Source organism: Amphibalanus amphitrite, unplaced genomic scaffold (genome assembly GCF_019059575.1).
Source record: "Amphibalanus amphitrite isolate SeventyFive unplaced genomic scaffold, NRLGWU_Aamphi_draft 000621F_arrow, whole genome shotgun sequence".
In the NCBI taxonomy this organism is placed as follows: domain Eukaryota; kingdom Metazoa; phylum Arthropoda; class Thecostraca; order Balanomorpha; family Balanidae; genus Amphibalanus; species Amphibalanus amphitrite.
The window spans coordinates 339,746-411,210 of NW_024882115.1; the positions used below are offsets into that span (position 1 = coordinate 339,746).

A 71,465-nucleotide genomic window follows, 5' to 3' on the forward strand; every position below is an offset into this window, starting at 1 on the left:
CATTTGTTCCATCACATGCTAACCGTTTTTCGAAAATTAATTTTCTTAACCCTCGCCGGACCTATTGGTTTTCTACATACGCGCCGGCCGAGGGGGGGGCGGGTACGACCCCCCCCCCCATCGCTGTTTCGTCCCTGGTGGAGCTAGCGCGTTGCGGAAAAAACGAGCGTGTGCGCCGTTACAAGACGCAGAGATTGGTACCCGATTTTAAGGTCCTAGGTCAACCGGTGACCTCTGAGGTCAGGTCAAGTGCCCCAGGGTACGGTTCAGTTTTTGGTGAATAACTTCGCAAAAAACGGCCGCAGAGCCGCGATTTTGGCAGCATCGTGTTCGCCTCGCTCAGGCGCGTCGAATGATATACTGTTTGTTCGGGTCAGGTCAACTTGGGGTGTTGACCTCAGGTCAAGGTCAGGTCAGCACCCCCAGGTCACGAAGTTGGTCGAAAGAGGTCATGTCGCATATCATTCGATTCGGCAGGTCTTTCTGAGTCCATTGGTGGATTTCCCGACTCGCTAGCTCAATTTGATCGGGAGTTATTGACGAAAAACTAATATGACCTTGATGACGTCATAAATGACGTCACGGAAGGTCAACATTGCAAAAGTGACGCATCTAACCTTGCAAGGAGTGCATCAAATCACGATTCTGTGTGCTTAAGATAGTTGGAGATCGTTCCCGGCGCCAGAATAGCAGTTTTTATTTTTCCCCATTGACTTATAATGGTGAGGTCACGAAAATGACCTGACCTCATATGACCTTTAGCAAAAATCCGAGATATACAAGTTGTGAGACTCATAATGGATACTAGATCCTGAAAGTTTCATTTCCCTGTGACATCTCCTCTGGCAGTGAGGGCGTTGCGAAGTTGCGACATCTGAAGGCCGTGCAGAGGTTCACTTATGACGTCATAGGTCAGTGACCTGACCTGACCCAAAAATGCGGTTGGTGTCAAAAGATGCGGCTTGGATCAAAGGCCAGGTATGCCAAGTTTCAGCTCTCTATCGCCAGTATGTTCGGAGCTATCGCGAAAAAACCCTATGGGGGGCGGCACCCGTCCCCCCTCGGCCGGCGAGGGTTAAGATAAAAATGTACCTAAGTTTTAAATATTAATATTGATAATTTCCAAAATTTTCACAATTTTGAAAACTCGAGCTAACAGTATGATAGCGCAGTCTATTCTGAGTCCTCTCATGCAAAGAAATTGAATCTAGCTTAAAAACTGAGCTCTTGGGAGCGATTGCCATGGTTCAATGTTTTGCGTCGAAATCGCTGAACAAGACGTCACTCTGACGTCATTTCCGGCCGACCTGTGGTAGCTACGAAATTCATATTTTAGAAGGTACTGAAAGTTTGGCGTCGATACGTCAAGCAGTTTGGATGTTATTGCAGAAAAACGGGAGGGGGGCTATGTGTAGCCCCCCCCCCCCAGTGGGGCGCGGGTTAACCATCGCCAGCCCTATCGGTTTTCAACATACGCCACAGCCGAGGGGATGGGTGGGGCGTACGAGTGAATACGAGTATCAATATTACTAATATCGAGTACGATACCACTTCCCCCTTCGCCATTCCGCCCCTAATTGAGCTAGAGCCTTGCGCAAAAAAAAGCGAGTGCGCCGTTACAAGACGCTGCGACTGGCGACTGGCACCCGATATAAGGCCTCATATCAACTGTGACCTTTGAGGTCAGGTTAAGTGCTCTGAGGCACATGTACGGTTTTCGGTAAATAACGTCGCCAAAAACTCTCACAGAACCGCAATTTTGGCACTATCGTGTTTCTTCAAGTTCATGCGCTTCAGATGACATAATTTTTGTTTTAGTGAGGTCACTTTAAGATGTCAACCTCAGGTCAAGGTCAGGTCAGAACTGGTCATGTCATGAAGCTGGTCGAAGGACGTCATATTGCATATAATTCAATTTGGCATGTCTTCCCGAGTTCATTCGGTGCCTTCCCAGCCAGCAATTTGGTCTGGCTCAAGTCCGTTTTGCCACGCCAACTCCGACCTGCCAGATTAGGGTCGGTGTAAATGGAAGGCCGTCTGAACAGGGATTTGGGCGGGTATGGCTCTATTCCGACTACCCAGTCTCTGCCGTAGAGTTGGCATGGTTTTGGAACGCCAAGTCCGAATCAAGTCCGTCTGCCCGCCACGGCTTGTTACGGCCAAGTCCGCCGGCTGTCTCGTAGCTGCTCTGGCTTACTGCGGCTGGAGCACGGTTGAGGTACGGCACAGCTGATGCCGCTTACGTCTGGCTGTGGTGCGGGTTAGCTCCGGTATCGTGTGTCAGCTCCAGTACAGCCCCAGATTTTGCCCGTACCTCGGCCGGAGTAAGATGTCGGAGCTAGCCAGAGTCAAACCAGAAACGGCCCACACTTATTTTGCTGGCTGGGTTCCTGACTCGCTAATTGCTCAATGTGACCGAGTTATGGACGAAAGCTCTTACGACCTTAGTGACGTCATAAATTACGTCACGCAAGGTTAACGATGCATAAATGAAACATAAGACCTGGCAAGGAGTGCATAAAATACAGTTGGTGTCAAAAGATCTGGCTTGAGCTTCAAGTGTCAGGTGTGTCAAATTTCATCTCTTTCGAAAGCGTGCTTTGAGCTATCGCGAAAAACAAGGACATGGGCAGTGGGCACCTCTTCGGCCAGCGAGGTATAAGTGGATGACTACATATTAGCGGCCCTAGATGTCAGATAAGCATCGTGTCACCCATTGTAGTTGCCGTCAGGGGAGATGTTTATAACAAGCAAAATGTATGACAGATGTATATTTTCACGTTCGCGACCACACACATCATGACAATAGTGTTTAACCCGCGCCCCACTGGGGGGGGGGGGGCTATTTATAGCCCCCCCTCCCGTTTTTCTGCAATAACTTCCAAACCGCTTGACGGATCGACGCCAAACTTACAGTACCTTTGGCTGCATCAATTTGACACCTTGTGTCAAAATTTGAACTTCGTAGCTGCCATAGGTCGGCCGGAAATGACGTCAGAGTGACGTCATGTTCGGCCGATTTCGACGCAAAACATTGAACCACGGCAATCGCTCCCAAGAGCTCAGTTTTTAAGCTAGATCCAATTTCTTTGCATGAAAGGACTCAGAATTGACCGCGCTATCAAACTGCTATCTCGAATTTTCAAAATTTTGAAAATTTCGAAAATTTGATATAATAATATTAAAAATATGTATTTTTATATTTTTTTCAAAAAGTTTTTGACTTTTCGAAAAAACCAGAATATATGTGACAGAACGCTTGATTATGACTAACTCTAGCAAGTTTTAGCTAAATATCTTCAAAAATGGCCAAGTTATACGCATTATTGCAAAAAATTCACAATTATTAATTTTTCAAATCAATTTTTCAGTACGTATTTGACATCGTACACCAATATAAATGGCACCATCGTGTTCCTGAGCTCAAACTGCATCCAATAGACACCTTTTTTGTTGAAAAATTTTAACCTCAAAATTTGACCTTTTTTGACCTGAAAGTGACCTGACCTAAGCTAAATTCGACTCAAAATGACCTCGAATGACACAGACGACATCAAATTCGAAATCTATGGCCTAAATGGACCATAAAACATGTGTCACGTGACCGACGCATGATAAAATATTTTCGTGACCTATGATGACCTGACCTTGACCTGAAAATCAAAGTAAAAGCTTTGTACCCTCAGGGTATCTAGAGCATCTGTTTAAGAGTGTGTGTACCAAAAATGAGCCTGATCTGACTTGTAAGACGGCGGCCAGAGCCCAAAATGTGAACAAGCTAAAATACTAATAATTTTTACTTTGACCTGACCTGTGACGTCATCGGTGACCTCGAGGTCAATGAAATTAGGTTTCGCGCGACAGTTTTTCCGGGGCTATCAGACGCCGTTTGAATTTTGACGATCGGCCCAGTAGTTTCGGAGTTAGGAGGGGGGGCTATGAATAGCCCCCCCCCCCCCAGTAGGGCGTGTTATACACAGACCCCAGTGGGGCGCGGGTTAAATATGATCTAATTTAGACGAAAAATAAACAGGAATTTCGAAAGACATAGACCTAGTGTCAGTGATAGCGTCCAAGCGTCAGGGTCAAGTTTGGAGCGCATGTAGCGTGAATGAACGCAAGAAAGCTTTACCTCGAAAATACCATATGGACTATATTGGTCAAACAAATATGCGATAAACTTACTTCTCAGGGCTTACTAACATACAATCAACAGGACTATCTCTATACACAGGGATGCTCAACGACCAACAACACACAGACTAGTCTAGCACACACACAGAAAAGAACTGTTATAACATCGAACATTTTCGGCAGCTATACGCAACACCTGTGTAAGATGTCTGTTGCTCTCGCCTTTGCTCATCTGAGGGATGAGCTGCTGGCTGCAGCTTTCTACAGTGTTATACATGACAAATTACAATCTTCCTTGCACTCGTACGTAACATGCCATTCACAGCCGAATCAAAATAAATAAACGGCGATCCCGTTAACGACACATATCTACACAGAACTACCTGTCACACTTGGCAGCATTCGATGGATCTCGCAGTTATTTCTGAGTGGCCAATAGGGGGATATATACTGTATAGGCTAATAGTCAACAATATGTAGGCCATGGTGTGTGCCTATATTGATCTATTTAGGCCTTCTATTGAGGTGCTACTACGACGTGTTCCTTTGATTACAGAAAATAGTCGGCAGTGTCTGCCCCCTTACGGTATAACCTATGTAGATGCAATATAATCCGTTAACACAAACTATACTTGGATATCTTTCACGCCCTCTTACCATGCCATTGGCTTTATGTATCGCACATAGCACACACACACACGACATCAATCTAAAAAATAAATCTCAGTTCATTGGCTGCCCTCGAAAAAAGAACGATACACCATTATATCATTAACATGACACATCGATAAATGTAGGTATCAGTAGCTGTGGGGTGGCGGGGTGAGGTCCTTCCAAGCTCAGTTTACCGCCAGTCTCAGGCTGCATCGCCACCAGTGTTCGCCTGGCCCCCGGCTATGTGCTGCAGAGGCCTGCGGCTCTCGGCAGTCGGGCTCGGCGCCTCCCCGTTGATTGATTCCCCGATGCGTTGACCGTTCACTGCCAATGGTAAGGCGCACATGAATGGCTTTCGGTGTGCAATAGAACATGGTGCCATAGTATATAGCAATACGATGGGAGGAGGAAAAAAATACGAGAGGAGGGATTTATCTATGCCTAAGAGCAAGTTATTTATTTATTTGTATCGTATAGCGCCTTGAACTCATCGCATTATAACTTCCCCACGGCCTGTAGGCCTGTAGGCCAGTTCTGTAGGCCGTTCTAATCCTTACCCCGCCGCAGAGCTCTTGTGACCAGGTTGCCAGCTCCGCCGGCCTTCTTGGGCGTCTGGTTGGTGTCGTTACTGGTGCCGTTGGTGCCGTTGGTGCCGTTTGGTCGGGGAGACACGGCCGGGGCGGCTACTGACGTCTCCACTGTGTGTCCACCGTGCGCCCTCGAGGTATGTGCCGCCGAGGTAGTCGTCAGGTCGTGCTCCGTGAGACCCATACGGTTCTGGAGCAGAGTCGAACGGTCAGCGTGACACGACACAGAAACCGTAAATTTGACCAGTCAGCAAAGCTAGATTTTGCAGACAGTAGCTACTAGCTAGATAGTCGGCTAATTGCTTGCGACAATATATGACATAAGCACCAAGGAAGAATATCATTACATGTAGCACTTTACAAAAATATATGTAGTTTTGAATTGAACACAAAACACCACTAGTCAGCTGAGGAAATTTCACTTGAGCCCCCTTCCTTACCGTTGTCTTCCACACGAAACGTTGCGCTTCTGTTCGGTTCTTGTCATTCAGCCAGACGTGGAAAAGGAAGATAAAGAACCCTTGCAGGGAGTTCAAAATTGTGAATATGACAGAGAAAGCCAGCAGCCCTGGAAGAAAAATAATCCGTTAACAACCGTTCAAAAATACTGTTGTTCGAAAACAAAAATGAGCAGATCATCCCACCAAAATGTGTTAAAAAGAAAGAGATGTGCTAAAAGAGCAGCCTGCATAATGCATATACTGTTTCTTGCATTGAGGCGAGGTCTTTTAGGCGCTCCCAAAGAGGCAGGACTAAGCAGTGCACTGACCGTTGGTGAAGTACAGGAATCCGAACAGCCAGGTGGTGCCCAGGATGGCGACCAGAGAGGCCGAGCCACGGATCCAGGTGGAGGCCTGCGGCGGGGCCTTGGTGCTGCGACCCTTGGGGGCGCGTGCCGTCACTCGCAGAGCCATTACCAGAGCGCATATGTTCACCTGGGAACACACATAGTGTGAGGAGAGACTACCGAAGCGTGTGGCTCATGCACTAACATTATTGTTTACTTTGTTTTTCTATTCTTATGTATTGTCCGAGGAGTGGCTTGAAATGATAAATACGTACCTACATTCAAAATTGTGGCCATGTAGAACATAAGTGAAAAAAACACATGTGAACATGTAAAAATGGCATGTTTGCTAAACATTGAAATAGGCCATTGATGTGAACATGGCCGCACCTAAAATCTTGGGAGAGCAGTGAGACAGCCAGTTTCACACTTACCAAAACGACGAAGAGGAGAGGACCGGCAAATGCCCAGATGAGTCCATTATCTGTGCTCAGCCAGCATCTGCAAAATGAGAGGCGCGCTGCGATCAATGACTCTTTGCAAGTGAATACACGAAATGATTCTGTCGGAGTGACTCACGAGTCACGGTATATGGATAATTGAAGCAAATTTTCACAGCTATTCAATTATAGCAATTTAATTAGAACACACAAATAAGCCTTGATGTCGACTTACGCTGTTTCAGAGCCGTAGCCTTCTCCTTTGGTGACTGACACCGATATGGTTACAATGAGTGCCGGAATGCCATAGCCGCATGCATAAAAGTAGCGCATGTGCGACTTTCTCGAAGCAAATACCTGTGGGAGAAGAACACAGAGAAAAACGTTACATTTGTTTACCGGGATTTACATAACTAACACTTAAAAACCAATCCATTGTTAGGAATTTGCCTATCTCAATTACATATCACACCATGTTTACGCATTCGGTACGCACTGCTTTAAGAAACCTATACGATGGGTTGGCATTTCAATGACGGTGAGTTGGTTAGTTATAGGTAGTAGCCACTTACTTTGTAAACCATCAGATAAATCTGAACTCCTTCAATGCACATCCAGGCGAACGCAGCCAGGAAAAAGAAATGCAGCAGACCGGCAACGATAGCACAGCCCGTCGGGTTACCGTGGGGCTGCAAACCTACGAAACGGAGAAAAATTGTCAGAAATATCACGTCACATAAACTCGATCACGAAAAGTGCACGATTATTTGTCATCAACTTATCCGGCAACCGAGCAGAGACTTTGTATGAAAAGCGAATGCAAGAAAATGCATAAAGACGCAATGGCTGACAGAAAACTTTTGGTGTGAATCTGTAAACGTTACTTACAAGGTGAATAACGACCATCATCCAATGGACATGCCACTCGTTTTACGCCTGCCTGCCCTCCAAATCCCTTGATAACCTACCGGCGAGGAGTATAAACTCGGCGGTGAAGAGACAGAAGCAGAGGTTGCGGTGGACCGAGGTCCGCTCGCTCCTCAGTGTCGGGATGACGGTGAAGACCAGCAGACAGATGGCCAGGCTGATGAGGCTGATGACGCAGCCGATGGTGGTGAGCCAGCTGAGCGCCAGGTCCAGAGCCTGCCGGACAATCGTTCAGAGCGTCAACGACTGGCGGAATTGGATGAAAGGTTCAGGAGGCCGACTGCAGGACGAGCAACAGTGAGTAGACTGACGGACAGACCGACAAAAGGGCCGCCGAAAGCATCATGACCTTACCTTCAAAATCCCACATTCATTACATTTATACGACAGAAAGATCAACGTCGCCAGACTGGCCGAAGAACCGACAGGGGGTCGATGGACCGATCGACTAACATACCGACTTGAGGACTGGCGGACAAGCCAACTGGTAACCAAGAATCTGGAAATGTGCGTAGATGAGTGGTGGACAAGTCGAGTCACAGGGTCTGCGAGTAACGCACGGACTGGCTAGAAAATCAGAAACAACGTTTGAAAAGCCATTTGTTCAGGACTTTTGAAGGACGTTAACTCACCGAGCCCTCCTCAATGACGCCGTTGATGTCCATCAGTGTGGCGAAACTGGTGAGATGGTTACACAGACACTCCACCGATTCGTTTGTAATTCTTCCCAGAGAGCAGCCGTCGTCAGCCCACTGGTGAAATGAGACGAATGTTTTCGGTTATATTAGTCAAACACATTCTATCTATGAAGGTCAGACAAAGTAAAAAAAAAAAAATGATTAAGCTTCAGGTCGTTGCAATACCAGCGACAGTTCAGTATTGTATCCCAATAAGGAAGTTTTAAGCTTACAAATACGTAACCAATGATAGGTAAACCAGCGCCATTATTGATTCCGTCCAGCCCACAACATTTGCTTATTTTTAGCGAGCTGGAAGACCAACGTTTCCGACCCACCTGTTCTGTTTTCTCGTTCCAGTAGGCGCACAGGTAGTTTGAGACGTTGAAGCTGGCGGCCGAGAGGCGAGTTTTGAAGGTGAGCGTGATGTTGGAGTTTTCAAAGGTGACGGAGGTGTTGCCGACGCTGGCGCTGACCACTGGGGAGTTGACGAACCGTTCGTACTGCAGGTCGGTCCGTTGACGCAACTCATCAGGGGTGCTGCAAGAAAAAAAAAAACTCAGCTCACAAAAATGGCAACATTTAGATACTCGTGTGTGTTTTGTAGGACCTGCTGGATTGGACGCCTTCTGTACTAGTCTTGTCATGGTGATTGGCGTTTTGTTTCAACAGTATGCCATTCAGTTACTTTGCTACACCCGAGAGACTACACAGCATAGTAAACCGGTCGTAGATGTAAGTCGCCGATAATGATGGGCTGCCTATAAACATGCTCGTAAAATTTTCTGCTAGATGACACTGATATGAACATTAAGAACATAGTAAAAGGCCGAAACAGTTCCCTTGAGGCCTTTGATCATCGTAAAACAACACAGCAGCTTGTGCTACTAAACGGTTGCTATGTAAAAACTAGTATTTAGTGCTAAAAGCACATATTTTAAAATGTCTCCTAGAATATTTCAGAGCGGGTTCGGGTTTCGTGTAAAACACCGAAAGTTTTGTGAGTTTAGATATACATTTGACGTGTTATTGTTATCATGTATGTATCCTTTCTAGAGTGTGTTATGACATTTTCAAATACGTTCCGCGTACATATCACGAGACGGAATCATTCTAAACCGATATCAAAATACATAGATATTTACAATAATTAGGTAAATGGAGAGCCGGAGCAAAAGGTGACCACAAACATCGATGATCGATCGCTATCAGCTTAGAGCTATAATAGATATATTTTCTAACCTGCACTTCTCTGCGCCAAGCAGGCAGTCCAGGTTGCCGTACTCGACGAAGACGATGGTGGTGCTGCCGCTATCGTTGAACCTACCGACCTCGTCCGGCAGCGTCACAGTGGACCCCTGCTGTGTGCGGTACTCGAGGTTACCCTTCAGCGAGCTGTACCGACCCGTGCGAAGACCTGTCAGACAGAGCAGTTGGTCACGTCGACTCCCGTTACATACCTACCTACAAGGACTGATAAACATATTTTTGCTTACATAGGGGATTGTGATTGATTGACTGATTTGAATACTATTCCATTGATCTCTGTTACTATCACGTATCGTGCATTTGATAAATATGACAGGTGTTTTTACATTACGTAGCATCCCACCACGACATTTTATAACGCGCAATGCCAAAAGGAGTGCAATATTTCATGGTAAAGCGGAACAGCAGGACTTAACGGCTAACGCATCTACTTCAGCTTCATCGGACATTCTACCACATCACCCACCCATCAACCAGATCTGCGGCAGGCACTCACGGATGGTGCTCTCGCTGAAGTCCTCGTGCTGATTGTCCAGGTAGGATGCCAGCAGGTAGGCCGACTGTTCCACGTTTCGCTGCAGGACCGTGGACGTATCGAAGCGCTCAGTCTCGGACATGCCGTGCCAAGACGTCTCGCCGCTCGTCAGGCCGCCGACAAGACTGGTTATGCTACCCAGATACCTGCCAAGTTCGATGTGAATTGTGATGAACGGTCACGCTTCCTGGCGTGTCGGGATAAACGGGCTGTTTAGAGCTGTGCGGTACAGTATAACTATCAGGCGCTAGACGTGGCTGCCATCTAGTGAGAGGAATATGAAACAGCAACAGAGCACACAACGTCTCGCTCACATTTCGCACTTGTGTAGCTTTTAGCAATCTCAGAACATCTTTTTAACTGTGAATAGTCGAGTCGCCACATCAAAGAAATTCAGAATTAGAATTATTAGCGCCATATCTATATCGATATTAGCTATAAATATGATGATAAATATAACCAAGAACTCACTGTTTAGCGACAGTCTGCTGGTCGGCCTGTCCGCTGAGCTGGGCCTGCTGAGCGGACACCATCTGTGGCAGCAGCTGCACAGAGTTGATGACGTCACCCGACGTCAGCGGCTTGTTCTGTGACGTCTGCCTGGTGACATTGGTTGCCAGGTCGGAGACGATGTCCGAGACAGGCTCTGTGCCCTTGTCCAGACGCTTTTTGGCATCGTCGGTGTTGATGTTGTCCGAGCGGCAGCCACTGTGGAATCAGTAAGACAAGGGCATGTCATGGACCAGCAAGTGAACATTATACATAAGTTGCTTTTTAAGATAGATGAGTGACAATTGTTTAAGCGTTTCTAGCGTCAAGTAAGCTACTTTAGTCTTGAATTGTTTATGTATACGTGCAGCTGCAGGATCACATAAAAACAAAATTTTAGGTTATTGCTCTTGCCTCGGCTTCCGTGTTTCCAATACGGAATACCTTCCCTTATCTACCTACCACAGGCGCAATGTCAGAAGCGTATACTCACGAGAGGTCGGGGTACTGCGAGCTCCACTGTCCGTCCACGCCGCACATGTAGCTGGCAGAGCCCGTGTAGCCCGCGCCGCACGGCTGGGTCACATTCTTCCCACCCGGAGTCTCGGGAAACGTCAGGCCGTAGTCGTCAAACCGTACCGGGGGACACTGGGGAGCCGGCTGGCCCGGCCACGGCGGCAGGGCACACACCGTGTACAGCTGCTGTTCCTTGCCGACGCCGCACGTCTTTTCCGAGCCGGTTTTCAGGGAGAGACACGGATACGGCTCGCTGGGCATGTGATTCATGTCCACCACCGGTCTCGGTTCCTCGGCACTGCCCATCCGCCAGATATCCTCATCACTGGAGAGGCCTGCGTCGGCAGCCAGCTTTTTGAGTAGGCTCAAATACCCCGGGTAGTCGGCGCTGTCGAGACTGTAGATTATGTCACCACCCATATCTCGGCACGTCGTTACCTGGTGTTCAAAGTCGCCTTCTGAGCCGGTGACGCCGTAGCAGGTGCGCGTGTCCCTGTCGTAGGTGCCCCCGTAGCGACAGAAGCTGACGTCGCTAGTCTGGCTGTCGTCACGATAGCGAAGGTAGAGCCGCATCGATACGTCTAATCCGCCGTCCACGTCAAAGTGACAGGCATCCGTGAAGTAGGCAGACAGCAAGTCGATGCTGGGAGTGCATTCTTTCTTTCCCTGACACCTGTGTCAGAAGACACAAACAGACAATTAACGGTCTGCAATTCGTGGTTCATAAAATCTGGACGTTGCATAACGATTGTTGATTATGAGTAGGGTATGACATAGGTACATATGATTGATATACATCGCCTGGAAAAATAAGGAACATGAGCAAAGCATGCATTGAACATTTTAATTCACTTCCATTTTTTTATCTGTCGGTCGGCGAGGAAGTGACTGAACGTGAGGAGCTGAAGGCTAAGAGCCCGAGCGGCGAGTACCTAGCATTTCAAGTCATCATTTCTTAAAGCGCCTGTTCATTTATAATGGACCTGAAAGCTTGCAACTGACACGCTCTACGAACTTCAACCAGCTCAGGTTCGGGACAAAGTTCTCACCAGTAGCGTAGGATAGCTTCGCTAGAAGGCACGACACAGCCGTCGGAGTCAGCCGGAAGGGGCACGTCCGGGCTGGGACAGTTCACCGGCGGGCGACTCGTCTCCCATGGGAAGCGACCCATGGCACCAAAGTCCACTATGATTGCTTTTCCAGATGCGCCACCGATTCTCGTGTCCTGGCAGTACTCGAACTCATGTCCGTCGTTCTCTGCAATTAAAAACGAACATGTGTAATGTGAAATTGTTTATCACCCATGTTCAACCATTTTCCACCTAGATAAGCATAACCCGCACTATGGTGGGGTGGGGCTATTTTTTGCCCCCCCCCCCCCTCAAGACTTTTTGATATATCTCCAGAACCATTGCGCCGATCGTCACCAAATGTTCAATACCTTCCCGGGCATCAATTTTACACATTGTGACCCAAAAAATTCTAACGGCTATGATGGGTTGGCCGCAAATGACGTCAGAGTGACGTCATGTTCTGACGTTTTCGACAAAAAAAGGTTTCGCGGGAAGAGCTGCCAGGCCTATAGCTTTGAAGATGTAGAAAAACGTCTAAGACATAAGAGGTGTAGAATTACCAGGGCTGCTATCTCCAAATTTAGCAATTTTTTAATTTTGACCCCTAAAAAATGAATATAATAGCCAAAAAATCCAAAAAGTTTTTCGGTTAAAAAACCGGAATATATGTGATAGCCTCCACCGCCTTTTATTCACATACCAAATTTTAGATCGATACCTCTTTTTTGGTCAAATTATAGCGAAAAAACTGTTCAAAATTGATGACGACATATTTTCAAACTCGACCACGTAGCGCAAAACAACCACGTAGCGCAAAAAAAGACCATCATTAGACTCGCCGTGACGAGCTGCATCGAATCAATGATTCAATAGGTACCCATTTTATGCAAAAAATATCAACTTTGAAATTTGGCCTTTTTTGACCTGACAATGACCTCACCCCCACCAGGAAGTGACCCAAACCGTTCCTGATAGTCTTATAACCAACACCATTGAGTTGGGAGTGAAAAATTGGCCATAAAACATGCATCGTACAGCCCTAGTAAAATTTGGTTCATATGCTAATTGCTGACCCTTGGTGACCTGACCTGTGACCTGACCTGGTATTATCAGTGAACTCTAATAGCAACATATGTGCTAGGCAACTGATGCCCTATCGCTTATTTTCGATAAAATGCGTTTTACACGATGTTATAGCGCATTCCATATAAGACCCGTGAACGGCAAAACATTATATCTTTGACCTAACCTGTGACATCATCGGTGACCCCGGGGTCAATGAAATTGAATTTCAATCGACAAATTTGACGGGGCCTTTGAACGACGTTTGAATTTTGCGGATCCGTCCAGTAGTTTCGGAGATACGAGGGGCGCAAAAAATAGCGCCCCCCCCCCCCCACCAGGTCACGTTATAAACAGACCCCACCAGGGCGCAGGATAACGACTGTATGCAAGAAACGCAGAACACTCCCCGTCATGCCGCAATTAAAAAATTGGACCTCTTCTAAGTAATGGGAAATTTTGAGTACAAACTAGTGGAAATCTGATATCAGTATCACCAATAATAGTTCGACGAAATATGTATAGCTCGTCGAATTTCCTACAGTGGATCGCTGTTCCTTGTCAGCAGGAAACAGAAGCTTGGTCTTAAGTACCAGTAAGTAATAATTTGGGCAGTAATCGCCACGCCATGTGTGGATCGCCCATGATCGTAAATACAATACAATACAATACAATACCAGAGTTTCACAAGGTCAACCGACCACTGACGACTCACCAAGGGCCTTCACGCAGTCGTCGCCTCCGTATCCCTCCTCACAGTGGCAGGTCTCCTCCTCTGGCAAGCTCATAGGACTCGGTGCGCTGGACGGAGGGCTCCGTGGACTCCTCCTCGGCCGGTGGGGTGCCGTGCTCAGCGGCTGCCGCTCGCACAGACCACGGTGCGGCTCCTCGCAGTGTCTCAGCGCCAGCTGACCGGTGGCGGCCGTGGCGGCCGTGCACAGACGGCGCCCGATCAGCGTGCGGCGCTGGCGGCGCCGCCCCACCTGGCCCACGGTACCGTCCACCCAGGCGTACAGACCGCGCGGCGGCGGCGGTGGCCACACCAGTCGCGTCAGCAGCAGCGACTCCTCGTCACCAACATCGGCGAGTCGCCCACCGAGGCTGCGACACAGCCGGCGGCTGTCCTCGGCGCCCTGCCGGCTGTCGCTCAGGTACAGACAGAGGCCGCGAATCAGCAGGAACGGCGGCGGACACAGCGTCAGAGGCGCCTCCTGCTCGGGCTGGTACACGCCCACCGTGTACTGTAGCTCGGACGGAGTGGACGGGGGAGGGGATGGTTTGGGACCTGCCCGAGACGGATGGGAGGCAGGGGCAGTCCTGGAGCTGGCGCCGGGAGTGGGCGGGCTGGCGGTGATGGCGGCGGCGGAGATGGCGGCGGCGGCAGCGGCTGAGGTGACACGAGTGGTAGAAGCGATGGTGGTCGTGGTAGTGGCTGCTCCTGTTGGACTGTTTGCTGTGATTGAGCTGGTTGATAAATACTTTGTCTTTGTCGAGCTGGTATGGGCTGGCCGAGATGATGTGGATGATGCCTCCTCCGCCGCCTTGGGACGGTACCCTTCTCCGATCGACCTCACGGTGGTAGTGGCGCCACCAGTCGTTGAGAGTTTGGGAGAGGCGGCGCTGCCTTCGCCGACGGAGTTTGGCCGGCTGACGGAGCCCCGTAGTCCGTCGCTCAAATACACAGCATTAGTGATGGATGATAGCATTTCGTAGCAGATTCCCCCATTCTGACAAGGGTTGGTACCGCAGATTTCTGGACTGAAGTCGCCAACCACACCTGCAAAGAACGATGTCATACGATGTCAAAATCGGAAAATAAAAAATCCCTAACGGCTAAAGCTACTTATTTATGCGGGCAGTACGAGTGTCGAGTATGAAGGGCATTTTCCAGGGCACATTGTAAACTGACTGCAAACAAATGGCATTGTAGTTTGTTGCGTTGCGAGGGTACTTCCAGAATGAAAAAGTTAGAAATGGGTGTCACAAAATGAGCTTCTAATAGCTGCCAACTGCAGGCGGCATGGGACGAGGACCGTAGGCATCCCCAGATACTTTGGGTTCAAGCCAAAGTTACCTTCATATAAACAAGGGTGGAATATAAATGAACTCGGCTACTTTACTGGAGTTTAAAACCAATCTGCCAGTAAGCCTGGTCGACCTTTACTCGGCGGGGAGGACAAGAGAAGAGCTTGTCGAGATGTGCCGATACCGACGAGATCCGTTTTAACATTAAAGGATGACAGACGTATACGAAAATTATATTATACCTATTGCTATTGGTGCCGGTGCCTCTTAACCCGCGCACCGACGGGGGGGGCGGATATCCGCCCCCCCCCCTGAGGTTTTTCGCGGATATCGGGAAATCCGCGGCGCCGTAGCGCCGCTAAATTTGGTACGACTATTCTCTCATCAATTTTACACATGGTGTGCAAGTTTGAACCTCCTAACTTTTAAGGTCAGGTCACCAGGTCACTTTGAATGACCCAACCTCAAGTCACTTTTTTCAACTTTGTCACCGTGCCAGAGCTACAGTAGATGTCGGAGGCCTTTGAAAGTCGCAGGATGTTATTAGGTCATTAGTAGCTACACTTTGTATATCTCGGAATTTTGATGTCGGTGACCTAAGGTCAGGTCAATTTCGCAACCTCCCCATTATAAGTCAATGGGGGAAAAATCAACTCCCTGTTTTTACCACTAAAACGGGTCGGAATGGTCCCATATACCATACATGACTTCATATACGATCAACCTTCACTACCTTGAGGTCTGTTTTGCTGTTGGGCAGCTGTAAGGTCATGTGACGTCATCAAAGGTCACGCAAGGTTTTTTGTCAATAACTCCGTACAGGAACAAGATACAGCCGCGCGGATGGTCTCATTGTGTTCAGCTCGTCAAGACGCATCGAATGATATACATGATGACCTCGAGGTCACGTGACCTGAGGTCAACCTTTGACCTTGACCTTTCGAGGTCAACATATATATCATTCGATGCGGATTGACGAGAGGATCACGATGGTGCCCTTAGTTTGTTCCTATCTTGACTAATTCGAAAGGTATTCGAGAAAAACTCTCTCCATATCTAGCGCCGCCATTTTGACTTTTTCGACCCATGTGACGTCATCTTTGACCTGACCTGAAAATGACCTTTGTAAAAATTGTAGACCTTGTCCGTGCGTATCCGATGCCGTTTACCGCTTGTCGCTATCTTGCTTCGTTCTTGAGATCTCAGGGGGGGGCGGTCATCCGCCCCTCCCCCGTCGGTGCGAAGTTGGCGCAGACCCCCGTCGGTGGGCGGGTTAACACTTTCGATTGATAGAAGAGCTGATGGGCCTTACTGCAACCCCACCGTTTTCCCGTTGCACTAAATATTGATGTCTTTACGCCCAATCGATGCCGATCTAGCATATGGGCAAGTTGGTTTGAGTTCAGTTCCCCAATCCTATGAAATGAACATGATTTGACATCACTGTATCAGTATGGTCCCGATCGTCCGTCACGACTACGAGCATTGAACACTGCACTCCACCGCCGCAGCACTATCAGTGCGCGCTCATCTCTCCTGAGCTATACACACGTATATCGGACGGTGGTCCAATATTGACCGTCTGCCCGTATCGAGGCCTATGGGAAACTGATGACGTCATGAGGCGTCACCAGTTCAAGGTCTCGCCAAAGTGCCATCCACCAGTCGGGCCTAACCTGCGATTGAAGTTACATTCCAATGCTAAACAATCCCTGTATGGTCCATTTCTTTCGATGCCTTGTCATATTCGTAATGCTCGAGAGCTGTTCGTGAAAGGGGACGATGATTCGCGTGCCCCCACCGTCTTCCTGCGGCCGCTATTGAGTGTCTGCAGCCAATTGCTCCCCGGTTTGAGGGTGTCGGAAGTAGACATCTGCCCACGTTGGCCCTTGCCAGGTGACGGCCAACGGACGCAGTTGGCAGGGGTAGGACCGGCGGAAGAAGCGGGGTAGCACCACCGAACGTCGGAATTGGCCAGGGAACGGTGATCGTCTTAATGATGATGACTGTAAAATGAATGGGCAAATATACATACCAATAAAGAAACGCTGAAAGTACTATTCATGCTTCAGCGAAGCTGTTCATCGGCATTTGGTAAAAATACCATTAGAGCATTGTTTTAGATACTTCAGTCTACCGGACAGGGTAGACTGTCCGGGGTAGACAGGGTAGACTGACTAGGGTAGACAGGGTAGACTGACTAGGGTAGACTGACTGTGTGTGGCTGGCTCTGGCTCTGCCCCATGTGGCAGACGGGCGCCTTCACCTTGCGCCGATTTACTCTCTAAACAGCGACCGATGTGTGTACCGCGGCGGTCCCGTGTGGACCGCGGCGCCATCCTATCGCCCGCGTGGGACGCTGTTTACACAGAGGAAACACAGGCGTCAGACACATCATTTGGCGTGATTTACTAGCTCGTTTGTAGCACGATATGTGTACGAGCTAATGCACAAGTTAGAGAAAAACGGGACAATGTGTTAACGAGCTAATACAATAACACATATGCTGATGATAGTCGACAAACCTTTAATCAATCACACGATTGTCGACTATTTTGGGTTTAGCTTTCATTTTGTAACAACTATTTCTTTAGTTGTTGATATCGGTTTGCCATTTACTGCTTAGAGCACAAATAATGCTAGACGACTTCTGAATATACTTCCCTGAAATTTTATTATCTCTTTATCATACATTTGTTTTATGAATCGCGATCCGTCTATCCCAAAGTGTTTCCTAAGAGTAGGTCTCTGTTCCTGATTCCCACCGCCGAGATCCCCCCCCCCCCCATTTGTTGCGCATCCCCACATAGCAGTGATTTTATCGTCCGTGCCGACTCTCCGAACTGTTGAGCGCATCGGCCGTACCACGACTGGTGGCAGCCAGCCAGCGCTGTGTGAAGAAATCGAATAACGACATTGACATAGTCACGGGCAGTAGCAATAGACGACGCACGAGTAAAGATGATGCCTCTGATCTAAACAGTAAAATGACATTTTCGCAAAAAAAGACTTGTTACCTTTGCCTGAACTTTTAGCTATGTTACAGATGGCTGGAACTCATGCGTCATAAAAAATCGATAAATTTATTTACACGGCTGTGCATGCTTATGTGCCCCAATTGATCATATACACAGACTTTTTAATATTATCGCCATTTTTCTGCGAAAATGATGCACAACATTCCTTCCCATAAATCAATTTAGACTACTACAGCACCTAAACAAGCTATTTATCCACCAATCATCAGTTCACGTATGTGATTGCTTTTACCGCTGTGACGTCATCTAACACCTATCGGCGGTGCTATCGCCGGCTCAGTGCCGCGTTCCTGTTCGGCAAATAAATGGAGCGACCGGGAACGAGCCCTGCCGGGTCACGGACTAAAACGGAAGTCGCCCACACTAGGCTCCCACCTCCCAGGAATCACTCACATTCTGGGTGTTTTAGAAGTCCACTTTGCCTATATATTTAGCAGTAGCACGACTGTGTCCAGAAGACGTCGCCTTGAAAACCTGCTTATAGCTATTGTATCTCCTCACATAAATAAAACTGGTGTTTTGACCTACCGTAAAGTGGGGCTATTTGAGACAGTGGGGCTATTTGAGACAGTATTTAAAATCGCTATAAAATGAAGATCGTTTGAATCTTTTGTGATGTTTTTCTTCAGGGAGGTGTGGAATCGAGCAGTTAATTGCCTGACCAAAAATTAAGCATGAATTTCAAATGGTTTTTACTTTATAGCAATTTTAAATACTGTCTCAAATAGCCCCACTGTCTCAAATAGCCCCACTTTACGGTATTTCATAAGCGTGCACTAACCACAAAGCGCCATGCAGCAGTGAGGTTGGCGCCTGCAGAACCCATTCTCAGTGCCGACAGCTGCGGTGGCAGCTGTAATAAACAGAGACTCGGCACGGTACCGTGCGTGCTGACCGACCTGGGACCAGTGCCGCATGGTCTCGTCCTAGCCATAGCGCTGGCGCGGCGGTGGCCGTTCTAACAACTTGTCTTATGAGGATTATCAATAGACAGGTGTGACATATTATAGTGCATGTATGGCCTAAACTTTTTAATTTATTTTAAAAGGGGAAAAAACGCAAGAAATTACCCAACGTTTCGCATTTATTGCTTATTCATGGGTCTTCGAGTGCGATTGTGCGATCACAATCGCACTCGAAGACCCATGAATAAGCAATAAATGCGAAACGTTGGGTAATTTCTTGCGTTTTTTCCCCTTTTAAAATAAATTAAAAAGTTTAGGCCATACATGCACTATAATATGTCAAACTTGTCTTATACCTGCTGATAGGCTATTTTGGCAGACAGGATGATTTTATTCTATCAAAGTGAGAGCCATTCAGACAAGATCAGGTGCCTGAAGACCCATGCGAAGGTGCTTACAAAGATTATCGAAAATCAAAGTTATTCCCGGCAACTTGTGCAGCTAACAAGTGTTGGAGCCCCATAAGCATAGTTGTAAACTTACCGTTGATAAAAAGTTTACGCGAATCGTGTCCAGACTCCAATCCAGACTTCACACTCTCATAAGTTTGACGTTTTTCTCCAAACGAAGTACCACTGAACTTATCAAATCCCACCCAGCTTTCAAGTCCTTCGGTAATAGGTGTGCTCAGTGCGACATCCATCATGCCTGCATTTATGGCAACGAGGAAAACGGATTTCCGCATCGACGAAATGCAAAAACGCAAACAGTTCATATGGTTTTGATTTCAGTTGACGTGAGCTTCTATCGGAATCAAGAAAAAATGAAGATTACGGTCGTCAAGTTAGATGTAAGTGAATCCTAATCTATAATCTAAGATTCGGAATCAGGTGAGCCCCTACGATTTGGACCAAACTTGGTCAGTGGATAGTACGTAACGTCCTGATTACGATGCACCCAAAATCTAAGCTCGGCCCGCCATATTTACGAAGTTACGGATGTTTGAATTTCAAGGTCATTCGGGAGAGCCCCTGCGATTTCCATCAAAATTTGTGTACGGACACTCTAGATGCTCCTCATTACGAATATCGCAAAATTTAAGCTCGGCCCGCCATATTTACGAAGTTACGGAGGTTTGAATTTCAAGGTCATTTGGGTGAGCCCCTGCGATTTCCGTCAAAATTGGTATACGGACATATTACATCCTCCTCATTACAAATATCATAAAAGTTAAGCTCGGCCCGCCATATTTTTCAAGTTACGGAGTCACAAAGTTACGGAATTTCAAGGTCATTCGGAGAGCCCCTCCGAGTTTCGTCAAAATTTGTATGCGGACACATTACATGCTCCTCATTACGAATATCGTAAAAGCTAAGCTCGGCCCGCACTATTTCAAAAGTTAGAGATGTTTGAATTTCATTGAGTTTCAAACGTCAGTAACTTTTGAAATAGTGCGGGCCGAGCTTAGCTTTTACGATATTCGTAATGAGGAGCATGTAATGTGTCCGCATACAAATTTTGACGAAACTCGGAGGGGCTCTCCGAATGACCTTGAAATTCCGTAACTTTGTGACTCCGTAACTTGAAAAATATGGCGGGCCGAGCTTAACTTTTATGATATTTGTAATGAGGAGGATGCAATATGTCCGTATACCAATTTTGACGGAAATCGCAGGGGCTCATCCAAATGACCTTGAAATTCAAACCTCCGTAACTTCGTAAATATGGCGGGCCGAGCTTAAATTTTGTGATATTCGTAATGAGGAGCATCTAGAGTGTCCGTACACAAATTTTGACGGAAATCGCAGGGGCTCTCCCGAATGACCTTGAAATTCAAACATCCGCAACTTCGTAAATATGGCGGGCCGAGCTTAGATTTTGGGTGCATCGTAATCAGGACGTTACGTACTATCCACTGACCAAGTTTGGTCCAAATCGTAGGGGCTCACCTGATTCCGAATCTTAGATTATAGATTAGGATTCACTTACATCTAACTTGACGACCGTATGAAGATTGATCAGTGTGGTGATGATTTGTTCTATAGAACATAAACGCTGAATTTCGAGTTGCTGCGCTCCTAGCCTCCTATAACCACATGTTGAGTGTATGTATGCGTGTGTGTCTATGCACTAATGGCAGCTGCGCCATGATTGGCTCTATCAGCGCCGGGTGCGCCACATTCAGAGCCAGGAGTGGACTTGGTCCGGCCGTTATCAGGCGCACGCACCCGGGATCTTATCGGGTACGGAAGGTCCAGACACTACACGACAACTCACCATGGTCATTCCAACAAGTTGATCTTACACAAGAGTATGACCCAGAACGCAACACGTATTTCACTTCATTTTGTCTTATGAAATACCTTGCAGTTTAATAAAAGCTACTATGTCAGTACCATCTCAGTAATTTCAACTTACGGTCGTAAATCGTTGGAAGTAGATAAAATATTTATGAATTCGCGAACATATAGGAAAAGCATTTTCAATGTTCGCTTCAATCTTATTGTAGAATCCCTGGAATCCCTCCCCCCCCCTTGCTTCCGGAAGGCCACCCACGTTACCAAGCTATTCAACCCGCTACAGCGAGCTATAAATGCCCATGTATAAATATTGCTCTTTGTCAAATAACAGCAAACACAGATAGCTGAATGCTCTAAAAAAAACTACAAACTATGCCAGCCTTTCATGCAGTAACAGACAAAAACGCAGAAAAGTGTTGACGATTCGGACATTGTTCTCCAAGCGCCAAACAGTGCGGGTGTGCTTCGGCAAAGGTGCTAACGAGTCTGTGTTTACTGTGCAGAGTGGATGTGACAATGGTCCAGTAAACACACTAATGCAGTTTGTCGGGTCGCCTTGCATGGACACCCTGCAGCTTCCGGTCGGCGGTGTAAATATTTATTTCTTGCTCGCAGCTGCTCACAGATGGAGCGAATGATGTGTGTTTATATAAAGAAGAGGTATGGAGGGGAAGGCCCAACACCTGATGTCTTTACGCGTTAACAAGACAGTGAAAGAAATATTTCAGATGTTAATGCGGTGTGTTATGATCGTGTAGGTATAGGCAAGTAAATCGGTGAATAAATGATTGCCAGCTGGCTGGGTGCTCTGCTTACGGTCCAACTCCGATCAAACTCTAACAAGCCTAACAGTGAATTTAACAATAAGCTAAAGCTTCTTGTTAAATCCACTGACCTGACATGCTAACCGTGGTGATCAGCCCGCGAGAGATCCATGTGGCTTCTCATGACGTCAGTACAGTCGATGAGACATTCTCCGGTGGTGTTGACTCGGACCACCTGCCTTTGACTGTAATCAGTACGACAATAAACAGTGTGACACAGAGGCGCGGACGCCAGTCGCCGGCGACGCCAACGGCCATCCGGGTGCCATTAAATGATATGAATACGTCTTTGGCGAGACGTAGACGCCGTCGTCAGCCGAGATGGATCCCGATTTCACGGCCGTATCAGCAGATGATCACGTGCCTTGGGCGATCGGCGATACATGAGCTAGTCACGTGCCGTCTCAGCACCTGAGACAGAAACGAATCCAATCCGCAGGAATTGCCTGAGTCGACAGCGTTTGGCGTCGGTATAAAACGTATTTTCCAATGTCTAACTGATATATTTAGGCGTGGCGTCAGCTGCACTGGCGTCATGACGTCGACATGTTAGTGTGGCATACTTAGACTTTCGGAAAAAGAGATCACTTGTGTGAAGATTTAACAAACTCTAATTGAAATACAGACAATATATTTCAAAATTGTCCTTCCGCCTCTCTCTCTCTCTCTCTCTCTCTCTCTCTCTCTCTCTCTCTCTCTCTCTCTCTCTCTCTCTCTCTCTCTCTCTCTCTCTCTCTCTCTCTCTCTCTCTCTCGCAATAGTTCACTACTGATCAGCCTGTCAACTCCCTGTCTCCTGGTCATACTGGTCAGCACATCTGCATTGTAACCATCACTTCAACGCCTTCTCCCATCACGTCATCAATCTCCATCTGTCGCAGCTTCTGAGAACTGCTAGACGTTGACGAAAAGCTGTTTGCACTGAGCGGTGCTCAGTTGAGCTCATTCTAGCCCCCGCCCCCTTCAGCCCACCTCCAGCCCACTACGCCCCCGTCTGTGACGTCAGCTAGGGGCACAGTATTTACTAGCCGACCATGGCTCACACGTGGCTCGCAGCTGCCTGCAGGGTCTCATCACATCGCAGACTGGTCGTCAATGACGGACGGCCGCGAGCGTCGAGTTTGCATGGTTTTGCGAATGCAGCAAGAAACATTCTGCATTTGTGATGAGCGGTATGTCACCGCGCGCTGCGACATTTTTACACCACAGGAGCATCGCCTCAGCATGTCGTCACGTGTAGCTATCTCCAAAACAGAATGAATGAAATGATACAAAGCATTACAAACTGCTTAGTGATCACTTCCTTCGCAAGACCGTCGAGCCGTCGACTGCCGTGGACGACATGGTAATGACAGGTCATCTCCCGGGCCGTCACCACCTTGTCAGAGCTGGTTCTGCACTGCAAACCGTGCAGTGTCCCCAGGGGTGCTCATTACACAGCGTCTCATGCACAGCGCACGTGTGCATGAGCAGCAGCCGCCTGACGCTGATATTGGTACCCCAGATACCCTGTATACGTATGAGCCCTGTCATCTCCGCGCTGTTTGCCACCAAAACACCGCCACCCAGGGGTCTGCGGTGGTCATATTTCACCGAAAACTCCGCGGGGAGTCCAGTGTTTGGTACTGTCGGTCTCCAGAGCTCGGCGGTCTGTCTGAGGATTGACGGAGGGTGACATGGGGCCGGTGGTGGCGGGGGAGTGGCGGTTTCCTGAACCTCGGTGCAGGACACGGCCCCATGGGTCCAGACAGGCCACAGACGGCAGCGGCTGCACCATCGACTTTCGAGGCGTATCGCGCCGGCGCTTATCGGAGTGACAGGTCCAGCGTCGTGTCACGCGTCAAACGCGGCGACCACACGCGAGTTCGTACAATTACAACCGAGATTGGTCGATTGGTGTCCAAATACCGGCCACAATCTGCAGCTGAATCATTTTAATTTTAGGACTTTACAGCATAGTGGAGCGAAACGGATGCCTTTGGATTGCCTTTCGATCTAATTGAATAATATAGGTTTAGGTAAGTTTTCTAACACATCAGCGTATTGAAATTTTAACTCATGTCATTTGAATCCTATATCGTCTCAAACAATGTAACCCTGAATGCACATGGATATAAATTACGAAATGCTTTTCTTGAGTATTTCATTCATACAACAAGGAGGTAGGTACAAATCACTAATAGTTCAAGAGGCGATTTTTTTTCTTGTACGCATATAGTTCATGTTTTAAGGTGCAACTTTGCCGGGTTGGAGTCCCATAACAGAGCAACCCGTTGTAATCCCCCGGTCCCCCTGTTAGCACCTGATTGGGAGCTTCAGGAGGGATGACAAAATTTATCGTCCAATGCAAAGCGTGCCCACATAGACCATCACCGTCTGAGTGTTTCCTCTGCTCAGTATCATATTGCTCGTCGGATCCTATTGTCTAAAAACATAGAACACACCAAAGCTCTTTGCTTTCCATGCAAGCAAGGACAAAATGGGTAGACTGAACTCCTGTCTAGGTCGCAATGCTTTGAATTGAATTATTCGCTCACGACATTGCTTAAAGGGACTATCCCACCTTTAACATGGGGTTTGAGTTGAGATAGCCAAGTTTGCGGCGAGGTTCAGAAACCACTATCTATCTAGGTTGCAACCCCCGCGGCCTCTTGGTGTTGAAGAAATTCGTTCCCTTCATTTGAAAATGGGCCTTGCGCAAGGCCCTATCTTCAACATGGAGCGACCGTTAGTGTGACGTCACCTCGTTTAGTCATTCTGATTTAAATGGGTTTGTTCGTTGAAAAATTGCTTAAAACTTGGTCTGAACTTTGTTGTGGTGCCTACAGAGTAAAAAGAATCAGCTTTATGACAGTAATGTGGCCTGGGGAAGGAGGTAATTTTGGGCTGTGACGCCACATATTTGAAAGTTTGTGTTTGGAATATGGGAAGCCTAAGATGTTTAATGAAAAATAAATGCTAGAACCGTGTTCCTGGTCATCCAATCTATAAAGTCGGGCACAATTTAACTGGTTTTAACAACATTTTAGAAGGTGGGATAGTTCCTTTAATACAGAAACACTGAAGCTCTATTTTGCAGGTTATATGACATTCATATTTTTCGTTCGCGCTGTCGCGTGTCTGTGAGTCGTTTACCACATATCTAGTTGCCTTCGATTGTTCCAATCGCCGCGAGCTGATCTGCTGCACAAATATGGAGGGACATCAAACAATGGTGGGCTCCTTCATGACATCGATCCGATGTCCTTAATCGCACATCTATATGACGTTACCTACTTTTGCAAACCAGTAAGAAATCCTTCGACGACATCGTTCCGTCTCTGTCACTAGCATCGCTATGCCTTGCGTGACGGACTCTAGGAACATTTAATTCCTTGCGATAAACTACAAAACAAAGTAATCTGTTTCGATGATGCCGAGACCCGGCCTAGCGCGAATAGTTCCGATCGAGTTCGACACTCCATCGGCAGCAGCGTCACTCCCTTGTAGGCGCTGCTTTTTTCCTCATATCATTACTTCCGGACAAAAATTAGCGCATTAACTGCACGGCATCTTATCATGACGGATGTGAAGTGTTTTTGTTTGTTTTGAAAGCCCAATGGCCGTCTGTGTTTCACTGGCTCCCCAAGCTGGATGGCAACTGATGACACTTTATTTGTTTATTTGTTTTATTTCCAATGATCATCGACGGGTACCTATTGAAGTGATCAATATTTGTCGTAATAAATTGTTCTGCTTAAAAAGTGTTGTATGTACTTCTAACTTCATACTTGTTAAAGGGACTATCCCACCTTTAACATGGGGTTTGAGTTGAGATAGCCAAGTTTGCGGCGAGGTTCAGAAACCACTATCTATCTAGGTTGCAACCCCCGCGGCCTCTTGGTGTTGAAGAAATTCGTTCCCTTCATTTGAAAATGGGCCTTGTACAAGGCCCTATCTTCAACATGGAGCGACCGTTAGTGTGACGTCACCTCGTTTAGTCATTCTGATTTAAATGGGTTTGTTCGTTGAAAAATCGCTTAAAACTTGGTCTGAACTTTGTTGTGGTGCCTACAGAGTAAAAAGAATCAGCTTTATGACAGTAATGTGGCCTGGGGAAGGAGGTAATTTTGGGCTGTGACGTCACATATTTGAAAGTTTGTGTTTGGAATATGGGAAGCCTAAGATGTTTAATGAAAAACAAATGCCAGAACCGTGTTCCTGGTCATCCAATCTATAAAGTCGGGCACAATTTAACTGGTTTTAACAACATTTTAGAAGGTGGGATAGTCCCTTTAATGAACGCACATTAACTCGATTTTCATATTTGTATTCATTCATATTCCCTCACACAAGTTTCCATTTAGTGTACTCATGCCTGCTAAAAATGGGTAGGCCCATTGTTTCCTAATTCCTGCAGTGTTAGAGATAAAATGTGGCAACTATTCAACGACGCTGTGTAAGAAGTATGCCAAGATATACACAACATAAGCGGTGTATGAGGTGGTATGTGAGCAGGTAAGCCAGTTTTCACAACCTGACACTGCCTTAGAGCTGGACAGAGGCCAGTCTCGGCGGCCAGTCTCTGCAGGGCCGGTGTGGGGCACATTACGGGTCGAGCACAGCGCCAAGCCGTATGATGAGTCAGAGACAGCCGACATGGCAGCGGGTGACACCAGACGTGGTCGAATGGTCGGACAAACGGCACACGGCTGCCTGGCCTAGCAACATAGCGAGTAAACATTGGAGCCACCGCGAGATCAGCACTGAGGGAGCTGCTGTGCACACCCTGTACTTGTAAGGGTGTACTTGTCTGGGACACCCTGTACTTGTAAAGGGTGGGTGTGGTAAGCCTTATAGCGATAGCCTTGCTGAGTCTGTTGCAGACCTTCAGAACCATGGAGAGACAATGAAAAGAGTATGAATGAGCATGAAGTATTGCAGAGTGTATCCACATTCCGCATAAAGGTTACGCTTGATCTAATGGGTTTGAATTACGTCTGCGATACAGGGACAGTAAGTAACAAGACAGCAGGCAAAACGGGTACAGTACCTCAGGTTTTTACCTTGATTTTGACTTTTGAGATAAGCTTGGCAAAGCCACTGTGTATCATGGGTAAATTATTGCTCTCGTTCAGTTGTCACTTGTCAGAGGCAGCTAAGAATAATACACAATGGTGCATGATTCTGATGAAACTAATGCCAGATCAAACGAAACTGGCTTCAATCTTTAAGTGGGCAGTCAATCGCTCATCCAGAAATATTTATTTTCGTGAAAATACCTCACTGTAGTGAGCTTGTAGGGTGCAAACAAGCAGCACTGGCCCTTGATAGGTCATGGATACGTGTCGGATCTGTTAATCATCGCTATACAAGTGGCTTAACCGAGTTAGAGTTGATTTATCGTCGACTAATCCAATACTATTCTCTTTGGCAGACGGCTCTACAAAGGCGCGATACAAGACAATTATATGACGCTTGCAATCAGCTGCAGTGCTATAGCAGCCTTGGCGAAGCTCCAAGCTCGCTGACATAGGCATATGTACCGTGCCGCGAGTTTTATTTCATATTTGTATAGTACCCATAGTAGTATAGTGCCCATATTTCGAGACTTGTTTGTCGCGGAGGCGCGGAAGGAGAGACGACTGAGCGGGCCGAGACTTGTATTGCAACTGTGGTTCTGATACTGATTCGCCAGTGCCTGACTGAGCGGGCCGAGACTTGTATTGCAACTGTGGTTCTGATACTGATTCGCCAGTGCCTGTGCGTTATATACAAGGTGGTTGCACAATCAAGGACCGGTCCGCCGACCCGCTGGGTCGGTGGACGGTGCCGACACGTGGGGAAAGTGACGGTTATTTCTATGTAACAAAGCTTGAACGTGTACTCTCTTTATCATGATATGGAAGAAGGGAATCGGTCCCACATTATCTTCCCTCCCCCAGGGAAGCGTAGGGAACCGAAGCGATCATAACAAAGAGAGGAAACGTTTAGCTGACGGAGAAAGAAATTTCCATATGAGCGTATCACAAAATGGTATGAACAATTAAGTAAGTTTCGTGACAATTACACCTACTACCGGGCGATCCCTCCGCACTCTTGGCGGGGACCGTCCCTGGGCATCTCCATGGCCCTCGGCATCTCTGGCCGAATATCAATACAATATAATTCAAGTGAATTGACCACGATTAACGTATTTGAATGTTCATACCGACTTCAGAATATGCTCTTTTTATGCTTATTAGTGTCAAAGTGACACTGCAAAATGCAGGCAAAAATTAAGCGCATTTGCAATTTCTCCGTAAATTTTGGGGTGAGCAACCACAATGAAGCACAACAAACGACAGAACACTGACGAAAACGGATAATGAAACAGTACGGTTTTTGAAACACATCGAAGTTAAAACAAATTTCACAGCACAATTTCACTGTCACTTTTTGACGAAAATACAGCAAAAGTTCATAATGGGTGAATTTTCTTGATTTCGGTGCCAATTTTTCTTGAATTTAGCGTTGAAGTTGTTGTTTTATCTTCTCTCCTCCGAGCTTGAGGCCTTCAGCGAGGTGGTGTCCATCACTCGATGATGCTGAGGAGGACGGCGCGGGCTGATGAGCCGTGCGCTGTCGGCGGGCTCCGTAGTAGTCCAGGGTAGCTGATGACCTTGCCGCAGGGCAGATAGTCTTGCTGGGCAGAGCTACTCACTGGAGACGGTGCTGCTGGACGATGACGAGTCCAGGATGGTCAGCTCCCTAGTCGATGACGTGACGTAGGGGCGATACACCGTCACGGAGCACGGACTAACCAGTCTGCGATGTCAGTGCAGATGTAGAGGCTGGGGTCCGTGTTGAGGGGCACAAGTCCCCTCGACCGCCGCTGCCACCATTGTCGCGGAGGCGCGGAAGGAGAGACGACTGAGCGGGCCGAGACTTGTATTGCAACTGTGGTTCTGATACTGATTCGCCAGTGCCTGACTGAGCGGGCCGAGACTTGTATTGCAACTGTGGTTCTGATTCTGATTCGCCAGTGCCTGTGCGTTATATGCAGGGTGGTTGCACAATGAAGGACCGGTCCGCCGACCCGCCGGGTCGGTGGACGGTGCCGACACGTGGGGAAAGTGACGGCTATTTCTATGTAACAAAGCTTGCACGTGTACTCTCTTTATCATGATATGGAAGAAGGGAATCGGTCCCACATTATCTTCCCTCCCCCAGGGAAGCGTAGGGAACCGAAGCGATCATAACAAAGAGAGGAAACGTTTAGCTGACGGAGAAAGAAATTTCCATATGAGCGTATCACATAATGGTATGAACAGATAAGTAAGTTTCGTGACAATTACACCTACTACCGGGCGATCCCTCCGCACTCTTGGCGGGGACTGTCCCTGGGCATCTCGGGCCCTCGGCATCTCTGGCCGAATATCAATACAATATAATTTCAGTGAATTGACCACGATTAACGTATTTGAATGTTCATACCGACCTCAGAATATGCTCTTTTTATGCTTATTAGTGTCAAAGTGACACTGCAAAGTGCAGGCAAAAATTAAACGCACTTGCAATTTCTCCGTGAATTTTGGGGTGAGCAACCACAATGAAGCACAACAAACGACAGAACACTGACGAAAACGGATAATGAAACAGTACGGTTTTTGAAACACATCGAAATTAAAACAAATTTCACAGCACAATTTCACTGTCACTTTTTGACGAAAATACAGCAAAAGTTCATAATGGGTGAATTTTCTTGATTTCGGTGCCAATTTGTCTTGAATTTAGCGTTGAAGTTTTTGTTTTATCTTCTCTCCTCCGAGCTTGAGTCCTTCAGCGAGGTGGTGTCCATCACTCGATGACGGTGAGGAGGACGGCGCGGGCTGATGAGCCGTGCGCTGTCGGCGGGCTCCGTAGTAGTCCAGGGTAGCTGATGACCTTGCCGCAGGGCAGATAGTCTTGCTGGGCAGAGCTACTCACTGGAGACGGTGCTGCTGGACGATGACGAGTCCAGGATGGTCAGCTCCCTAGTCGATGACGTGACGTAGGGGCGATACACCGTCACGGAGCACGGACTAACCAGTCTGCGATGTCAATGCAGATGTAGAGGCTGGGGTCCGTGTTGAGGGGCACAAGTCCCCTCGACCGCCGCTGCCACCATTGTGTCGGAGGCGCGGAAGGAGAGACGACTGAGCGGGCCGAGACTTGTATTGCAACTGTGGTTCTGATTCTGATTCGCCAGTGCCTGTGCGTTATATGCAGGGTGGTTGCACAATGAAGGACCGGTCCGCTGACCCGCCGGGTCGGTGGACGGTGCCGACACGTGGGGAAAGTGACGGCTATTTCTATGTAACAAAGCTTGCACGTGTACTCTCTTTATCATGATATGGAAGAAGGGAATCGGTCCCACAGTTTCGGGACATTTATTGTTTACTTCTGTTAGACGGTATGTATTCATTTGTTTTGTTAGATAACATTCAATTCATAAACAAAGTCATTAGATTCGCTCAATAGTCTCAATTGAACCATCAGCCCAACTAAAAGCACACTGAAAACTTTTTTACCATTTCCTGAAGGGTAAACCCGCCATAGCATGGTAGCTTGACACACATACGTTTTTTACCACCTTCCAGATGGTAAATTTTACTCTTTCATGAAGAGTAAACTCGCCAGGGAGGGGTAACATGACACACAGACGTTTTTCACCATCTTCTGAATGGTAAACTCTTTTGATTTACTCTTGTCTAGAGTGTAACATTTTTTGGGTTACACTCTTTGAAAGGGTAAATCTTTAACGGAACCCTTTTTTAGGGAGTAACGCATCATCTACTCTGTGCTTTACCCTCCTACAGAGAGTATATTCTTATGGCCTACCCTTTGTCACATGGTAATGTTTACTCTTTCCTTTAGTGTAACCCCCCCCCCCCCCAGAGGATGGTAACAGACCCACAGACGCTTCCTTCAGATTCAGAAGCTTCACGAAGCTTCTGTTAACCGGAGCTCACCAACTAAAAAAAAATGTTTCAAGAGCAACAATGTAGGTATATTTGGCTTCCGTACAAACAATACGAGGGGCACACCAACCATGAACATTGTGAGACTCTTCACTTATTCATACAAATTTATACAAAGCGTTCAGCAATGCACAAGGCACAAGCGGTAAATAAACACCACGATACAATTTGAATGCAATTTGAATATGAATACAAGACATTCAGCGCCCTCATATTGGATTAGGCAGAGCGCACAATATTTGAAGTGAGCGACGGCGTTCCTGGGTGGTCGCCCGTCTGCGCGAGATAATGAGACTGGAATTGGATCACTACAGTGCAAGGCTTTTTCAAAGTCACCAACAAAATGCATAAACTTGTAGCATCACAACAAAATTAATGTACGTACTCACAACACTAGGCCACGTGGCCGTGCACGGGGTCCTGTTAACCAGGTCAAATTAGCACCACTCAACGGCACGCAATGCTCTAGCACATCGGTACTTACAATAAAATGTCCACAGAGGCTCTATAGGCGATGAACAACACACAAGCACAATCACCAACGGCCACGCCGCGCGGCACCGACACTGCTCACATCCGCTCTCGGAGACCAACGGCCGAAAACTGACAGATGCGCGCGGCCTTCAAACCGCAAACGGCCGATCTCGTTTCTGATTGGCTGATTGTTTCCATTTCAAATATCATCTTCACGAGGGTAAACAAGATCCACGCATGAAACGACTATCTGTACCCGAGTCACGATACCCAGGAGGAAAGAGTTTTCGTGATGTTCTGGATCGCGAGAGTAATATTGATATTTACATGGTAATAATACTCTTCGCTGGCGAATAAGTTCATATTAACCACGTACCGTTACTATGCACATAATGGTAGCAGCGAGTTACCCTTTCAATATACTATTATCTTGCGGGTTTGATGAAAATGAACTCTCCAGGAGGTAGTAAAAAAGTTTTGAGTGCAAACATGCCGCTTTCTGTCCCCATGTAGCGTTTATGAAGCTGAAATTGGCTCCGACCCGCCAACTTGACTCCACCCCACTCCTTGGGGCCGAGTCAGATAGGGTGCATGCATCCCTACCCGACCTCGTGGTGGTGCGATGATGTCGAGACTCCCCCAGCGCGCCTAGTTCCGATCAGAGTTCGACATTCCATCGGCAGCACCGTCACCCCCGCCGAGAGGATAAAAGCTGGCAGGAGCTGGTTGTGAAGGACGTGCAAAGGCTTAAGAAGCCAGTCCGCCAAAAATGCCTTAAATCAAACGGTTGTCAAAAGCAGGATTTGTGGAAGAAGACATTCATTCAGCACTAATGAAAATATCTCGTTTGATCCGTCCAACGACGACAGTGAGTCCTTTCAGGACAGATTCCTGTCGGAGATTTCTCGTCTGGCGGACCGCCGCGCTGGGCTGTGCCGATCAACCGTCGGTCGTCACGAGTGCACAGGTGATCCCGCTAAATCCGACACCGCACCTGATGCCCTGGCCGGGGGCGCCGCCTGGCCGTGACGGCGCCCTGGCGCCCGCGGCGCGGTGCTGTACACGTGCCGGGCAGAGCCGCGCCCCGCAGTCGAGGCGACCCCGCTGCAGTCCCTCACGGATGGCAATGAAAATTGATCCGCGGCGAAAGCTCAATCAGAAGGGCCTGACGTCGACATATCCCGCCTAAGTGCACAACGGGGATATAATGGACACTGGAAAGTGTGTGCCAAAATGCATGTGAAGATCTGTGACGTGCAGCTGGTAGGCGTTTCATCATCCAAAACCATCAAAACGGTCTTCATCAACAGCGAAACTAGCATGGGTATTTGCACTTATTGCTTTAACATCGAGATAGCTGTTCAATACTCAAATGAAACAAGTGGAGACATGGCTTGAATAGCAGAAAATACTGTGGGTCATGACATACTTCAATACAACCTGATTGTTTGATAAATAATTCCATTGTTTTTGGGAAAACCACATTGGGAGAAAAAGAACTGATAACCGATCATGGTTGGTCCGGCATTCTAACAAAAGTCACTATAATAAAACTTACATGTGGCCTACATTTAGTGGAAATCACTCCAGTCAGCACTAAGCAATGCTCGGAATCTGAGCGTCATCGTAAAATGTTCGATGTTGACAATGTTCAAACTCCTCTTTTGTCGCTATCTGATGCTTGTTTATTATAGCTCAATTGATCTCTGTATTCCACGTTCGGTATCTTTTATCGTTTGATAGAAGTGCATTCCGCTGATGCTGCGCGCTGTTCCCGCCTTATTGTGCATGCGAAGCAGCCACAAAAAAAAGACATCCGACCAGCCTACTTATATCGTTGTAATCAGACATGTTTCTTATCATGAAGTTGCAAGTGCTTGTTGACAACCCGAGCCCCAGAAAACGTTCAAGTTGGCTACAAATGAACTGTCAGAGTGCACGTAACGCCTTCAGTTCTGACTTAATCTGAGTGCAGGCCTCTCCACTGGCATTTCTCGGGATCCACTCCGGTGACAGAGGGCTGACGATATGACGTCGCGAGGACGCGGTCGCGGTAGCGAGTCCAGAGGTCACCCGACCGACCGGCGACGTCTGCACTCTCCCAGTGAATGTTATCAGCGCTACTGCGAGCTATCGCCGAACAGAGCTCTCTGTATCAGTGGGGAGAGCAAATAGCGTCATGGCCGTGATTAGACCGGCCCACGTTTGGCGGCGCCGAATCACGGGCGTGTAATCGAACGACAAACTTATCATGAACTCACTCGACCTACCACACTTTCAGAAAAATCGGGAATGCGTAACTGTAGGAGTTCTGCGCAGGCGCAGAACCGAGCGGTCGACTCACAAGTGGCTCCCAGTCTCTTCTCATTTATTTCCCATCTTGCCTTCGCTCTTCATTATATAGTTGTCACGTTTTGTAGGGTAAATTCCGACGGTTCCGGTGTGCATAGTTTCAAGATACTGAATTCAAGCGTTTTCAAGACATACCCCGTCATATTTACAGGTACGATTTTTAAGTTTATGTATTTTGCGTCTTATTTGTCTCGATGCCGGACAAGAAGTGCACAGTTTCCGACTTAAATTATTTTTCCCAAAACGTGACGTTGTGAGGCACCATCGCCCAGTAAGAGGAATATTGAAAACTACAGGCTGCCGGCTTTTGTGTAGAATTTCTTTTCGAAAATCGTTTTCCAGGATCTACGGTTTTAAGAATTACCCTTCCGTAATGAACGATTAAGCAAGTTATACAAGCAATGCTATGGCAAGCAATGCATGCTGGTGCCATTTATAGTAACGCCAATGGTTTTCGAGGATGGCCAAGTACATCTCTAGTTCAAAAAACAAGACAAAACTGAGGGCAGCCGAAAACTATGCTACCGATGCGACTTCAGACAGCCAGGAGCCTCCCTGCTGCACTTCTACTAGCAAGCGGAAGCGCCGCATCCGGTGTAACGTCTGTGGGCGCCACTGGCACCTTAGCTGTGTCCATCTCACAAGAGCACAAGCGGAGACACTGGGAAGCTGGTGGTGCCCTTTGTGCGTCTACAACTCACCTGTCAGTACCGACCCATCGCGGCCCATCCAGCCACCATCGACAGTACCCCAGTCACAACCGGGTACTGAGTCGCCGCCGTCTCCGGACTCCGCAGTCGATCTGGCTTTCATTCTGGCCAGACTGAAACAAAACTGCCCTGTGGCTCGAAGAATACCCAGAGGGGCAAGGATCGCAGCGGCGGAGGCCCTCTCCTCTCTGATCGAGAACGCTGTAGACACCGGCACAGCCAATTCGTGGTCAAGGCTCTTGTGCTTTCCATACAAGGCCCTAAGCGTTCCCCAAATTGATGCTCGCAACACCGATAATATCTCTCTGACAACAAAGGTAAAACGCTCAATCGCTGCCTACATGGAAGCCGTTTCCTCCGAACCAAGCCTAGCTGCGTCATTCCCACCAGAAGAGAGCTGCACCAAGCAGATGACTTTCCCGAATAGGGCTACAAATCATCATCAATCTCCCGGCATTCGGAAGCCTGACGAGCGTTTGAAACGAGGCGTCGCCCTGAAGCTGCAAGATAGTGACGTGCGAGGCGCCATTCGTCTGTTAGCATCCGCTGACCGTGTTGAACACGACTCAGACGACGTATTGGAGTCCCTCAAGGCTAAACATCCGTCAAGTCCGGAAGACCTCGACCTCCCACCCGGTCCAGACGATGACACTCAGCCTGTTTTGGCCACCGAATCAGAGGTGTTGGCGACAGTAGCCTCTCTCGACCCTGGCGCCAGTGCCGGACTGGACGGCCTGAGGCCGGCGCACCTGAAGGATCTGGTGGGCCGTTCAGCTGGCGAGGCAGGGGCGAGACTGGTTTCAGCGCTCACCCGGCTGGTGAATCTGGCTATATGCGGTCAAGTGCCAGCCCCCGCACATGCAGCGTTCTACGCTGCCTCGCTGACTGCGCTAAGAAAGCCTTGCGGGGGCGTCAGACCCATCGCAATTGGAACAACATACCGCAGACTGGCAACCAAGATCGCACTACGGCCACTTAGCTCTGAGCTAGGGGCGCTGTTGCGCCCGAACCAGCTAGGCTTCGGGACACCTGGAGGCTGCGAAGCTGCTGCCCACGCTACCCGCCTCTTTGCACGCAATCTCTCTGAGGACAGCGTGCTTGTTAAAGTAGACATGCGCAACGCCTTCAACACTGTGCGCCGCGATCACTTCCTGCGACAGGTGCGCATCCATGCGCCTGAATTGTTCCCGTTGCTGTGGCAGGCGTACTCAGTGTCGACTCCGCTGTATTATGGCACGTCCGTCATCTGGTCAGCAACCGGTCTGCAGCAGGGAGACCCGTCGGGACCGGCTGTGTTCTCTCTGGCGGTCCAGTCAGTTACCAGGAACGTCACCTCTCCTCTAAACGTCTGGTATTTAGACGACGGGACACTGGGAGGTGGCATTGACGGCGTTTGTGCCGACTTACAAGACCTGATTCCAGCCATGGCACGCATCGGATTGGAAGTCAATCCAGCCAAATGTGAAATCATCAACGCCAGTGGCGATGCGGTGCAGCACACCCTTTACGTGGAGAAGCTGCACCATCTCATCCCGGGCGCGGCAGTAAAAGACGATGCTGAACAGATGGTGCTTGGAGCGCCCCTGACCAGTTCAGCGGCTGAAACTGCACTAGGACGAAAGAAAGAGGAACTGGATCGCCTCATCACCCGCCTCAAACTCCTAGATAGCCACTCAGCCTTCTACCTCCTTCGCCACTGCCTCTGGCTACCCAGACTCCAGTACCTGCTCAGAGCCGCACCAGTATATCTTCAGCCGGATATACTAAACGAGCTGGACGTAACCCTGAAGTCAGCAGTTCAGGATCTGACCAACGTCTACTTTGACCAAACTAGCTGGCAGCAGGCGGTCCTACCCACCTCTCTTGGAGGGCTTGGTCTCAGACGAGTTACAGACGTCGCCCTGCCCAGCTTCATAGCTTCATTCCACCGATGTCAGCAACTGCTGTCTTCTCTTCTACCTCCTCTCTTCACTGCCGCTATTTCTAAGGAGCTGGATGAATCGACGGCTGACTGGCTGACAAAGGCAGGTGACAAAATGACTCCAGACGCTGATGCTCGCCGCCAGCAGAAGAAGTGGGACTATCCCCTCGCAGAAAAGCAGAGAGATTCTCTGCTGGCTGCTGCCAACCAGTTTGAGCGCGCTCGACTCCTCAGCGCAGCGACACCTGAGAGTGGCGCATGGATGCGAGCATTACCGTCTGCGAGTCTCGGCACCCTTCTAGATAACAACACCGTCCGTATCGCCATAGCCCTACGAGTCGGGGCCGACGTGAACAGCAGCCATGTCTGCAAGTGCGGCGCGGTGGCAGACTGCAAGGGTCATCACACGCTCACATGCCGCTTCAGCGCTGGAAGACTTCCCCGACACACAGCGTTGAATGAGGTCATCAGGAGAGCTCTGCAGTCGGCCGGCGTGCCCGCCCTCTTAGAACCGCTCGGCATCAATCGAGGTGACGGCAAACGCCCAGATGGAATGACCATCTTCCCTTTCACACAGGGACAGTGCCTTGTCTGGGATGTTACGTGCGTCAACACGTACGCTGAGTCCCGCCTCGCCTCGGCGGTGGTCCAAGCAGGGGCAGCTGCCGCTGAAGCGGAAGAAGAAAAACGTAGAAAATACCCAGAACTCTGTCGGCGCTTCCGTTTTCAGCCAATCGCTTTTGAGACAAGTGGCTCCTGCGGCCCATCAACAAAGAGTCTTCTCCGAGAAATCGGAGCTCAGGTGTCCGCGGTCACGGGAGAGAGACGGGAGACGGAGTGGCTTCTCCAGCGGTGTTCGATCGCCATCATCAGAGGCAACGCAGCTTCCATCCTGCTGACAAGCACTTCGCTTCCTTCCCGCCCACCTCAGCGTTTGGAGGTGGCCAAGGATGTCCGACAGCGCAGCCAGTGCCAGCTTGAGGCGCGCAAGAAGAGGAGACAAGCAGGGTCAGAGAGCAAGGCACAGGCGACCAGTCACGACCTACAGCTGAATCCAGTCATCCCGCCGCTCGACTCGGACAAGAACAGCAAGGACCCACTCTACATCGGCCTGCCCAACTATGGGAACACCTGCTATCAAAACGCCACCCTGCAATCCCTACTGGGTCTCCAACCGTTCCAGAGTGAGATGGTGTCCCTGATCTCGGGCCCGGTCGAAAGCGGCCAGTGCCGCACGCTGTGTGGCGTTGCCAAACTGATGGATCTTCGCCAGAAGGCGCTCAGCAAATTAGTCTTCAGCCACCTGAATGACCTGCGCGATGTTTTCGCCGACATCGATCCGGCGTTTCGAGGCACCGAGATGCAGGACGCCAACGAGTTCCTGTTGCGCCTGCTGGACACAATGAAAGACGAAGTCGACGCCCGACGATCGACAGACAACCCGGTCCGCGACAACTTCCATTACCAGACCCTCGAGAGTTACAGGTGCACAAAGTGTCATGAGACAGTTCTGAAGCGCCAAGAGAACATCAGCTGGTTTGTGAGCGTACCGCACCACCAGGGCACCGAGGCGCCCACGCTGCAGGACGCGCTGCGGCTGAGCATGCGACCCGACCGGCGCCACCTGCTCTGTCAGCACTGCTGCCACGATGAGTGTTACGTCACCACCAAGATAAGTCAGCTTCCCAGGACACTGATCCTCCAACTGAACCGGTGTGTCTTTCTGGGGGATGAGGCGAAGAAGATCCGGACCAAAGTGAGCATCCCCAAGTTCCTCTCGCTGAACGAGTTTGTCGCGGACGACGTCACCCGGCCTCCCGAGTGGAACTGCACAAATCCTTCCCTGTGTACTAGGGAGTCGGAGGTTCCCTCAGGCCCACCGGCCGCCACCGCCGCCCCAACAGCGCCCACCACTGCAGGCTCTCCAGTGTCGGCCGGAGCCACGGCGCCGGCTCGTCCTTCGCCATCGGCGACTGCTGCTGCTGAGTCGCCGCCATTGCCGCCACCCGAGCTGCAGGTGTTGGACGCCGCCAACTCATACTCGAAGCCGGGGCGGACCCGTGAGGACAAGGGTCGCGAGCTCCATGTTATCAGGAGGTCACAGGAGAGAGAGCCGGCCGGCGCCGTGGAACAGGTGCACCTTTCCGAGTTTTGCGTCCAGGAAGATCAGTCGCTCCGTCCCGTCGACCTGGTCGGCGACTCTACGTATCGGCTGGTGGGCGTCATCAGCCACTACGGCGGCACCGCGCACTCGGGACACTATGTGTCTGACGTGTACAGTGTAGGACGGGACATGTGGTTCCATTACGACGACCAGCGAGTTTATTGTTTATTGAACACTTAAGAACTCATCCATACAACATGGCTATTCTTGAGTTCGTGTCATAGGAGGTGAAAAAGTAAATACAAGGGGATGGTGACGCAATCAAGCACACATAAAAAATACATAGCCCACAAGCACGCATACTTTCTAAAATTGGCCCAGACGCCGTTTCACATTCCTTTTAAAAGCGCCCGGTGGTTGCTCCCTGACAGCGAGAGGCAGGGCATTGAAAGCCGACACAGCACGGTACAAAAATCTCCTTCGGCCGGATTCGGATCTTATCCGTGGAAGAGCGAGGTCTGCGTCCTGCCGTGTGTTGCGCTCTCTCCCCTCTCCTACTGTGGAGAGCTGCTCGGCGATATCCTGAGGAGCGCCGGTCACCAACATGCGCTTGAGTAGGCACAGAGTGTGGTAAGTGACCAGTTCACGAGCCGGGAGCCAGGTGAGAGTTCTAAGTGCGTCACTCACGCGGTCATGCTTGCGCCGCCCCGTGATAACTCGTGCACCGAAGTTAATCACCTTTTGAACACGAGACATGTTTTTGGCGACCGCAGTACCATAGACACTGATACAATATCTCACGGTTGACAGAACCAATGCGTTGACAATAGTGATGAGAGTCTCTTTCGGTAGTCTATATCTGGCATGACTAAGACCTATAAGAAGACCAGTGCATCGTCCGACAAGCTGATCTATATGGTACTCGTAAGACAGCGTGCGGTCCATCACCACGCCCAAGTTTTTGACGCGATCACTCTCGTGGATGGTACTGCCGCTCACGGTAAGGGTAACAGGCGGAACACCTCGTAACATTTGGCGCGTACCCAAAACTATAAGCTGCGTCTTGCTGGAGTTCAGTTTCAAGGAATTTTGCATAAACCAGCGATGCAGGGTGTTTAGTGCACACTCCATGCGATGAACCAGTGATGCGATGTCACTTTTTCTGCCCGTAACGAGGAGCTGAGTATCATCAGCGTATTGAACGATGGTCACCTCGCTCTCTACGTACAAACTGATGTCGTTCGAGTACACGGTGTACAACAAAGGTCCGAGCGAGGTACCTTGGTACACTCCAATCGGGTTTCTCATCGGTTTGGAGGTCACCTGTTCGTTCTGTGGCGAGCTCATTCGAACGTATTGAAAATGATCCGAAAGATAACTTTGGAACCACTCAGTGTTCACTCCATAAAGTTCAAGTTTTTGAAGCAATTTGGCGTGATTCACAACATCAAAACATTTACTCAGGTCTAACAAGACAAGAAGACAGATATGACCCTGATCCATGGCCCGATGGATGCGATCGGTAATTTGAATAAGTGCCGTTTCGGTAGAATAGTTTCGGCGAAAGCCATGTTGGGCGGAAGCAAGAAGGCAGTTGTTGACGAAGAAAGAGTACAACTGTTCGTGAACTAGCCGTTCTATGATCTTTGAGAGACAGGGCACAAGTGAAATAGGGCGAAAACTAGATGGGTCGGTGAGAGCACCGACTGACTTGTAAATGGGCTGTATGGAGTCAGCTGCGTGGACGAGGCGTACGTCCTGAATGAAGGTCACCAACGGGACGGTTATACCTTCTTTTACCTCCACAAGGAGCTCTGCAGCCAGATAGTCAGGATGGAGGGTGGGGGACTGTAACTGCCGCCGCACGGAGGATTGGCGCTTGAACGCCTCCTGACCGTGTCCGAGCGGGCATGTGTGTATGGGTTTGTGTGTGCGTGTGTGTGGATATGTACCAGAAATGTTTTGTATCACCTTTTTATTACAAATGCACCTTCAGAATATTTCAAAAAAAAATTATCAACATAAAATGCTGAATTAGATCAGGCACCTAAGATGATTTTATTAATATGAGCTAAGCCTTCGTTTCACATTGCTGCCTTTAGTTAGATTGAATATCTTTTTTTACATAAATATGGTAGATATGCTTGTAAAATGTAAATATCATCAGACAGCTTCCCATGAAGTTCTTGAGGAACAAATATGCTCTTAACATAGGGTACCTATACGCGGTACCCTGATGAGCAAAACAACCATGCGCTCAAGCTCCCAGGTCTCAGTTGATCACATTCGATTTGTCGCAGCTGGATCGCCCACACACCGTCGCGTCTGCACAACAGCATTAGATCACAGCCGCCTGCTGACAACCCAGAGGCGTGTAGCAGACGTAACTAGAGCCGACCTACGGTCTCTGGGTGGGAGAACGTAAACACCGTCCGTCCCATCGTAGTGGAGAGAATTGAGACGTATCTCACCGTGGCGAACGGAAGAGAGACATGCCCATTGCCCACTCGTAGCGCACATAATTGAGACATGTCCATTGTCCAACCGTGACGCAAAGAATAGAGACATGTCATCCGTGGCGCACAGAATAGACGACAGGTGTGTCTTACTGTAGCGCATAGAATCGAGACATATGTCCTTGTCGCAGTGTCCAAAAGTGCCCGAAAGTGAGACTAATTCGAGCCGAATTGAACCATGTCCAATTGTGACGCGCAAGGAATCGAATCATGCCATTGTCCAAGCAAAGCGCGCAGTATATAAATTTTCCACTGTGGCGTACAGCCCGGGTACAGGATCAAGAAATGTTTCAACATAACGACAGCGTGAACATTTCACGTATTTTCAACCATGTCGCATAGATACATACAAGAAAGGCCCATTGCCTTTGCATTGACTGATGCAACAAATTGGTCCTGGATGCTGCAGTGGAGTCATGCTTACTCCACAAATGTGTCTCCAAATTGCAAAACCTCCCTCGAATTTTCCTTCATCTCCCTCTCTTCCCAGTTCTTTTTATTACATTTTTATAGTTTTTACAGCTTTCTGTCTTTGTATATTTGGCTTTTTTATTGTCAGTATATAATGACAAACCATTTCATTTCAGATGCAGCCAGGGGCGCATCATGACGCCATCTTTAGGTAGATAAATGATGTTAAATACAAAATATTACATTTTATTGACATCGTGACACGAATAAACGGATTACAAGCCTACTCTTAAATGACCAGAAGTTAGATGGTATCTAAATGCCTATCGTTTTTAGTAGCAATTAACAGCATCGTTAAAAATCGTGGACACTTAGCGATGCCTGAAAGATCTCTGCTTCATCTACGATATGGTTAGTCAGACGAATATCTATTTACTTATGAATATTATTATACCTTTGTAATTTCATTGTAAATAAAATTCACGGACGCTATAACATCAGATTACCCAGGGTCTTGCCGTTTAGATTTGGAGGTACTGGGCGCTAAGCGGACTGCAGATGCTTATTGAGCCAAAAAGGATGCGAACAAGCTATCAGGAATGCTCTAATAACAATGCATTGAGGCATCACTAATAGTAAAATCATGTAGGTAGGAGCGAGTGGGGCAAGTCGCCCCCCCCCCCGTTGAGCTAAAAATGCTCTAGCTGGCAAACTTGAGGAAGTTTTGTCGCTAAAAACGCGATTTCATTTAAGTGTAATCATTTTGCCACTGTTAAGTTACACATAATCGCCACAGAATACGGTTGTTAGGATTAAAAATACGCCATTTCCTCGAGCAGGTCATTTCGGGCATCTTACCCCGTGGGTGGGTAAGAAGCCCACCCTGTGGAAAAAGATGCACAAAACTTCAACCGCTCATGATTGCTTGGAATAAATTAGGGATAGAGAGATGGCATAACTGACCTTTGATTCAATGAGAATCTGTTGACACCAAAGTCTTTTCAGGTCGGTTCATGTTACTGATTTGTGATCCTTCCTTATGACGATCACTCTGCAAGCGAGCCTCTGCTTGGTTCAACAATGTCGAAACTCGAAACGCTCTCCGCGCGTAGGAATCTTTCGCAGAGTGATGAAACTTAGACTAGAGGATATAGCAAACTTCCAAGTCTCCACAACTTGCAGGTACCTACCTATATCTCAGATTTTTCCAAATGAACAGTTAATCACTGCGAGTTGCGACCTTATGACTTGACTTTCCCCGCAACCACCTGGGCGTCTTACACGCACTAACATAAATGATAGGCACAGAGGCGGCGGAAGGTATTTTGGGATGGGGGGGCACACCTGATCCTTCCCGGAACCTAGGGTACCCCCAAATCTAGTTTTCTCACCGGTTTTAGGCCACTTATTTTTCACCCCTTGGCCTTTACAACGAAAAATCGAAACGAAAACATTTGCAAAAAGTGAGATATCCCGTCTCATCTGAGTCAAGGAACTACCTTTTTGGTAACTTGGAATAAACGTTTAAAGCTTTCACACATGAGCTGTCAAATCAGGTATAGAGGGGGATTTTTTACTTAAATAGGTATTGTCTTCCATTCAGCTTTTCTTTGAGGCCCACGGCCGCTAATATAGGGAGGACAAGCTGCCCCGACGGTTCCTGGCCCTATGAAACTTTGTGGGGGCAGCGCCTGCGCCCCCCACGGCCCCAGAGTTGTGGGGGCAGGCTACCCCCATGCTGCCCCCCGGCTCACGAGTCTATGCCGGCTGGCGTCTGGCAGAGTCGCGGGGAAAGGCCTGTGGCACGCTCAGACGCGCTTCTGTGACGTCCGCATGCCGGGCCACTCGCGTTCCGTCCTACTCTTCCGGTTACCGGTAGCTCGTAGATAGCTGCTTGATTTCTGAGCATTATGTGTGGAGGGCGTTTGGTGGAAATGTATGATATTTAGAGAATGAATATGTGCTTACATGTTGTCACAGTCTTCTGCGTTAGAACGCTCCATAATGAAGGTTGTTTCTGGTTAACATTTCGAAAAGGTAATAAATCTATGAATTTATGTTGGTAGATTTCCGATTTCGATTCCTCCGGTTGGAGGGTCTCAAATACCTACATTACGAGCCCTCCCCCCGCCGAAAAGTTGGAGGGGCTCAGCCCCCGCTAGCCCCTCCAGCCGGTTCCCGGGAACCGCCCCTCTGGTTCCCGCGCCACTGCGGCAAGTCCAGTTCAAATACGTGTAGCACGCTGTGGCTGTCACCGTGACTGTTGTTCACGTTGAACAACTTGCTTCCTTTAAACCAATGACGTCATTAAAGTTAGCCAATTATTGGCTATTGCAAACCTTTTTGGTTGGTAACACTCGCACTGCAAAATGCTAGCCAATGTGATCAAAATATGTACGACGACATTGACAACAATATCAATCCATTCCAAATTACTCGCTCTATTAACTTAAAAAGGTACTCAGCCAAACTGGCATATGTTCATGACGTAGTATGGAAGTATTGTGGTACTTCGTCGATAACAATTTGGGGGGGCAAAAAGATATGTTTGCACCCCCACCCTGGAAGATGGGGGGGCGCCGTGCCCCCGCTGCCCCCCCGCTTCCGCCGCCACTGGATAGGCATGCCGAAAAAATAACTGCAGTTGAAATGCAGGTCATTGTGGCGTCAGCTAAGAGAGAAATGTTGCAGATGCACATACAAAAGTAAAGAAATAGGATACTCAATTGACTGTACGAATAACTGTTGCATTTAATGAGATCAAACAAAAGTACAAAACTAGCAAAAATACGTTTTTGCCCATCCGCGTGGCAATTCTCACTGGAGAGTGGAGATGCACCATTTTTTTCTATAAGTAACTAATCTTTACTTCTACTTCAGGGACCATGATAACACCTCAACGTTGCTACTTTTAACGCTAGAGGGTATTGGGCGTCTTATCCGAGGGGGAATCTTGCCCCATTCTCCCCTATCTCTCCTCCGTAAGAAAAGGAAGACACATTGTAAAGTCAGGTGTGTTTTTAACTGTCGGTCCTTCGGCTCACCTGTGGCTGCGATGATGAGGATGCCGCAGCATACGAGCAGACTCGGGGAGGTCAGCGGCAGCGGCAGCGGCGGCGGTCGGCGTCGGCCGGTCCGCCACTCACGACACCACGGGCGCCCCATCTCGCCGACTGAGCAGACGAGGCGAGCGCAGTCCGGTCCGACCTCCGCGGGGGACAGGGGGCGCCACTGGCGGAGGATATCGGAGGAGCGGAGCCCGGGCCGACCTCCGCGGGGGACAGGGGGCGCCACCGGCGGAGGGGTATGGTAAGCAGGGAGGGCGCCACTGAAGGAGAGGGTATGATGGGCCGGGAGGGCACCACTGAAGGAAGGGTATGGTAGGCCAGGAAGGCGCCACCGAAGGAGGGGCATTGGTGGAGTACGGCGCCCAGCGGGGGACACAGCGAACCCCTTTCCGCCACTGAAGGAAGGGGGTATCGCCACTAGCGCCACTTATACGCAGGGGCAAAGATCAGGAGCGCCACTGGCGGTGTCATGGGGGGGGGGGATCCAATGCGCCACTAACGCTGGGAGGCTGGTCTTTGAAAGCGGGGTATAAGAAGATTCACTGCGTTTTAGGTTCTATGCAAGTAGAACATGAATGAAGGATGGAGGCGTCTGTATTCTTTAGTCAGAACTTGAACTGACAACCTTCATCATTGATCTCATCTCCCTCGTCCTGGGCTGATAGTCATCCTAACCAGACAACTCCATTGCGACGACGAGCTCCAATACAACCCACAAGCATATCCCTCAGAGATTGTCGAGAAACGGCAAGGTGGCCTGAACATAATTCAGGGCTCATATATAGCAGGGTTTGGTGTTTGTATATTTGTTCATCAACAGTTCGTGAACAATGTTTGTTTGTTTGTTTATGTGATGGTTTACGAATTTTGGCATTCAAGGTCACATGTTCATCAACGATTCTCTGTTCACGAACAGTTCGTGAACGTTCATGAACGTTCATGAACAAGTCATCATTTCTTATATCTCTCGAGCAATTGTTATCATACGGTGCTGACATGACTGCAGGCATATTTTACATGAGAAAAAATGCACCAGTCATATCTCAAGCACATGGAATCGTGATTCATAATTATTCTTGTAACGCTGAGGCTTAGATTGTGCATCGAAGACCTTGCATGACGTCATATAAGACGCCACTAAGGTTGTTTGGTGCAGTAGGAGTTTTTCGCTAATAACTTCCGATCAAATTGAGCTAGCGAGTCGGTTGAGCCATCACTTGACTCAAAAAGAACTGCCACATCGAATGATATGCAACATGACATCCTCCATGCAGCTTTGTGACCCGAGTGGCTTTGACCTGACCGTGACCTGAGGTCAACATCCTAAAAAGACCTAACCAAAACAGAAAGTGTATCATTCGACGCGTCTGGCCACGACGAGCACGATGGTGCGACAATCGCGGCTCTGCCACCATTTGTGGCGAAGTTATTCACCAAAAACCAAACCCATACTTTAAGACACTTGACCTGACCTCAGGGGTCACCGGTTGGTGTAAGACCTTGAAAACGGATACCAATCGCTGTGTTTCGCAAAGACGCACACGCTGGCTTTTTCCGCAAGGTTCTATCTATAATTAGGAGCGAAATGGCTAAGGAGGGGGTCTTATTTATCTACCCCCTCTTTACCGTGTTCGCGAACAGTTCATGAACGTTCGCGAACTGTTCGTTGTTTGTTTACCAAAATTTGACCGATGACGTCACTTGTTCGCGAACACATTTGTTCGTGAACAGTTTGTTTATGTTTGCTTATTTGAAAAATTAAACAAACACCAAACCCTGATATATTATAGGTATAGAGTCATCCGAAATTAAAACGAATTCTGACGAGAATTGAGCTCACAGTGGTGCTTGAACAAAGCAAGCTTTACAAAACACAATTAGCATAAGCACTTTTGTAAAGGCTTAAAGGTAGTGTGCCACCTTTGAAAGATTTCCCATTTTATTTTTCCTAGGATAAGAAGCTTCTGTTTTTACCTAATATCGCAAAAAAAATCAAAAATGGGCCTGGAATAGTGCCTTTTTCGCCTAAAAGTTTTTCGGTTTTTAGATAGGTATGTATAACAACTGTAGTGGGCTCACCTGCAAACAGGCGTCGGGCAACAATCGCGAATGCGGCGCACTTGTGACAATAAGCAAAGGTCATTATAGTGTTACGACCATACGACGTACGGGAATGAGTTATCAGCTGTCTACTCGTAGACAACACAATGTCGAGCCTTAAACTGTAAGCCCGTATTGGTATTGTTTCTTTTATTTGGCTGTCGAACATTATTTATGGTTTGAAATATGATTTTATGTAAAATAATTGATATGAAAAAGCCGTCTTATAAGTTATGACCCCATTTCACCACACGCAAGTGGCAGAAATGACAATGATCAGCTGACGCATTTTTCTTGGCCGAAGTCAGAGCGCGCGGCCCGACGCACCACGCGTATTTGGAAATTCCGACCTCGACGAGCATCAGAAGCCACCTAACAGGCGTGTTCGAAACCGCAGGAGATGATGATGAACGGGTTTATCGAAACTTGATTGGATGAGCATATCGGTAATAGCGATTTCAGTGTGTGCATTTATTGTTCATAGTGGTGTGAAATGTGGTTGGGGTACGACCGACAACCCGTCGGGGCGAATTTCGCACTGGGGTACTCAAAATGTGAAGAATTTAAGACTTTTCCATGAGTTTTGAAGGAATGGATAAGTTCTAAAAATCCGGTTCTCCTTATCTGGGCCATTAACTCCATACGGACCAAGAAAGCTGGCACACTACCTTTAACCGGTCAGTTGCAAACACCGATACGGTATATAGAAACAAACGAGTTTAGAGCTTCATAACATTATTGGTCTATAAATGATCATTGCCCCTTTGTAAACCTAATTAAGTGTATCGATGATGCTCGCCCTATCGAGGATTTTCGATAACATGCCTTTTATTCGATGTTACAACGCATTCCTCGTATAGCATGGCATATGATACGCCTGTCAAAATTCATATCTGAGTAGGTGTGCAATGGAAAACCCTTGGTTTATGGTAACGACATAGCAAAGGATATAATTGAGTCCTATTGGCTCAACATTCAACAGTTAAGAAGCAAGTATAAAAGATATTACTCTACTCTACGTGTTTAATTTATTGTTAATGTAGGTCATAGGCGTCGCCAGACATTTTCGGTTGGGGGGCAAAATCAAGTTTTGTGTTAAATCTTGCCTTTCCCCAGCCGTTACTCACTCGTTTTACATATCATTCGACGCGCAATGGTGCGAGGAATCCGATGGTGACAAAGTTTTCCTTCTAGCTATAGCATGTATTTTTTTACAAAAAAAAATCAAAATTTTGAAATTTCTGGACAAAAACGACCGTTAGAATCACAGTGGCTGCGATTGCCGACGCACTGCAGAGGGCCCCTGTGCAGACTCCCGTCGCTCATGATCATTACCCAGAAGAAGGTGAAAAACGCTCCATTTGAATCGGATCATCTCGCTAAAACCTCCATTCACGCATGCATGCCGAGGTTTTACGTGAAATGCATAGGGCTTATCCCAGCCGCCGATTGTAGCTAAGAATTGGGCATTCGGCGGAGACTGAGAGTCTGAGAGAGAATGTCGGAAGTGTGAATCGGAAGTACATCATTCATCCTTGCTGCAGTGAGAAGAAGTGTTTTGTTCACTCGAGTGTGAACAAAAAGTTTCTGGTTTTTCGAGTGAAGGATAGCGCTGCAAACGCGGCCAAAAATATTTAACGGAACCAAAAGTTACGCACGGCATAGCGGCAAGGGATCCCTTAGAGATAGGATTGCGGCTTCCAGGCCATTTCAGGCCACTCAGGGTCAGTGTGGACTCTCAGAAGCCTGCTTAGGATCCCGGAGATCGGCGTGGGTCACCCCAAATATTTACGTGTATGTGGTGCTTTAGGGCTTCCCGAGCCTAAGGTGGGCCCGGAAAGCCCTTTAGGGCACACGAGCTTTTAGAAGCCAGTGTGGGCGGCGGCGCTAAGAGACTAGGCCCAGGGTGAGCCTGGATCCCTCGAATAACAGTGTGAACCGTCGGGGTCTGTGTCGAATCCTTAAGGACCCTACGTTGGTAGGGACATAAGAAACATGTGCTGCGGCCCTCAGAGGGACACGTGAGTTGTGACCCCTCAGATGCCGGGTTGGGGTTAGTAAAGTCTGTCGCCTCAAAGGTTCGGCTGAACTATCATAGGCCAGTTGAGGTTTTCAGAAATTTTCGAAGGCATCCTCAAAGATTCGTGTGGCCCTTCAGAGGTTTACGTATGTATAATGTCCTCAAAGATCCCTGTGTGGGCCCTCTAGAGAACATGGACACCAGTGGGACTCTCAGAGGCCGGTTTGGGCCCTCCGAAAGCTTCTTAGAGCTCAGTGGAGCTCCTTAGGAGCCTGTGTGAAAAGCAGGCTCATGAGCCCTGCGGCACTTGAACGGTACTTGGGCCTGTCGCAGACATTTGACGAGAGTTGAGGCCCCGAAGATTTCGTGTCACGCTTTGAACGAAAATTATGTGTCACGTGTCAGCACTCCAAAATTTATGAAAATCAGCTACAAAATGTAATAAAGAACCAACTAGGAACATGGCATGAATCATGGCATTGACATTTCCGAGTCTGGAGTCGGAGTCTTGAAGATTTTGGCGACTGCGACTCTGACTTTGGTTTGAACTGCACGCTCCAACAGAGTCTGACCTCACAGGCATTCTCAGAAAGGTACCCCCATTTTTCCCTGACTCCAAAATCTCATCGGATCTGTATCGATCTCAGGGGGTGCCCGGTCCGAGGTTGGGGGGGCAAGCTGCCCCGCTTGCCCCCCCGTGGCGACGCTAATGATGTAGGTGATCTCTGATCAAGCATGGTCAGCGCGTAACCGAGGGATCTATTCCCGTAAATAATTATCCCATCACCCATGGCAGTGCGGCTGAGGTAATGCATGGCTGATCAGTAAACAACTTAGTGGGTAGAATGCCGTCTGAGAAGAAACACGAATCGCTCCACAGGTCAGCCCCGGCGTCCATTTCTTTAATCCCTATACCCCCCCCCTCCCCCCTCGTGACCGGTCCCGTTTCCGGGCACCACCGCCCACAGCAACCACCGCTGCATGACCGTGCGCCGCGTCTGCGGCAGCTGATCAGACCGGCCGATTCATCTGCGCCACTAATGCCGTCTGTCGACCGCACCGCCGCCGGCGACCGGCGCGCACTAATTGTCGGCACATCAGCGGCCCACACGGCACCGGCCACCGCGCGGTCATCGCAAACGGTGCCGTTTGTCTCGCAGATCTTAGCATCTGCCGTCGGCAATCTGATGCCACATGGGCTTTGTTCGTATAAGCGTAATGTCAAGAGATGACCTATTGATAAGACGGCATTTACCCACCAGCGCTGCGGCATAAAATGAGATAGGTTTAGTGGATGCTATGCCGTTTATGTATATGCCACTTTTTTATTGCCTTCAAGCGCTGGATGTTTAGTGCTTACATGGTGTTGTACATGCACAATGCTGAATGCACAATCACTTGGCATATATTGACATTTAGCCTTCCACATATAGCGTGGCGAGCTGCATTATATTATGAATTCAGTGCACGTTTATATCATGAAATTGATTTCATTGATAATGTTTAATGAACGTTTTTAGGGTTATAATATAAGCAATAAGTATGTAGCTTAAATTTTCATTGTTTAATTATTTCATCTCACCACATGCCATCTGATCTAACGCTTAACACATTTATTGTACAGAAAACCTCGATTGGCGCATTTCAAGCATATAAGTTCGAAAGAATCACATGCCCCTAGACATGGCACAGTAAGGAGTGCGGTTCGCGCTACAATTAGTTGTACGTGTTAAAATGAGCAATTCAGTGATTCAAATTCAAACGCAATCAGCAGCGCCCTTCGGGAAACCCGTTACATTTCCGGCTCAGACACAGTTGTCGCGGGCTAATAGTGTGATTGGTGTGTCAGTCGGCCTTGTCCCAGTAACATTTCTACTCTCGTTCTCTTCGACCCCAACATGTGTTCATTTTGGACCAAACTACCTGCCTGATCAGGATGTATTTCATCTCTCAAGGTAAATTCCATATTTCAATTTGGGCACATCAGACAGACTGCGCGGCAGCCTAGCGCTATGACTGTCCGCTGTGATTCACTATTGGTGAGCCGTGCCGATTCCACCGTCAGAAGTTGACCAGATGACCTGCAGGGTCACCACCTGTGCCTGGTGTACCCAGCGCCACTGCCAGGCGGACAGGTCACCCTCGTCACGGGCGTGATTGCCGGGGACCAATTCCGTCCCGGGTATAAATGTGGACGGAGAGGATCGCTAGCTAGTCACACCCAACCACACGCAGTCTCATCATGAGCTTCTCCGTGGTAACGTGCTGCCTCCTGGTGAGTTTTGTCCTGGCTGCCGCCGGCTCCCCTGCGGGGAAGGCGACCCAGCCTGCCGGCGACCAGCCTCACCTAGAGCCGTACAAACCAAGGACCAACAACGGTGCATCCATGGCACCCCTCGACGCCCAGCCTCTGCCGCTCTCCGCTGAAGTTCAGAACTCTGAGACCGTGCCGCTGGCCGCCGGCCGGTATTACATCCAGTCCACCAACTACCCGCAACTCTATCCGAACAGCTTCGACTTCACGTACCCGACGTTCACCGGTGCTGATGGCCAGCAGCTGCGCATCTACTGTCCGCATCTGGACATCGAGCCGCACTCGGACTGCGCCTACGACTGGCTCTCCATCAACGGCACCCGGTTCTGCGGCGCCGGCAGCGTCAGCGAACGGCGCGCGCTCTCGCTCTCCATCGAGTTTCACTCGGACTACATTGTCCGGCACACCGGCTACCTCTGCTACATCGAGGTGCCGGCGCTGTCCTGCTGCGGCCGCGCCCTGCGCCACTCCCGCATTGTCGGCGGTGTGCCGACTGAGGAGCACGAGTACCCGTGGCAGGCGGGCGTCGTGTACACCGGGTCGAACCGCACCTGGTGCGGTGGCAGCCTCATCAACAGCCGCTACGTGCTGACGGCAGCCCACTGCGTGGCCTCGGCCGAGCCGCACCGGATCGAGGTGCTGCTCGGCGATCACTGGATCGGCCAGCCGGACGCCGGTGAACTGCGCTTCTCCGTGGAGCGCATCACCGTGCACCCCAACTACACGAGCTTCACGGGCGGTGATGACTTTGCCCTCCTGCGTCTGGCCTCTGCCGTGCCCATCAGCGCCGAGATGAGCCCCGTCTGCCTGCCGCCGGCCGACGAGACGTTCGCAGGTATGAACGCCACGGCTACCGGGTTCGGGCGAACCGCCTCCAACGAGAGTCAGTCCCTGGTCCTGCGGGAGGTGCAGCTGCCCATCTGGAGCCCCGCACAGTGCGCCGGCCACCTGGCCACCCTGGACACCACCTCGATGGTGTGCGCCGGCGGAGTGGCCGGCCAGGCCACCTGCAGCGGCGACAGCGGCGGCCCGCTGGTGGCAGAGCTCGCAGGACGCTTCACGCTGGTCGGGGCGACCTCGTTCGGCTACGTGCCGTGCGGCCTCCGGGGCTACCCGAGCGTCTACAGCCGCGTCACGTCGGCGCTCACATGGATCGAGAACACCACCGCCGACGCCTCGCTCTGTGGCTAGTCAAAACATCGGCGGGGAACAGGCACACCGACGATATGATAAGAGTTGTAAGTTGTAACATACATTTAAGCAAATAGGGTTTTTATTCGTCGGTAGTCCAGCGGTATTCTTCGTTAATGCAAGGTTTTCCGATGCCATGACGTACTCTTTTGAGTGCTTAGTTGGGGATATAAAGCTAAGTCCTCTTTTCTGTCTCTTGTCTGTTTGTACAAGTCTACAATTCAAGTCTACAACTTGTCTGTTTGTATATAAAAAGAGTTAAAGATGAGTTGAGTTTGAGATGAGATGAGTATTCGTGGATTGCATAAATGAGACGGCAATGGACATTTTGGGCTGACCGCAACGCATTTTTAACGCTAAATATAAAATGGTCCGATTTTCAAATATACTTTACAATGGGATTTTTAGGCCAGGGATAGCCATTTTGCCTATGTTCAGAATTTTCGCACCTGCATCAAAGAATAGCACTTCCACCCCATCACGCCAAATGCCAATGAAGAGATGGCCGCGGTGTCGCATTGCTAAGGCAATGGCCGGCCATGCGATATGGGAGGTCAAAATGACATGGCTTGCCATAAAATATCGATTGATTTATTCCAGCTAATTCGAGAGAACGCTCCTCAGTCCTATGTCGTCATCAGTCGACAGTGACTTAACGGGAATCCCAGCGCGGCGCAGCGGCGGCCTCCGGGGCCGGGGCGGGCGGAGGGAGGGGTTACAGAATTGCGCCACTCCGAGCCACCGCCGCGCCGGTCGGTCTGCCCTGCCGCGCGCAGTGCCACTACTGCCACTTCACAGCCGGACGGTCAGCGGCGGAGTGCATGCCCCTAGAATTGAGGCAGAAGCTTTGGCGAAGCAAGCTGAGTGTGTACCATTGGTGAAAACTTCAGGTGAGCTTGGCACTACGAAGTGACATTCATGACGGAAGGTGCATCCCAACAGTCAATGGCGAGTCTGTGCCTGGAAGATCTTCCACCGGAGATACTGCAGGACATTCTGGGCCTGCTGGACTGGAGGGAGCAGTTGTCCGCCCGTCTCGTGTCGCGCCGCTGGCGTGGGCTCGCCGACGAATGTCTCGCGCGGCGTCAGCAGCTCCGGCTCTACGGGACTGACATCCACGGGAGTCTGAGCCCGGAGAAGGTGAAGCTGCTGCTGGAGATGATGCCGTCGCTGCGGCGACTGCACGTGGACGGCCGGAGTCCTACTGAGGCGAGTCGCACTACGGCCGTGACTTATTACCAGCAACAGCCGGAGGACACCGACATCTGCTCGGTGGACAGGTCTGCTGTCGACCTTCTCTGCTGCTTCTCCCAGCGCCTGGAGCAGCTGTCATTGACGTACGTCAGTCTGAGGTGCACTGGTCTGCCACCTCAGCCGGCTCAACCTTCCCAGCTGCGCCAGCTGGATCTGTCACGAACGAACGTCAGCAGCGAGGACCTGGCCGGCGCGCTGTCCAACTGTCCGCAGCTGGTGCAGCTGTCGGTGGCACACTGTCCCCAGCTGACGGCCGACTGGCTGCCGCAGCTGACCGGATGTCCGCAGCTGGAGCAGCTCGACATAACGGCGCTGAAAGTGTGCACCCGTGAGGACTGTGACGTGCTGGCTGCTGCACTGGCTGGCTGCCCGCGACTGCAGCGCCTATCGGCGGCGTGCGTGAAGTGCCCGCACCAGTACCTGCCGGCCTCGGGCCTGGCGCACCTCACCCATCTGGACCTCAGCAACACTAATGTCCACCCACTCCTCCTCCGGTCTCTCTCCCAGCTGGCCCCTCAGCTGCGGGACCTGCGGCTGCGGGCGGCGCGCGTGCTGAGGCTCCCTGCTCTGGTCAACGGTCTGCCGCTGCTCCGGAGACTGGAGGTGCTCGACACTAGGGTTGTGTGTGAGAGCGCCGTGCCGACCGTGCTGGCCGCTCTGCACGGTCTGCCGCTGAGGGCCCTCGCGTGCGGCCGCTACAACTGCTACGTGACGGCGGAGAGCATTGCCCAGCTGGTGGTGGCCGTTCCGACCCTTGCTCTGTTCCAGCTGGCCACGGGAGGAGGTCGTCAGGCGCTTGAGGCCGCGCGGCTCTTGAGGGAGCGCCTGCCATCGGGACGGACCGTCACCTTCATAGCGGAACCGGGCGCAGTGTCAGAGCAGGGTGTCAGCGTGTCCCCGGAGCAGGGTGTCCGTGTGGTGGTACCAAGGCACGGCCTCTGGGAGACGCTGGCCGACCCGCAGTGGCCACATGGGAGTGAGGGCATTTGGTGAATGCGCTGCTGTACTCGTAAATAACCGTTCTTTATGACGTTTGTGACGCATATGAACAATGGTTGGTTCAGGTTGTGCTTTCTTGTTGCAAGCTACTGTCTTACGCTAGTAGGTACTTACATATCCATTGTCCAGCCATATTGGAAAATTAGGTATCACTATGGTGGGTAAGTTGTGGCAGTAGGTATGTTGACCCGCGCCCCAGGTGGCGGTCTCAGCCAACTTCGCCCTAGTGGGGGGGGGGGCATATATGTTGCCACCCACCTCTAACTAAAAAAACTAAGAGGGCTAGAAAGACGCAGTAAAAAGCAGTCGATAGCTCTCAATGCGTACGTTTAAAAGTATTTCAATTACTTTTCATCTTAGAGCAATATTGGGGTCACCAGAGTTCATCAAAGGTCAAATTTGCCAATTGTCATTATATTTTTCAGAAAACATGCCGTTATCTCAGGAGCTATGATAGCTAGAATAACGCATAGAAAAACAATCGATAGCTTTTGAGCTCTTCTTTTGATAAGGCCATCATCAAAATTGACTTCAGGTCAACGGTTTAGCCTCCAGAGGGCAAAAACTCCAAAAAATAAGCTGCTATGGAAAGCGTTTTTCGACAATAAATTTCTACTAAAAAAAGCCACGACATTTCTATTGCCAGAATCGTGTTCCTCTCGCCGAGACGCGTGAATGAACTATAATTTGACATTGAAAGGTCAACTTGAAAATTTGACCCCAGGTCAAGGTCATGACCTGACCGGAAAAGCTCATGTTGCATATCAGTCGATGCGTCTCAACAAGAAAAACACAATGAGGCCATCCCAGCGCTCTGTCTCTTTCCAATCGAGAGTTATTGGCAAAAATCTGTTTGTAGCCTCAAATGACCTCGGATGACCTTTCTAGAGGCTATCTATCAGCAAAAAAAGACACCTTGGTCGTCTCGTCACGGGTGGTCCAAATCATTGTGATTCTGGAAATAGGTGGACTGTTCCTATGCGTAGGGGAAGCCGGGGGAAGCCCGGGCGCGGGGGAAGCCCGGCCACCCCGTTTCCGGCTAAATTATTCACAATAAAATGCTCAACTGTTTGTCCTTTCAGCGTGGCAGCTAAGGTAACGCCAGCAAAAAAGTTAAGGCTAACAAAAATTGCATATTGTTTAAGTTATAGAGCAAAAATGATATTTTAAGGGTTTTTAGCTAAAAAGTGAGATATGTTGCACTGTTAATGTTATACCATACAGTACTAATATTTCTACGAATGTTATGTTCTAAAATAAAAATTAGCACATTGGGGTAACCCCGGGCGAGTGGCCAAGCTTACCCCCAACCGAGAGCAATGCCACTAAACCACTGTTTTCCATGAGATAATAAGTACTGAGCAGGTTTGGTTTACACCTAGATCAAAGATAAATTTCGAAAATAAACATGTTATCATAGACAAAGCCAGTCATGTCACTTAAGGTCAACTAGGGTCAAACTACCTTTTTGCAGCTAACGCGACAGACAATGAAGCTAGAGCTTCAAAAATGGTGTCGTTGTGTTCTTCTTCATCAGCCGAGTCGAATGATATGCAATATGATGCATCAAGGTAAAAAGAAAAATAAATTTTAAGGAATTTTGAAATACACATTTTTTGTCAATTTTGCATCACGATTTTCATCGACCTGTACTGTATATGTCAATGTGGTAGACGCTAGCTAAAATGCCAGTAGTGACATAAACTGTAAGATGTCCAGAGCTAATCAGTATCTTAGTATTTCACTTTCCGTTAATATTTGGAAGACACAATGGTTTCATCAACTCGTTGTAAAGCGCTGGGGAGGTGGCCGGCGTTACCCCTATGCCGGGCTTACCCCAGAAAAATCAACACTTTTTTAAAACTCGATTTTCTCAACCTTATACTTATTCCACGAAATCAAATTTTTGGGAAGACACGGCCAATGAACTTAGCTAGCTAACAGGATATCAACATTTTATACAGCACGCATGGTATGTAATAAAAATGAAAAAGAGCTTACTATGCCGGGCTTCCCCCGGCTTCCCCTACACACGCATCTAGAGGCATTTTCATTTTTCTCCATTGACTTATGGAAAGGTCACGCCACTGCACTGGCCTGACCTTAGGTCACGAATATAAAAAATCCGAGATATACAACTTATATGCGCCCATAACATCATGCGATCCACCAAGTTTAAAACCTCTCTGACAAACACTGCAGGCTGGACATGATTGCAAACTTTTTTAGGCTTGGTCAGTTAACTTGACCTGATGACCTGACCTCAGAGGCGGATCCAGCTCAGAGTTTTGGGGGGGGGGGGCAAACCATAAAAATTTATCGATTCTTTCCATGCATCGTCCATAGGCGTAGTGTTAAAATCATGCCGTTTGGGGGGGGGGGCAAATGCCCATTTTGCCCCCCCCCCTGGATCCGCCACTGCCTGACCTGACATGATCTGGGGTCAAAAATTTCACAAATTGTCCAAAATTAATGTAAGTACAGAAAGCTACTCCAAGCGGCGCGGCGCTACGCGCCGCGTTTTTTTTTTATTCACACGCAAAAAACGCGACAGGGTGGTTAGTGGTAACATATGCCCCCCCCCCCACCTCCACTGCTGGGGCGAAGGAATTAACCCGCGCATGACTGGGGGGCTCTACAGAGCCCCCCTCCCGTTTTTCAGCAATATTTTCTAAACCGTTTGACGGATCAACACGAAACTTGCGGTATCCTCAGAGGCATCAATTTGACACCTTGTGTTAAAATTTAAACTTTCTAGCTACCACAGTTTGGCCGGAAATGACGTCAGAGTAACGTCTTGTCGGCCGATTTTCATGCAAAATACTGAATTACGGCAAACGCTCTCAAGAGCTCAGTTTTAAAGCTAGATCCATTTTCTTTGCATGAGTGGACTAAAAATACACGTAGCTATCAAACTGCTATCTCGAATTTTCGAAATTTGGAAATTTTGAAAAATATGTTTTTACAATTACAAAAATATAATTTTTGATTTTTTCAAAACGTTTTTGACTTTTCGCAAAAACCGGAATATATGTGATAGAACACACACTGATGAACAACCTTTGCAAGTTTTAGCCCAATCTCTTCAAAAATAGCCAAGTCATTCGCATTATTGTCAAAATTTTACAATTTTATGTTTTTTTCAAATCCATTTTTCAGTACGTTTTTGACGTCGTACAGCAATATAAACGGCACCATCGTGTTCCTGAGCTCAAACTGCATCTGATAGGCACCTTTTTTGTTGAAAAATTTCATTTTCAAAATTTGACCTTTTCTGACCTGAAAGTGACCTGACCTCCCGTAAATTCAGCTGACAATGACCTCAAATGACACAGTCGACACTATTTTCAAAATCTACGAGTAAAATGGATCATAAAACATGCGTCACGTGACCGATACATGACATACAATTTTCGTGACCTAGGATGACCTTGCCTTGACCTTAAAAATTCGAAGTAAAAGTTCAGTACCCTCAAGGTATCTAAGGCATCCGTCAAGGAGTGCGTAAACCAAAAATGAGCCTGATCGGACCGGCGCGGTGGTCCGGCGGTCAGAGCCTAAATTGTGAACTAGCAAAAATGTCGATAATTTTTAATTTGACCTGACCTGTGACGTCATCGGTGACCTCGAGGTCAATGAAAATAGGTTTCGTTCGACAGTTTTTCCAGGGCTATCAGACGCCGTTTGAATTTTCACGATCGGCCCAGTAGTTTCGGAGATCCAGTCACTCGCGTTATGGAAAATACCCCAGTCATGCGCGGGTTAAATACCTTTGCAGTATTAAGTCTTTATAAAGAACAATGCGGCACTTAACCCCGCTATGGTGCATAGCGGGTATGGTCGTAGAGCTTAGCGGAAAAGACCAACGGATTGCTCTCAACGAGATCTCGCGATTGGTGGTATATTTTTTGGTCCTAGGTCAACATTTGACCTACTTTTGACCGGTCAAAGGTCAAATTTTCGGGGAAAAATCTGACTGTTTCAGATTTCCGCGCCGATTGCGGCAAAACGGTAAGAGATAACGAATTGAAACCTTCACTATCGTGATCCTTGATCAATTCTCTATCGTTAACCCTCGCGGGCCCGGGGGGGGGCGTTTTTCGCCCCCCCCCCCCCTGGCGAATATTTGCGATAACTCCCGAACGCTTAGGGATAGGAAGGCGAAACTTTCAGTACCTTTTCTCCCATCAATTTGACATCTTCTGAAGTAAAAAAATTGGACCTAGCCCCCTTGATGACGTCACAAGGTCCATTTTTCTAGACCCCTGCACGGCAAACTTCGGCGTCACAGACGCAAACTTCAAATAGCTGCTAAAAATAGAGTTTTAGAGATAAAGACAAATTACGAGCACGGCTGTGTAGCGTTTGACTTAGAGAAAAATAGAAAAATAGTTTTGGTGACCTGAGGTCAGAGGTCAGGTCAACGACACCGAAATGTGGTTTTAGTTTTTCGCAAATAACTTCGACAAAAATGGTCCTAGAGCTACGGCAGTGGTACCATCGCATTCGCCTTGTCAAGCCGCGTCGAATGATATATATTTTGTTCGGAACAGGTCAAGTTTCATGTTGACCTCATGTGACCTCGAATGACCTCTGGTTGACCTTGACACCTGAAAGGTCGTTTATGATGGATTTGTACCCGCTGATCACGAATCTGGCATCTATTTTCCTCTAAGCCTTCATTTAGAGCTTGCGGGTGGCAAAATTGTCTTATTTATTATTACTAACTTGAATCAGTGAAATAGCCTCTAGCAGGGATACTTTTCTGTGACCTTGACCTTTGAGCAGCCTTGTATCGTAAGATGAACCACAAATAGGGAGCTGATAAGCCTCAAAACATTTCAAAACATCTTGGAAGTTAGCACGCAAGATGTGCGAAAAAGTGCCAAGTTTGAGGTCAATTTTAAGCGTGACCTTGACCTTGACCTTTGATTTGGAGCACATGTTCAGAATCCTCAGATTCTCTTCTTTCGTTTGACACCCAATTTTGCCGGTTTGATGCAGCCTGCCGTCCTCTAGAAGGCTTACTTTGAGATCACTACACATGTGCCGGTTTTGGCCTTTGACCTTGACCTCTGACCTTGAAAATTGATCTGAGGTCAAAAATTTTAGGTGCATTAGAATCGTCTCGTAAGGACCTTTCGTTTGGTATCGCTTTTGTTTCCGTAGCTCCCTTATTTACGGAGTTAGACAGGGGGGGGCGAAAAACGCCCCCCCCCCGGGCTGCGGTGGTTGGGATTACCCCCCGGGCCCGGCCGGGTTAAGCGTGTATTTCGATGTCATAACTCTAAAAATGATGCGTTGGGAGCATCGGAAGTCTGCACTCTGCAAGGTCATTTGTGCATTGGGTCACGTCAGGCGTGTGACGACACTGACCTGACCCTGACCCAAAATGAACTACAAGAAACAACCGACGATGCCTGAAATGGATAGCAAATTCGAATTCAGGGCATCAAAATACCCCGAAAAGGCATACAAGTGCAAGAAGTCATTACAGGTCAACCGAGGTCACTGACCTTACCTTGACCTTAAGTAACCTTCAAAATGTCAACGGCTATTGTGCCAATGTCAAATCAGCCAATTGTGATTCTAAAACAATCCATCAGTGTGTCAGGTCAGTCGGCATTTATACCAATGTGAAGCAATCTCCAATTTAGCGTAAATCTGGCCGGAGGTTGTTCCCTTTATGACGTCATAGCTCCGTGACCTGATATGACCTTGACAAAAAAAACAAAAGTTTCGCAAAGGATGCCCCATAGCCCGCGCGGGGCTGGGGGGGTAAATTTTACCCCCCCCCCCTCGCGAATTTTTGCAATATCTCAAAAACGGCGGCGTGCAGCGCCGCCAAACTTTCAGTACCTTATCATACATCAATTTGACACGTTCCCTGAAAATTTGAGCGAAATCCGTCGGAAATTTTATGAGAAATTGACGTTTTAGTGACGTCATGTTCGCCATTTTCGCCTTAAAAAAACGGCAAAATTTCAAACGCCGCGGCGCGTACATCTTCATTTTTAAAGGAATCAAGACGTAACAAAAAAGTTATACGTGATTCCACTTTGTCTATCACAGTGGTCGGCAGGTCCTCCGGGGTCGTGCCCCCTTTTTTGGTGCCAGACAGGGCCATTACCCCCACCTACCAGACCCCATTGCTGATACAACCACGGTTACTGAAATTCCATACCTTTCCGTGACTCTTTGCCGGGTACCATATCTGCGAGAAACCGCAGGCCCCCTCCCCTGCGGTTTCTCGCAAATATCTCAAAAACGTTGGCACGCAGCGCCACCATTTTGGAACAATTGATCATACATCGTTTCTGCACATGTTGTGAATATTTCAGACCAGAGTCACTCAAGGTCAGGTCACCAGATCACGTCAAGTGACCTCACCTCAGTAAAGACTGTAACGCCAGCTTTATCTGCATTGAGTGACAGATCTCTTTCAAACTTTCAGGAATTGATAAAGGCGACAGCATGTACAAAATTTGTATCTCGGAGATTTGATGTCGGTGACCAAAGTTCAGGTCAATTTCACGCCCTCTCCCATTATCAATGGGAGAGGGCGCAAAGTAAATGGTAGAAAATTGAAAGGCGCCTCTTTTGGACCAGTGTCATTCCTAACACTGTGACACTCTTATTTACAAGTAAACATGACCGCTGAACCGGAAAATTGCACCCGTAACCCCGCTGTATGTCCCTGAGGTCATTTCAGGTCATGAATGGTATCTAACAGCTTTTCGCTAATAACTTTTGATAAAGGCATGCCAGAGCGATGAAAATGCCTTAGATGTGTTCAGCTCGACAATACGGATCGACTTATGTGCAACAAAACCTTCGATGCTTCTCGACGGGAGGATCACGATGCTGATAAAAGTGAGCTCTTGCAAGTTTTGAGTGACAAGTTATTTAAGAAAAACCATCAGCAAGCAACGTACATTTTGGCAGTTTTTATCTCCTGCAGGCTAAACCGTTAATCTTCGGTTGAATCTGAGGGCAGGCATCAGAAAAAAAACGTTAAAGAGAGCTATCGAATGCGTTTTTCCGCAGCGCTGTAGCTCTATCCTTTCCTGAGCTATAGGTCAGTTTGTCGAAAACTGTCAGAGGTTGACCTGGATATTGGCGAAATTTTACGTTCGATGACCTCTGGTGACCTGACCTTTGATTTGACCTAAAAAGGGACCATATTTTTTTCTTCATCATTTCTTACGCTCTTTCGATCGCCGACTACGGCGTTTCGCTAGTGACCCAGGAGCCAAGTTAGTAGGGGGTGTTCAACCTCCACCTCCAGCAGGGTGTGGAAATCCAGGAGCCCCAGCGGGGCGCGGGTTAACCCCCATACATATAGGGGTAGCGGGTATTTTTCGGGAATAGATCACGTTAAAAGGGTCGGATTACGAAAAAACTGTACCATCGAGCCGATCATTTTTATCCGTCCTGAAAATGGCATGACCTTAGCCCGAATAACCGTTGATTCGTGAGATCTTTCTTGAGATCATGGCAGGCCACAAAATCTCACTTCAAGAAGTTACAGCAGGACCCGATTTACTCGGCAGTTGTTATTGACCTATGGAAGGTCACCCAATGACCAACGACCTTTAAATTGGGTAGCAGCGGCTGCTTATCTTCACGGGCAACACGCTCAATTTTCCTGCAAAGCTCCACCTCAGAGACCGAGATGCCCAGGTCAGGGTGCCATGGACAACTCCTCTCCCTTGCGTTAGTGACTGTGAAAACGCCAATAGACGAGCGCCGGTTGGTACATGACAGTTACTTTCAACGACTGTACGGAATGGTGAGCAGCTACATGAAAATTGACATGCGCCAGCTTATCAGTTCATGCTTTGTGCGTTTGTCCTCGACTAATCTTTGAATCCTGGGGCACAACAGTTGCGATGTTTGTTCCATCAAGGGAGCCATTAATTCTAAAAAAGATGAGGCTTTCTCAGAGGTCCTCATTACCCCCCGCCGAAGGGCGCCATTACCCCCAAAGGGGGCATGCCCCACCATTTGCCGACCCCTGGTCTATCAAATGGCTATCTCGGTTTTTTGAAAATTTTGGATTTTGGCCCATTTTTTTTCAAAAACCGACTTTTTTGGGAAAATAATTATGAAATCCAAAATTTTGAGTGTATCGAAAAAAACCGGAATATATGTCAGAGAAGTGGTTTATGTGCACAGTTACATACCAATTTTGAGAAGAATCGGTTCAAAAATGTGGGAGTTATTCAAAATTTTATGACGTCACGACACACAAATTTTTTGAAAAATGATTTTTGGACGTTTTAGACCTCGTACGGAAACAAAAATAGCACCATTCGATTCGCCGTGAAAAACTGCATCAGATAGACACCTTTTAGGCCTTAACAACCAACTTCAAAATTTGACCTTACTTGACCTGACCTTGACCTGACCTCGACCTGAAATTCATCCAGAGGTGGTCCATATCACTTATTGAGTTTGCCTATTGAATTCTATGAGTAAAATGACCCATAAAACATGTGTCGCACATGCCCTTTTCTCAGGCATCGGTAAAATCCTTTTTGAAAGGATTGCATTCCCAATCCACATTCCTAGTGCCGAAGTGTATTGCATTCCTACCCGCAATCCCCTTTTTTCACTTGGATTGTGATCAACTCCGCAATCCTTTTTTGCAATCCTGTTGTATTATTATGTGCACTAGCCCGCGCCCCACTGGGGTCTGTGTATAACACGCCCTACTGGGGGGGCTATTCATAGCCCCCCCTCCTAACTCCGAAACTACTGGGCCGATCGTCAAAATTCAAACGGCGTCTGATAGCCCCGGAAAAACTGTCGAGCGAAACCTAATTTCATTGACCTCGAGGTCACCGATGACGTCACAGGTCAGGTCAAAGTAAAAATTATTAGCACTTTGGCTTGTTCACATTTTGGGCTCTGGCCGCCGTCTTACAAGTCAAATCAGGCTCATTTTTGGTTTCCACACTCGTGAACAGATGCTCTAGACACCTTGAGGGTACCAAACTTGTACTTTGATTTTCAGGTCAGGGTCAGGTCATCACAGGTCACGAAAATATTATATCATGCGTCGGTCACGTGACACATGTTTTATGGTCCATTTAGGCCATAGATTTCGAATTTGATGTCGTCTGTGTCATTCAAGGTCATTTGGAGTCGAAATTAGCTTAGGTCAGGTCACTTTCAGGTCAAAAAAGGTCAAATTTTGAAGTTGAAATTTTTCAACAAAAAAGGTGTCTATTGGATGCAGTATTTTGAATATTATTATATAAAATTTTCGAAATTTTCAAAATTTTGAAAATCCGAGATAGCAGTTTGATAGCGCGGTCAATTCTGAGTTCTTTCATGCAAAGAAATTGGATCTAGCTTAAAAACTGAGCTCTTGGGAGCGATTGCCGTGGTTCAATGTTTTGCGTCGAAATCGGACGAACATGACGTCACTCTGACGTCATTTTCGGCCGACCTATGGTAGCTACGAAGTTCAAATTTTGACACAAGGTGTCAAATTGATGCAGCCGAAGGTACTGAAAGTTTGGCGTCGATTCGTCAAGCGGTTTAGAAGTTATTGCAGAAAAACGGCGGGGAGGGGGGGGCTATAAATAGCCCCCCCAGTGGGGCGCGGGCTAGTGGATCTGGGGGAGGGAGGGGGCATAGGGCCGTGCCTCCATCCCCAAATCCCCCATTTCTAGTACCTAGTCTTGCGAGTAATTCTTATCTAAGGCACAGGTATTTTATGGGAAATAAGTTTTGCCTCAAACACTCCCACATTTAAACCTCTACCCAACCAGTGTTTTATATTTTTAAAACTCGCCCTCAAATACGTAATTTTGCCCTTCCTATGTAGTTCATCAGCGTATATTATTGTGAGCGTTTAAATTAAAAGCGTTTAAATTATTTCAAGTTTCGATGTAAAGCCCTTGATAGCAAAGTACATTACGCCGATGAAGCCGATCTCATAATTTTCAATCGCAACAAACCATTTCAAAGCACTAATCAAGCACAATCCGGATTGGATTGCAAAAATTGGAAGCATGATGCAATCCAATCCGCAATCAAATCCTGTTTTTGGAATGGATTTCAAATCCAGGTGCAATCCACCAAAAAGGAATGCAATCAGGATTTTGCAATCCTGCAATCACAATCCTACCGATGCCTGCCTTTTCTATATTTTGTTTCTGGTGACCTGACCTGACCTGACCTTGACCTTGACCACTGAATGATATTGTATGCAACGGATATTGTTTTGGTAGCCTAAGAACACGTTTTGGGCAATCAGTCTCAGTCCATGACTCCATTCTTCGGCAACTACGGTGCAAGGCCGATACTGTAGAAACTTGCAATTTGTACCCTTGACTTGACCTTGACCTTGACCTCAAACTTTAAATTAAGTACATGTTTTTATTTGTTCGTGATGAGGTCTTTCGATTGGCGTTTGAATTTTCCAAATCGGACCATTAGCTCGGGAGATAACAGGGGGGTAAAATTTACACTCCCCCCCCCCCCCCCAGCCCCGCGCGTTCGGCTGGAGACCCCAGCCCCGCGCGGGATAGGGTACTGAAAATTTGAGCAGGCTATCTGAAACGGTTCGGCGTGTAGCTAAGAAAAACCTCAGGGGGGTGCACCAACCTGCACCAACCCCCCCTCTCCCTACATGGGCGACTGCGAGGGTTAAAGGTCAAACTTTTTCTGCTTGGAGTGCAGATTATGATACTCGTCCTTCGTCATTCGTCCGTTTTTCATAGGTGGCACTGCACGCCGGCGATGTATATTGTAGGTGGCGCTAGCCATCAACACGAATGTCTACGAGACGACGCCCCAGGTAGATCGCTGTGGACGTGGACAATTTTATGAACATCGGCTATAATGTGGTCAAAGTGGGATAACGGAGCCGAAAGAAAATGGAAACCTAGGCCCTAAGAAAATAAAATAAATATTTATTCATACAATCTGTATATGATCTGTATCTAATGAGGTTCAGTCAAAGAAGCCATCTACAATCTATTGGTGGAGTGAGATTATTTATGACGTCAAAAATTCTAAGTAAATACAAGACAATATAAGATCGCACTCAACGTTGATGTCAATGGAATGAAATGTTATCATTTGTCGGCCGGCGGCGGGGAGAGGTCGCTGCGGAGAGTGCTCGAGGGTTAGAACAAGAAGGCGTGGCGCGGTTACTGGCGAAACGTTTTTCTTTAGCATTTAGATCATTGTCTCTCTAACATTTCTATTTGTTGTTGTGGCAATCATTTCAGTTTAGTTTCTTGATCTTTGCTTTTGTGGTTTCTGGCGAATCGGGAGGACCATCTTTGCCTCAACATTGTCATAAATCAAAATTGAAATCGGTGAGTTCAAGTATAAGATGTTTTGTTATTTATTTTTTCATCCCAACTATAATACCATAGAAATGATAACATTTATTTTTTCATCCCAACTATAGTTCGTTTTTCTTAAGTTTGCCCCTCACTGTAAACGTCTTTTTGAACACAGCACGAGAATTGCTAGCTGAATTACTGAGGAAACTGGTTGGCGCACATTGATTTCACCAGATTTCACAGACGATCAATTTTATCAAATTTGTTTGCTATTTCACAGACTCATAGCTCGTATTTACCCATACCTACAGCTCCACAGTGATAGACGACTTCTCAGGAATTATGTCTGAACTAATTAATAAATTGCACGGCGTTTAACATTAACGTTACATCGTCGGTGTTCAAAACTTATTTTGAAAATATTATTCATATCTCCAATACAATGTGCGCCAACCAGTTTTCTCAGTAATTCAGCTAGCAATTCTCGTGCTGTTTTCAAAAAGACGTTTACAGTGAGGGGCAAACTTAAGAAAAACGAACTATAACCTTAATGTGAATGGTGACAAAATATGTGGTGACATTACTGACCCCTGCCTATTTCAAATAACTATAGGTAACCAGGGGTAACTTCAACTTTGACAGGCCAGTTCGATACCTTCAATATTTTTATAAATTAGCTCGAATGTTTGAATGGACGGATTACAGAGCCGGAGCCAACGCTTACGCTAAGCAGGGCTTGTTGCGTAGACCCCGACCAGACTGGAAATAATAAACGTTATGCAGAATATGTCCGGCATAGTAGTGGGATTGCGCAGAAAATTTCAGCGCACGTCCGGCATATCTTTGCATGCGCCGAATTCAGCCTACGGTGGCGGCTAAATTTACGGCGCAGGGCAGCTGCATAATTTTTTGGTGAAAGACGTTCACTGAATTTAGTCAGCATGCTGGTCAATCTAGCAGCAGATTTGCCGTGCTGGCAGCTCTGGAAATATTTCGGGACGAGACGTTCCTGTCCCGGTCGTCGTGTACTCGAATTGGTTAGAGCCACACTGAGTCTATACTCAGCGGTGGAGCAGCCGCCCAGGTGAGGCCTCAACCCTCGGCGTGGAGATAGGTATGGAAGAGTGAAGACCTCGTTGAACATCGCTGAGCGTCGTTGTCGAGGGAAATGAGAGTAGTTTTTCGTTTCCGGCTCGACCTGGCGAAACGAGCGGCCGCCCTGCCCTCAAACGCCCGCTCGCTGACCAGGGTTGAGGGTGGTTTGTTGTGCGGCCTCGCATCAATGGCGCGACAACTGGTCCGAGTCACTATTCAAGCCACTCCTCGGGAGTACGCCGCCGCTTCCTATCCCTGGAGAGTGCCGAGAGGACGCCGTTTTGGTGCACCAGATGAGGGCGGGCCACTGGGGCCGCTCGCTCCAGTACCAGTACGTGCACCGAATCGGCTGTCTCCACTCCGCGGCGTGCCAGCAGTGCCCAGACAAGCGGTGCCCCACAGCACTCTTGGCCGTGTGCCTAGAAGAGGCTGATGTGCCTGACCATGTGCTGCTCTGCTGCCTGGCCCTCGCTGGCTCCCGCCAGCCTCGAACACACTGCTCGGCCGATTTTTGTGGCCCTGGAACTTTCGGCTTCGTTTCGCGGCACGACGCTAGTGCGCTAAGCATATTGAGGTATTGGGTTTCTAAAAAAAAGAAACTTATTCGGACGCTCAAACATGGGAGAGAGACAGCGTCCAAGGCTCCGGAATGCCCTGTCTGGGTGAAATGACCTTGATTGGTAGACGAGCACATGTGCTTTATATAAAAACGGCTTAATTTTGGCACAAATATGCACCCAATTTTCGGCACAAATCATGCAGAAATTTCAGCGCAAAATCGCTTGCGCCGAATTTCGGCGCGAGAGCGTCTCGCCGGCGTCCGGCGTAGTGTATGGATGTTTTCCAGTCTGGGATGACCCGAGGGCTGAGGGGCACAAGGAGGAGGGGTCATCGGTGCTATCATTCTAGTATGAGTTTCGCCCAAATTGAGTGCATTTCAATTTTTTCCATTGACTTATAATGGATAGTTAGTAAAATTGACTTGACCTTAGGTCACTGATGTAAAAATTCTGAGATAGGATTTGTATGCATACCGTTGCCCCATCAATTGCTGAGAGTTTCAAAGTGATGTGTTCCTCAGGTGTAGCTATGGCAAACATTGGATTTTTGTTTGTTTGTTTGTTTGTTTGTTTGTTTGTTTGTTTGTTTGTTTTTTTTTTGTTAGGTGATGTCACTTGATGTGTCCGAGCTGGTTGATTTGATTGAGTGGGAAATGACATGCATGTAAAAATAATTTTGCACTCTCCTTCAATTTTTAAGAACAATTCTCACAAGTGATGTTGGTCTGCGTGGTGACGCCATTTGACCGTGTTGTTGTTTCAGCTGGTCAGCGATGGGTCGGACGCTGTCCGAGTGGTTTTGGAACCCGGATGTGTGGCTGCCGCCCAACATCACATGGGCCGACATCAAGTCCAACGAGACGGTCAAATATGCCGAGTTTGAGGACCTCTATCACCCCATACCCATGGCGTTTCTCTTCCTGGTGATTCGCTTCTTCGTAGAAAGGTGAGCGCCCGACGGATGGACGAAAAGTGTCAGTGGTTTAGTGGATAGCTATCTCGTGGCGGGGATTGAAGGCCTGATTCTTGTGGCTCGTATCACTCGTACCCTGGTGCAATTAAATGATCCCTCCAGCCGAACGGCTGAGGGATGGGGGGGGGGGGGCACGGAGCCCGCTTTCCGTACGTAAGCGGTGGGAAAAACACTAATACGGGCTCGGGGCTAGGGCTAAACCTAATAGTTGTGCAGGGTATTAACGTTAAGTCTCAGTATAATCGTTGGAGTAAGTAACCATTAAAATTATTAAAGATATCTGCCATTGATTTTGTGACGAAGAGGTACGCCTTGATACTGGGACGTAGTGGTTGTGGCACTTCTACTTACGCCCTCGCGAAGTTCTTAGACCCATTGATTTTGTTACCGACCGTGTCTTCTCACCGGCCCAGTGACCCCCGAGCCGAAATTGATCTTCAGTTGAATGACACGAAAGTTATTGACACAGTTTTTTGGACCTTTGCTGATTATTAACTTATCGGACTCAGGGTTCTAATGGTTGCTTATTCTCTGATGGAATTTCACTTTATTACGTATATTTTAAGTGCATATTGTAGTTTCTGGGGCTTCATTGTAAACCCGATTGGGTATTTTTGACGTCTTCCATTCGACTTCTTTCTTGTAAGAGGGATCAAGATGTTGCATCTTATTAGCCATTTACTACAGGCAACTCAGCCTCGTAAGGCCAAATCACCACCCGCCGCACACAGGGCCGATCGCCAGGTCTAGCACGACATGGGCAAAAAAATCGAACTTTGTGGATGTGCAATGAAACCTATACCAATTTGTTCAGAAATGATCATACTACACTGCTGTGGTCTTTGTTTTCCAACACAATTGCTATTTCATGGCGAAAACTCAGCTTAAACACGAACTTCGGAATCGTTTGGACCGAACTCATCCCCCGCACTCTTCGACAACGTATCTTTGATCCGCGAAAACAATCACAATTTGAGGAGGAATTCCACATTTATATACATCAAACGATAGCTCCGGGTCTGCAGAACACACATAACCACATGAAAATGGCGAACTCTTACTTGGTTATGATGTATTGGCACCGCAAAGATTTAAAGACGAAAATATAATTTCACATAATTGATGTCACACACATATAGACTTTTAAAAAAAGTACCGCAGAGTACCGCTTCGAAAATCTCGCTACATGTCAATGATTCATTGCACTACAAGATCCAACAGTCATTTTCTGCGACTTTTTGCGACTTTGGATGTAGCAGCCAAACATCAACCCGCGCCGGACCGGTGCTCGGTGTCAAACGCGCCGGGCCGGGAGGTGTTGATTGAACACTCCCCTTCTAACTCGGCTCTTGGGCCACATAGCGACACGTAGTAAGTGGCATTCGAAAGAGCGCCCGAAATTCCAGATGGAGTAATTAGTCATTTCTAGGTCAGGTCAAAGGTCACGTCACCAGAGGTCATCAAAGGTAAAATGTTGCATTTATCAACACTTATCGAAAACCGGCCCTTAACTCGGGGACCAATAGAGCTACATCGTCGCGGAAAAGTGCATTCAATTGCTCTTTTAGCGGTCTTTCTGAAATAGGCCCTCAGATTTGGCTTAACCCTCGCCCCTAGTGGTGTTTTTCCAGCCGCGAACGTATAGAAGGGGTTCGTTGGACCCCCCCCCCCTGCCGCTTCGCCCCTGATCGAGCTAGAGCTTCGCAGAAAAGACGAGCGTGTTGCCCGTGACAAGAGGAAGCTGATGATACCCAATTGTAAGGTCCTAGGTCATCGGTTGACCTTCCAGGTCAGGTCAATGACCCAAATGTCGGGGAAATCGGGACCTGTTAGAACGTCGTAAAGGGTGGCTGCTATGTTTTTTTTTAGTGCTGATCACGAATATAAGGTTATTTACGATCAAAGATGATGTCTTCATACATTTAGGCCAGGTCGGATCAGGTCAGGTCAGGTCAACCAGTACCTAAGGGTTTTGCCGGGTATTTGCAGTAGGTGGCAACCGCCTCTGACAGCTTTGTAACATGTTACGAAGGCACCAAATCTACATAGTAAATGTTCAAATGGTTGCTAGATTCGAATTCAGCTCCAAAAACTAGCCTAGAAACATGTAAAACTCGAAAAAGTGAGCCAAGGTCATCAAAGGTCAATGACCTTACCTGACCTTCTGGTGACCTTGACACCCACCCTAATGCATGGGAGCAACATAATATCCCATGTTTGAACGCTTTAAACCAAGAAAAGACTGCAAACCCGCGGCTAATGCGAGCCGACATACGCTGAATCGCGATTCCGGCCAAACATGGTCTCGAAAGAAGGTCACAGGTCAAAGATCATTAAGGTCAGGGTCATGAAATTTTCAGGATAGCTGTAAAAGTAGTCGTCGCGAGGGTACTGAAAGTTTCGTTGCGATCGGCCGCTTTTTACGCGAATTACTCGCGAAAACCAAGGGTTCCGTTCGAAGATTCAGGCCCTGTCGCGCTAGAATGGCATATCGGCCCACTGTGCGCCGGTCGACACTCGGTGACCCACTCGACCCTCCCCTCTCCCCCTACCCGCCCCCGGCCGTGACCTTGACCCTGGACCGGCCGGCTCGGTCCGTGCCCGCCGGCGGCTGCGGGCGGGTGTGTTTGCCGGGTCGGCACGGCAGTCGGCACGCCTGCTGGGGTGGTTTGGGTGATTGTGCCACGGTCCGCCGCGGCCGGGTGGTATCACGGCGGCCGGGGAGCGTTCGTCGGGTCACGACCTCGGCACAGAGCCAACCTGGAACGGCTGTCGGTGACGGGGGGGAGAGAGAGAGAGAGAGAGAGAGAGAGAGAGAGAGGAGAGAGAGAGAGAGAGGGAGAGGGAGAGGGAGAGAGAGAGAGAGAGAGGG

The 71,465-nt window shown here is 48.3% G+C and overlaps 2 protein-coding genes across 2 annotated transcripts; one reads left to right on the forward strand and one right to left on the reverse strand.

The window, feature by feature from the left end:
* Positions 1-2,756: 2,756 nt before the first annotated feature.
* LOC122363465 (adhesion G protein-coupled receptor L2-like) lies at positions 2,757-44,880 on the reverse strand. Its single transcript, XM_043332760.1, has 17 exons — positions 44,755-44,880; positions 13,866-14,927; positions 12,065-12,272; positions 10,993-11,688; positions 10,482-10,718; positions 9,972-10,156; positions 9,449-9,623; positions 8,545-8,746; positions 8,162-8,281; positions 7,571-7,745; positions 7,175-7,299; positions 6,838-6,959; positions 6,597-6,663; positions 6,145-6,310; positions 5,816-5,943; positions 5,346-5,565; positions 2,757-5,112 (listed from the first exon to the last, which is right to left on the reverse strand). Exons 1-17 carry the CDS (start codon positions 44,873-44,875, stop codon positions 4,991-4,993), a joined length of 4,131 nt encoding a protein of 1,376 aa, XP_043188695.1. The 5' UTR covers positions 44,876-44,880; the 3' UTR covers positions 2,757-4,990.
* Positions 44,881-51,116: 6,236 nt separating this feature from the next.
* Positions 51,117-52,640, forward strand: LOC122363466 (trypsin II-P29-like). The gene has a single exon (XM_043332761.1). The coding sequence runs from the start codon at positions 51,141-51,143 to the stop codon at positions 52,401-52,403; it is 1,263 nt and encodes a 420-aa protein (XP_043188696.1). The 5' UTR covers positions 51,117-51,140; the 3' UTR covers positions 52,404-52,640.
* Positions 52,641-71,465: the final 18,825 nt, after the last annotated feature.

Coding starts and splice junctions, on each gene's coding strand:
- LOC122363465 (XM_043332760.1), bottom strand. CDS start 44,875: ATGGGGCGCCCGTGGTGTCGTGAGTGGCGGACCGGCCGACGCCGACCG. Junction 10,719..10,992: donor TCGCAGTACCCCGACCTCTC/GTGAGTATACGC, acceptor CTGATTCCACAG/TGGCTGCCGCTCGGACAACA. Junction 6,960..7,174: donor TTTATCTGATGGTTTACAAA/GTAAGTGGCTAC, acceptor CTTCTCCCACAG/GTATTTGCTTCGAGAAAGTC.
- LOC122363466 (XM_043332761.1), top strand. CDS start 51,141: ATGAGCTTCTCCGTGGTAACGTGCTGCCTCCTGGTGAGTTTTGTCCTG.